Below are 72,089 nucleotides of genomic sequence, written 5' to 3'. Positions count from 1 at the left end.
ACTATGGAGAACTAGAAAAGATTTTAGAACAGAAACGTAATGGGGTCAGAACAGTGCTTGAGAAAGATGACTTAGAAGACAGGAGGATCGGGAAGTCGAGAGAGGCTGGGAGCAGATGTGTCCAGGTGGAGGCTGGTACAATCATCCAGGCCTCTGGGAAGGAGGTAGGAAGAGACTGGAGTGGAGATGGGGTATAATGAGTTTGAACCTGGGGCAAGATGAAGTTCATCTGCCTAAGAGGATGCAGCAGCCCATGCCCAGCAAGCTGGGGCACACAGCTCTGGAACTCACGGGGACAGGCTCTGCCAGTTCCACTGGAATCTCTTTGACTTCCATGCATCTCATTCAACAAATTTCGGTCCAGCATTGAACATGGGCCAAGAACTCTACTGCACACTGGGACTCCGAAATGAAGAATGAATGAATTCCCATGAAGCCAAATGGAAATCCAGAGAAAGTAAGAGGAAAAACAGGTTTTCTCTCTAGTGATTACAGAAAGACAATTAATCTTGAGATACCATTTCCTAACTATTACGGTAGCTTTACAGTTCCCAGAATGCCGTGGCCCGGATGCTGACTGGCCCACCCAGCCCATGTGCCCTTTCATCCCTGGCTGCTTCGTGCTAACGTAACGGCCGGGTTCCTGCCTGCCTGGGACTCTGGCTACATTCTTGCTGTGCCTGGGAAATTTTCAGTGCATGGGACCTGCTTCCCCAAGCAGGTACCAACTCTTCAGCTCCCAGGTGACTCCACCTCCACTGCAGGCAGTCAAGCCTGGTCCCGGCCTCCTTCAACCCCCAAAACCGAGCAACTGAGGCAAGATGCTCAGCACACACATGTTGCTGGTGAGTGGGTGGCAGCTATGCCAGGTCAAGTCCCCAGGCAAAGTGGTACTTCAGGAACAGCAGCGGGTGTAGTGACTGTGGTGCCCCATCAGGCCAGTTCCTGATGCCTGAGAAGCTGCAGGATCAGTGGGGTGTGGTTATCTCTCATTATGTCAAATAGATTAGACAAGCCAAGTGTTCAGTGTGGGGCAATGGCTCAGGAAATGATGGCCCATCAATATAATGAGATCTCATTCAGCTATTTAATTTTGAAAACCATGTAGAAGTGTGAAAAAGTTGCCTCAATGGTATGTCAAATATGTTAAATATATTAGAACAGCAGATATACTACCTTGTAACATGCAAAATGAGAGTGAAAGATTTTTCCAAACAAGAAAGTAGCTTTCTTGAGATGGAAGAGCTGTGGAGGCTGTATTTTTAATTAAAAACAAACAAACTTCTTTAAAGCCCACCCCATCTTTGGCCTCCATATCTGCATTGGCAGGGAGCTGCTGCCACAGCCCGCCAGCATGTCGGCCTGGCCACCACTATCTTACCACCCTGGAACCTTCAGGACCAGTCCCCCAGCAACCTTTTCGACCTGCTTACTCATTTGCCACAGGATCCCAGACTCCAAGGTATCCCCTCACCCCCAGAACCTCACCCTGGTGGTCTGGTACCTGCCCTGGCTGACATCATCTACCTCATGCCCACCCTTACTCCTCCCAACTGTGTGTTCTCCAGAACTCACAAGTCGGCCATCCTCAGCAGCACCCTTCTGCATCCTCAGCATCTCCCCAGACACCCTCCACGTTCTCATTCTGACTGGAGCCGGCTCACCTGAAGCACTGCTTTTTCTGCAGCCTCTCAGGGAGAGACTCCTTCCTCTTCCACAATTTCCAGGCCAGTGGTCGGTCCCCCGAATAGGTAGGCTGGCAGATTAGGTAGTGACTGCGAGGAAAATTATCTTCTGATTGTTTTTAATTTTTTCAGCAGGCGAAGGTGAAGAGAAAGGAGGATGTGTTGGAGGTTTGAGGAGAGGAGTATGTACTGAAAAGCGTGGATCTTCTCCCCAAATAAATGCTCGTTCTGACTCAGATGCCTGCCCAGGCACGTGCACACACATAATCGAGTTTTGCATAATTTCAGGAAACCCTTAGAAGCTCTGACATTCAGGGGTCTGAGAACTAAGATTAAGAATCCCTGACCTAGGGGAAAAAAGATCAGCTAAAGCAGAGTTCACATAGCAAAAGTCAGAGCAAAAAGAAACTTCACAGAAGAAAAAAACAACTGGATGATGTAGGTATCATATTTTGTAACTCAAATAGATAAAAGTGAACGTTTTTGACACCTTTATGACAGATAAAGAATCTGACTGAGTTAAAAAAATGAAATCCAACTCTCTCCTTTCTGACGCATAGACCATGATTTCTCCTCCCCGCTTTGTCCAAAACAAAACAGAAAACTACAGTGTGTTTAAAAATAAAAATAGTAGCAAAACTATAGCAAGCAAATATGAGATAAAATAATGCAAAGATAGAAATTTTAGTCCCAAAGTACAATTCAAACCAAAAAAAGAAAAGTTAAATGAGTCAAAAGAGGTCATTCTATGTTGGCAAAAGTCTCAATCCTTAATGTATCTTTTGAATTCTATTTTTTTCCTTCAGGTAAGCTTTCTTAATCGACACACAAGAAAAATGATTTTTAAAGCCTTCGTATTTTGTGAAATATCTTCAAGATATTTTTAAAGCTACAATACAGAATAAAGGTATAGCAGCTGTATGACTTTAAATGTTAAAAATTAAAATGTAGAGAAAATGTCTATTAAAAATATAGTGAAAATTGATAGACTAATTTTTGGATTGGGTGCTTTTAATATACTACTTTTGGTCCTTGTCTGATGAAGTCATTAAAAATCAATAGAGTATTTGAATAATAAACTAAAGTTGAATCTACAGCTATAAACTTAGTGCCTTAAACACAGAATTCAGTATAATAAAATTTAATTAAAATATATATTTTTATGCCTAGAAAAATTGCTGGGAAAATGTTAATATTTACCATCTCTGAGTAATGTGATTACTTGGAGAAGCATTTTCTTTTTATTATTTTTTGTATTTGTAAAGTCGTTTTACAACTTTTACAATCAGAAATAAAAACTAAATTAAAAAACAACATTATTGAGGACATTCTTTAATATCCCTCTTCTTAGTTCAAGAGCCCTCGGTATAAACATTTTTTCTTTCAACACCAGAAATCATGTGAAACTTGGATGGAAATTTTTGCCAACACACCTGCACTGGAAGGCTTAAGTTGTTTTCCAGTTTATTTTTCTCTTTGTGGCATGTCCAGTCGTATTTGGAAAATTCTTTACTTTCTTCTAATGCAGAAATTAGTAGAAGATGCCAATTTCATGAGACTGCTCTCTCCTTCTATCTCCCAGGAAGGATTTTTCAAAACTGTAAATAACTATACAAAAAAAGAACACTAGTTTTTGAACTCTCAGGTAGTACGCAGGTGGATGCTGAGTTCCAAGTCTAGGAAAAATTCTCGTGGGTGAAGGAGTTCTGCAGGATATCGTATGGCATAACCAACAGTGTAAGAACATTCCAGAGACTGAGGAAATGGTAAGTAGGAGAGAGAACTGAGAAGTCTCCTTCTCACACTTGGTTCCTTTGTGGCCAGTCTTTATCGGAAGAAAAGAACAGGTGCAGGGGGTGTGTCCCCTCGGAGTACACTGGTTGTGTTCACCATCTTTTCAACCAGTACCAATTAAAGGAATGGGATGCAGGGCGAATTCAAAAGCGGAAAGAAAATAACACGATAGACTATTTCTCAAAAGACTTAAGAACAAAGGTCCTCCCTTCTCTCTCCTCCCAAGGAGGAACGATAATTTACAAGTGAACATTCAGAAGGTAATAACTTCTTAATTCAAATTAATTTTTACCAAGTTGGCCACAAAGATTTAGATGTGTTAGTTATTTAACTACAACTGATTTCAGCCAAAAGTACAAAGAAATGTTACATATTTCTTTATAATAAAGAGTTATAGAGACTTTACTGCATTGCAGTTTCAAAGGCAAGTCTACACTCAGGTAAATCTGGGAAGTTTGGGAGAACTCGATGAATGAAACTATCACGTATAACTTCTATGATAGCAGCAGTAATAGATGGTATGCAGGTGGAGTGTATATCTCAATCAATATCTTCGATACTCATGAAACATTTGTCTCAGCATCGTAATACAACCTGAATTATGAAGGAAAGTATCTAAGAAAGTCATCTGGCTGACTTACTGCACTGAGACAGGTAAATAGTTAACTCAGTGGTACCAACCTTCTCAAACACAAGAAAACTTTTTTTTTAAACATCAAAAACCTTCTCCGATATAATATTAGTTCTAATTTTAATATATTTTTTTGAAAAGAAATACATCGAAAGTAAAAGCTACTATGAGTTTGATAATAACTTGAAATTCAACACAAACACATCCGTAGATACACATAAAATGGTATTTAGACAGTATATAGTAATTTTAGGTCAGTAGACAGTGTTTTGTAGCCTATGTTGACTCCTGAACTCCTGGCAGAATTGTCATAAGTCAGTGGCCTCCAGGAAGCTCTGGACTAAACCCTTGTGCTAGTTATTAGTGCTATTTCCCAAAAATATCTGATTTTCCTCCTCCTGGGTACAGGGTGGGATTGGACTTCCCTATCCCCTTATGTTATGTAGAGCCATATGACTTGCCTTAGCCAATCCAGTGGGAGTGGAAGTGACGTGTAATTTGCTGGCAGAAGCCTTTAAAAGCCAGTATATGGTTCCCTCCTCTTTTCATCTGACTTTTACTAGCAAAGGTCTGGGTGGTAGAGGTTTCAACAACTAGTTTCTGACTGAGAATGACATGGCAGAAAGCCCCCCAACCATTCTGGCCAAAGTATAAAACATTAGTGAGAGATAAACCTATGTTTTTAAAAGTCATTGAGATGGTAAAGCTGCTTGTTACTGGAGCATAACTTGGCTGATACTGACTTTTGCAGTCCTTCGGGATGGTTAGTTATTTGCTTTTAAGGAAAAGATCCTCTAACCCAGTGTTTTAACTACTTACCTACCTATTCCAAAGTAGTATGTATTACTTGGTTAGTCTAAGATCTTCCTTGTAACTTTTTATGGAATTATAAAAGAAGATTCTCCAATATATTTCCAACACAGACTACCATCTCCTTTGGTTCAGGAAATTTTTTCTCTTTAGAAAGCTTCTACCTTAGCCGGAAAGGTTTTCAACTAAGTAGGTTTTTCTAGTGAAGAGAAAAGGATGTGGGGAAGAAATAGTTAACAACAATACTAAAACATGCTGGACCAAATATGGAGGAAGAGAATACCCAAACAAACTCAAATGGGATTCAGGTAGGCTTGAGGAGCGTAGCTTGATCTGGAATGAAGATTTTATCAAGAAGGGTCTGAGCAACACCAGTCCTTCAAAATCAGTCAATAGCCCCTGGGCCTCTCATAGAAATTTCTCTAGGCTGCTGCCCTTCACTCTTTACTTCCATCTTCCATTTTGCTAAAATCTCCAGATCTATCCTGGCAGGTCTGGAATTCTTTCCTTACTCACTCAGATATGACATTAGCATTTCTAAAGCCTCCTTTTAGTTAAGACACTTCACCTGCAGAGAATAGATGTTAATACTATTCACAATAGACTGAGGAAGGTATTTTCTTCCCACCAAGCTGGTAGCTTTTATCCCAGCACTGCACAGTGGAATCTCCTGGGCGAGTTTGAAAAATTTCGATGCCCATATACTACCCAAAATCAATTGGTGGTAACCCTCTGAGGGTATGAGTTTGTGAAAAAAAATTAGTGAAATCAATGTTTTATTTAGTTATCTGTAGTCTTAAAAAATAACTGATAGTAATTCTGTTCCTATAAATTCATCATATTTATAGCTAAAGTTGAAGAAAAAATTCTGCCCCAGCTACTCTCTAACAAGTTATTCCAAATAATCACCAAAGTACTGAACCAAACCTCTCACCTTTATATTGTTTTGGTTGTCCTTTGTATTAGGTATCTATTCAAGCACAACAAATTATCACAAACTTAGTGGCTTCAAACAACATGCGTATGTTTAGTATCTCACAGTTTCACAGTCAGGCATCTGGGTCTTGTGCTCAGGATTCCAAGAGAATACAGTCAAAGGGTTGGCTGGGTTGTTTTCTTTTGTGGAGCTCAGAGTCTTCCTCTGAGCCCATGTGTCGATGGCAGAATTCAGTTCCTTGATACTATAGAACTGAGGTCCCCATTTCTTGCTAGCTCTCATCCAGGGGCTGCTCTCAGCTCCTAGAAACCACCACAGTACCTTTTAATACGGCTCCCTCCCAGACCCTCCCACAACATGGCAGCTGACTTCTTCAGGCCAAGAGGAGAATCTCTCTTTTAAAGCTTTCACCTGATAAAGTCAGGCCCACCCAGGATAGTCTTCCTTTTCATTAATTAAAAATCAACTGATTTGGAACTTTAATTACATCTGTTGATTCCCTTCACCTTTGCCGTATTCTGTGGACTAGAAGTAAATCATGGGTCCCAGCCATGCTCAGTAGGAAAGGAGTATAGGGGGGCCGGCTCGCTGGGGGTCATTTTAGTGTGTGTATGTCACATCATTTTTGGAAATCGCTGTACTGTTTGCATATTTTCTTAATATTGTGATGACTCAAAATAGATACTATCACCATCATCAACATCATCATCAGTATCATCATCTTCATCTTTATCCAAATCATCCTCTGAATGATGGAGAAAGTACTGTAAAGATAAATCAGCCTCTTCTCTATGGCCCTGCTTTAGTTCTGAGCCTCAGCCTATTGTACTGGGTTTTATGGTCAACAGCTGTAATTTTGGGCTCTTATTCAGCCTGTTCTCAATTATGATCGCCACCACCTCTCCGTCTTGCGAAGGTTAATATTTAAGAACCACGTGCAAGAACCAAAGATGTTTCCTCCAACTAAGAAAAACTCACTTGCCTGATGAGCCTCTAACAGACTCCTCATGCCATTGATGTTAGGAATCAATTGAAGTTAAATAACACAAATCCTAAAATGATCTTATCTCTTAAAATAGCAAAAGGAGATGACAACTACTGGGCGAAGAAGATCCTAGCAATTTGCTGTGAGAAGGCCATGGACGGAGATCAGGAAAGATCTCGGAGGACTGCCTTTGGACACTAAACAGTAAGAGGGATGTTTTCCCTGCTTTCTTTTCAGTCCGAGTTTTCCAAATGTTTCCCCGCAAAATACAAGCAAAGGGGGAGGGCATACGGGATACCGATTATTTATTTGACACGATAGTAGCAATGATAAAAAGGATTACAGCCATTTCTGCGTCTAGTAAATGAGCAAGAGGAGTGAAAATAAAGATAGAGGAGCATGATAGAGATATTAGACCGTTTGCTGAAAGAAATTAACACCCAGGGGAATTTTTTTTTACAAGTTATTCTCCTTTTCTGAGATTCAACATTGATATGTTTTTCTCATTTAGGTTCACTAAGTAATGTTTATTATGAATTCAAATTCTCAATATTGAAGGGGAGATATTTCCCATATGGTTGACATGCTGCTCTGTAGGTTCATAAATTTGGAGGAGTTTTGATTAACACTGACAGAAAACTCTTTGAAAACATATGGCTGTATATACATCATGTCATTTCTAATAAGATGACACATCCTTCTTTGCTTTTCCCTAATAAGATGAGTTCAGTCGTATTTAAGAAACACGATAATACTTTGTTGATTTTTCTTTATGGGAGAGAAAAATTGAGTAAAAATAAACTATTTTGTTGTTTCAGCAGACGCTGAAAGCTTAGCAGAGGGTTTGTGAGAATTAAAAAAAAAAGAGTGCCATCTCTAATTACTTTTTATAGACCCAATTAACATGTAAATGTGGAGTGTTTTTTGACACCCCACATTTCCTTCTTGGTGACTCTGGTCCTGCATTCCATCTAGCTGACTGGGGATCCATCTTTTTCTCACAAGGTTTTAGAACTTTCCTCTGCAGTCCTTGCTGATCACAGCTTTCATACCATTTTGACTTCAAAAACATTCTCATCCTTGGTAGCGTACATTTTCAGATGAACTGTTATCTTTGTTTCTTGGACTGATTTGTTTCCATTTCTTCTGAACCCCACTGCGATAAATTTATTTTGAGAATTCTGACATGAGCTATTTGAAGTATACTTTAAAATATAAAAAATATGGAAAGCAAATTGGCAACTTGTACCAAGAATCTTAAAAAAAAAAACCAATGCCTTTTGACCCAGAAATTCTCCTTTTAGAAATCCATCATAAGGAAGTAATTTAATATGTGAAAAAAATTTATTATCAGGGATGTTCATAGTAGTATTATTAAAAAAAAATAAAACAAGAAAAATTTAAATGGCCATAAAATAAAAAATGATTCAATACATGTTGAAGATCAATTACAAATCATTTTCAGGTTATAGAATAATAATAAAAAATTAACGCTGAAGTGCTAGAGCATATTCAATCCCTGTACCCAGTGAAATATATACAATTAGTTTTTATAAAAGGGTAACAATTCATCAGCAGCAATTAAACAAGGAAAGAGTATAAATTCATGTCATAAACTACTAAAGGCTAAAGAAGGAAACAAATAATTTTGCTGTGACCCTACTCAGCACTGAAGAGGGTGAGGCAGTGAACTGCTGAGATGTCTCATCTAAACCTCCCGATTTGGAGAGAAGACTTAGAGAGTGAGGAGGTGACCTGGAGAAGACTCTAGGAAAACTCATTTCAAACTGAATCCCATACATACCGCATGGATATCAGCAGAGGAGAGGAGGTCGAGGCCTACCATTCCCACTACGTCAACTGGGAAAACAAGCTAGTGTTTAGGATACTTAACAGGGCCCCAGAAAAAAGCAGATCTAGGTTCCCCCTAACAAGAGTTTCCTGTATCTTCTCATTTCACCCCACACTGAGAAAACAAAACCAACCAACCAAACAAACAAAACAAACAAACAGGAGTTCCATCAAACTCAGAGGAGAACACAAAGGGCCTCCAGAAAAGCTGGGAAGGTTATGAAGGAGAAATCACCCACACCATACGGTAGCAAAGCAAAGGTCTAGGTAACCATTAGAAAAAAATGGGTACAAATTTTCAGCTATAAGACGAATAGCTCTGAGAATCTGATGTAAAACATGGTGACGATGTTGATAACACTGTATTATAAAATTAAAATATGCCAAGAGAGTAGCACTGAAATGTTCTCGCCAAAAAAAAAAAAGAAAAAAAAAGATAACTATGTGAAGTGATGTGATGATGGATATGTTAATTAACCAGGTGGTAGGAATCCTTTTTGCAATGAATGAATGAATGAATGAATGAATGAGAAAAGAGAGCGAATGAAACAACAGAACATAGATGAGAAATTCAGTCTGGAAGAAAACAGTGTAACAGAAGAAAATCATTCCAGGTGATTGCTTCATGCTATAGAAGAACGCAATGAAAAGTCATTAAAATAATAAAATCACAGAATGAGAAGAAAGAAAAGATTGGAGCAATAATTAAAACACTGAGAACTAAAATGACATTACAATAAATTACAATCAGCAAGAAAAAGGATAGATGTAAATAAAAATTAAACTGCTGGAATGGAAAAAATCTTGAGATCATCATAGTGAATGCAGAAGAAAAAATAGAGTTAAGCAACCAGAAGGAAGACTTTAGTTTTTATAAATCTTATCCAACATAAGAATAATTGGTATCCCTGAAGTGATGCGCCGGAAGGACAGGGAAAGTTATTTTGAGACATAATAGCGAAACGCAAAAATCTTTGAAAGGAAGAACTAGATCTGCATATTGAAAAGGCCATAAAAATAAAAATTAAAAAAAAAAAAGCTGACAGATGAGTCCACATGGAGGCTTGTCTTGGTGAAAATAGCGAACTCAAGAATAAAGAATTCTTCAAGTTATCAGGATGTATAAGCCAGTTTTTGACAAAGGGAAACTATGAGGTCGGTCTCAGACATTTTATAAATTGTCAATGTTAGAAAATGGTGATTTCTTACACGATTCTAAGGAAAAGAAAATTATCTTCTAAAATGTTAAATCAAGGCGGTTTATTGTTTGCATAGAACAGTGACAAACAGATATTCTCCAATATGAAAAAAATATACCATCCATAACCAGTTTTTGAAAAGAACTTCCAATAGAGGGAAGCAGCCAACCAAGAGATGAATCAAATACAGAATTTAGGCATAGAGGGTTGTGGTTAAAAAGACTAGTGACAAACAGTGAATCCAACTAAATATAGCCTAAGCTTCAAAGTGAGAGTTTAATTGCAGAATAGAATGCACTCATTATTAACTGGTAAAAGACTACTAAGCAATATAACCAATGAAATCGGGAGGCCTGGGGGGAGTGTTAGGAAGAAATAAAACAGAACTGATCTTCTCTTCAGAGCAAATGAACACAATGTGTAATTAAAAAACTTGACTCCAACTTCATAATATTTTTCATATTTATTTAAAATTTAGAGTGATCACTTAGAAAACAATATCTCTTATGGTAGAGAAACATTAATCTGTGGTTTAGCATCACTTTGTGTTTATTTAACTCCTTTTTATTCTGTTAAAAATAAGCAAAATGTATCTATACCATGCTAACTCCAGTATGATATCTTGAATTGGATCACGGAACATAAAAAAAGAACAGTAGTGAGAAAACTAGTAGAACCCGAAGAAACGCTGGAGTTCAGTTAATAATAATGTACCAGTGTTGATTTCTTAAATGTGACAAATGCACCATAGTAACATAAAAATTAAAAAATAAATAAATAAACTAATGTTAAGTGAATATTAAGATGAGTGAATATTAAGTGAATATTATGATATAATATTTTATTCAAAATCCAAAGATGAATAAATACGGTAGTCATAATTTTATTTTTTAAAGTATATTTGTGAAAGCAATGACTGGAAGGAACAACGCAGTAAATTATTGCCAGTGTTGGGCTCTGGATTAGTAATTTTTATTTTCTTCTTTATACATTTTCAATTTTTACAATGGTTTAAACAATGAATATACATTTATAATAACTAAAAAATAACCATTACTGTTTTACCGTTATTCAATGAAGTTGAAACTGGCAGTTGGCGAGTCAACTGGAAAAGTTAATTAAAGCAGTGAATCATAAAATGTGATACATACATACCTTAAAGATTTAATTTTAACTTAAAACATATGGATGTTCATTCACTTGCCACTCTTTTGATGTTGAGCCAAGGCCCTTTCTTTGTATTGGGGTCTGCTGATCTAAGTTCCAAGCAGTCTTTCTTTCAAAACCACCCATAATGCATCATCCAGAAGCTCTAGTTTTGGTTTCTTTAAAGCAGAATGAGACCTTTAAGACACTTACAAAGCGATTTTTCTACATTTTAACTCTTCCCCAAGTCTTATGTATGTTTTACATATACCTTATTTGAAATTTGTCGTAGTAACTTGTCATTACCAAATCTTTCATCAGTTTACGTAACAGTTATGTAAGTAAAAAGCATATCATGTTTGCATAAACAGGTGCTAGCACAACTAGCATAAATGAGGTCACAGACGGCTAACTCTTGGTCATCACGACTGGCGGGAATAGAAGTTTGAGGGCTTAATAGAGAATAGCCTTAGCTTCAAGCAGTGTGATGTTGTGGGCATCTACTGGGAGGTTTCAGTGAGGAAACTGAGAGCTTTATCCCTTCCAACAAGGGGTAAACATTGAGGAAGGTTATGAGAGCTTCAAGAGATAAACATAAAAATGGCAGACTCTAATACAGGTGTCGCCACCTTAAGTGTAGCAGGGAAGAAGGAGGAGGCTAGCATCAGATTTCTTCTTGATTTGCTGTTCTCTCTACTCTTTATACTGGATAGCTATGACACTCGCTAATGGTTCCTTCGACGTTAAGGTACAGATAAGTGACAAATAGGTCATTTGCTCCTTTTCTAGTTGGCCCCAATCTGTAAGTTGGTGAAGATACTTCCATTATATAGATGAGGGAAGCGAGGCACTAAAAAGTGTCCAAGACTTTTGGCTACTAATTGACTGATCCGGGATTCACACCCAGATTTACGAGCTGACTCCAAGTGCACCGCTATAACACTCTATCACGAGGGCCTTCCTCAACGAATAATATGGGGTTCATGATTAAATAAGGTTGTGAAAGTGCACAGAGCAGACACTTAGAAAACTGTCATTGACACAGGTCAGTGTAGGAAAGCTTTGCTCCCATAATTTCTAACAACATCTTATTTTTTGTGAGTCAAATCATCAGCTATACAGAAATCGTGAGTGCTATGCCAAATACCTCTGTCCTAGGTATTTAGAATAATTTATTTCCATCTTCCTATTTGTGGCCTGCCCCACAGGAATCCTATTCTTTTTAGGACTATCCACAGCCCAGATGTCCTGAATTTCACAAGCCCTGTCTGTGTTCTAACTTATTTTAATTGCCTGAAGATGTGCGGTGGGATTCCCTGACCCTTTTGTTAAACGCTGTACCAGCCAACCAAGGTTTTTTTTCTAGATTTGCAGTTCTGATCTCTTTTGCATCACACGTTTCATCTCTTTACCTTCTTACCAGCTTTTAACGTTTTTCATAGATTTTTTTCCTCAATATTATTTCTTTATATTATTCCTGCTTTTTACAGCTAAGCTCAAGTAGTCGTCTAAATTTTATCTCCATTCCCGTACTTCATCTTCTTTCATTTCCAGCATTTAAGATCGACAGTGGTCATTATTTTTTCAAATTCAACACTTTTCTGTTCTCATCTTTCTTGACCTCTCAGGAGTAAGCAGTTGACACATTTGAGCCTTCCTTCTTGAAACGCTTCCTTCTCTAAAACTCCAAGGCATCATATCTTCCAGACTTTCCTTCCATGTCACTGAATCCCCTTTGTCTCCTCCCCCAGCTTCTCTTTCGCTCATCCTCTGGATGTTGAGGTACCCTAAGGTTCTGTTTCACGTCCTAAATTGACCTCACCCAGTCCACTGCTTTAAATACTATCTCTGTGCAGACGACTCCCACATTTATCTCTTCCACTCCTTTTCCCCCGAGCTTTAGGTGGATACATCCATCATCCTACATGATATCTCCACTTGAATGTGTAACAGACATCTTAAATGTAACATATACAAAGTGAACTCTTGATTTCTCTCAGTCAGAATCTACTCATCACCCCACATCTTGCCCAGTGGGTAAATGACATCACAATTCACAAGTTGCTCAAAGTAAAATATCTAGATGACATTCTTGTCTCTCTCTTTATCTCACCTCCAACCACATTAGTTCATCAATGAAATCTATCAGCTCCCCCTCTAAAATGTCAGGTGAATCCTCGCCTCTCCCCATAGCCAGCACTATCTCTTCAGAGATAGTCCAAGTTAACATCACTCTTTCCTGGCCTGGTGTGTTGTCAAGCCAAAAAGTAAGGCCCAATGTTTTGGGCTACCTTGACAACTGGTGAGACCGGAAGGACCTCAGATGGCCTCACAGCAAGTTTCCTTCCTAGCTCTGCTCCTGTGGTTAAGATCCGTCCAAACAACCCTTCTTAGGAAGGATCTCAGCAGTTCCTGCTTACCTCTGAGTAGCAGGGTTTCATTCCCTGCCAGCCCGAAGAATTACCCAAACAAGCCAGCATCCAACATCACATCCTCCTGCAGGAACCAGGGGTCACCCCACCGTCTTGATACTACGAAGTCTACTATAGCCCCTGGTTGTTCACTCTGTTCCCAAGTGCAAGTTCTGTGTGGTCCTGGATGGCATGTGGTGTCCTCTGCTTCTAGGCTCTGAGTAAGTGTGGCTAATAAATTCTCATCTGTCCAGTGTTCAGTGTCATGTGTCTGGCTATCTTCATTAACTCTAAGGTGGGAATCCCTCCCTAGCCAATAGTGTAAAAAGGAGGTGATTAAAACACCTGGCCAAAATTTCAGTTCAAATTTTTGCTTTGCCGGGAGGTCTGTCTTGACTACATTCTATCCCATTATTCTCTCTCATATTTTACGTGGCACTTGTCACTGTCTGAATTATTTTTTAATTAATTAATTAATTTGGCACATGTTTAGTCTCTGGCACATTTCACTAGAATGTAAGCTCCATATCCAACGTTAACAAATCCATCAGATCCACTTTTCAATGTATATTTTGGGCAGGTATGTCTTGCCACCAACCCAGTCTTTATCTGAGCCCAATACAGCACCTGCTCTGACCTGGACTATGGCATTCACATTGTCATTACTCCCTCTGCTTCCACTCTTGCCCGCTATTCTCCTCCTAGTATCCAGAGGGACCTTTTACAAGTGTGAGTTAGCTCATGTCATTTCTCTGCCCACCAGCTTCTCCTAGCGCCTCATGGCTCCCCGCCTCACTCAGCATCAACACCTGAATCCTTATAATCACTTAGGAGGTCGGCTCAGTCCCGTGCCCTCATGTCTCACCACCTCCCCTTTATCTCTGTGCTCCCAGCACCCTGGTCTACTTGCTGTTCAGAGCTTTGTACTTTGCTTGTCCTGTTCTCCCACCTAGAAAACTCTTCCCAGAGATACCCACATAGCAGACCCCCGATTTCCTTTCGCTTAAACGTTACCACATCAGAGAAGCCTATGATTCCTACACCCTTCGCTTCCATCGTCTATTTCTTCCGATTGTTTGTTCTCCGTCTACTCTGCTGGCTTGCAGCAGGGCCTAAGAGCTCTCTTTGGCCCCAAGAGTCTAGGACATGGTTCTCAGCTCTCAATATGTACTATTATTTAGTCCTCACGGCAACTCTACAGGACAGGTGCTGTTCTTATCCCGTTTTGCAGACTGGGAAAGCGAATCATAGAGAGGCTAAGTAACCTGCTCCAAGTTGGTAAGTGGAGCCATCAGGATTCAAAACAAGGTGGTCTAACCTCTGAGTGTGTGCTATTAACTGAAATAAATAAACGATTTACAAAATAGTTGTCAATAATCTTTCCTTTTGATATTATCCTCAGGCTCATCAGTGCATGAAGATAAGATACTGTTGCCTTTTCTAGTAACTCTATTTGCTAGCACAGTAGAAAAAAGCATTGACCAATATGATATTGTATAAAAAGTACTACCTAAAACATCAATAAATATCACACCAGGACTTGAGAAAAAAATCTTACATAAAGATTATATATTTTAGTTGCTTACTTAATCCTCAGAAGGGTTAAAAGCTACTGATTTTCAAAAAGGAAACTTCTATATCCTAATTTATGCATATCTATCTATCAACTGTCAGTAGGAATGCAAAAGGTCAACTCAGACTGCACCAATAGGTGTTTCATAAGCTAAATGGTGATAAAGAATTAGATCAGCCAAAAAGCCAACCTAGAAATGGAAATGAATATGCACTTTCAGCAAGCCATTCCTCACAGGATATAAATTATAACCACTTCAAGATATAGTAGGTGTTCACTCAAGTTTCTCTGTGGGTTTTCATAGCCCTTCGACTATTGTGTTTGAAGTAAAAGTTAATAAAAGTCCAGAAACAAATTTAAAAAGGTATTGGTACCAAGAGATTAATTCAAGAGTTTTTAGGGAAAATACCCTCCACCTTGAATGACTTTGGAATATAGAGGAGTGTCATTCCACATATGGTCTTCAGGAATGTTCTAATTCAGAGTCAGAGCCACAGCACGTTAGCCCTACCACCTTCTCCCACAGGAGAAAGAAAGCTGCACTCTGTTATTGGCTCCTAGCAGCAGGTAAAACACAGCTTAAGTGTCCCTTACACCACCGATGGGGCTCTGCGACCCGCAGGCCATCTGGAAAATCCATTGTTCAAACACAGTCAGGCCCACAAAGGTAAAAGGCAGAAAGCAACTATTTTGACCTTAAAGGCCTTGAGAACATCAGCAGACTTTGTCAACAGAGCCCAAATGCAGTGAGGAGTTGTGGCAATTGCCAAGATCATTCCAGACCAAAGCACAAGTGACATCATGCTCATTGATTGACTTCACCAGAAACTCCAGAGAAAAAAACGGCCTCAGGGGTTCCTGGTCTGGGGACCTCCAGGTAGGTCCATTGGAAGTGGCTGAGGCCCCCCAGAGACCTTCACCGCAAGTAAAGTTGACATTAAAATTGAACCAAGGTGGAAGAGTCACGTTGTACCTTGGAGCCAGGCAGGTAACCCCAACTAACAAATGCAGCTTCAATGAGAAGCAAGACCCAGGAGTTTTCACTTCATTCTTTTCCAATATATAACAAATGTTCCAACCTGACATGACATTTAAACCTTACAATACAATATAACAGGAACACAAATGCAGCACAGCAAGGATTTTTCAAAGGGGGCAACTAAGAGGTCGGCTTTGGAGTTTTAGAGTCAAGTTAGTTTATAATTATCTAGTTACAGAAAGAAAGCCTCACTGTTTCTTGAGCCCAAAATGTGGCTTGTTTCAAGTTTGGGGGAATTCGCCATTGGAGCTCTCAATGGGGATAGCGGACTATCAGTAAGGTCTATGGAATTTTGCCCACATGTAAGAATAGAGTAAAATAAATCCAGAAGTTGGTTTATGGGGTGACTCTAAATTTAAAATCTAGGTGATGTTCTAAAATTATTGCATAGAGCTCAGAATTAGATTCTACTCCAGGGAACTCTGTGAACACCAGCGAGAGGGGGATTGGCTGAGCTGGCCTTCCCACTGACCCTGACATGCCTGTCCCCTCCAGGAATGGTGTGACAGGAACTGCCGTACTGCCACATGGGCCCTAAGCCTGGAGCTAATAGCGAGGAAAGGCCAGCTCAGCAGACGTTCACAATGCATCATGCCACATCTCCTCAGCCCACCTGTTTTTAGTGCAACACCTGTAGTGGACACTCACATGCCTGTTGCAGTGTCCCAAGGGTGCCCTGGAAGACCACCCAGGCACAAGCAGGCATAATCCAGAAGTATGAGGAACGTATTATTGCCCGCTACCCCCGAGCAATCCTCAATCAATGGAAGATGAGGATTTGTGGATAAATATCTTAGCCTCCCCTGTCCTCCACTCTGGAAAATTCTGTAGAAATTCTGAATTCTACATGGTTTTTCTGAGGGACCCCAGCAGGATTGTGCCTCACTTGCCCACAGCGGTGTTCAGCTCACCCCATGTTGGCTTTTCTCCCTTCTCTATCTCATTCCCCTCTCCCTTACTTCTTCCCACTTTCTGGGGGTCCCTCGCAAGGAAACTGCTTGTACCTCAGTCTTTGTCTCAGGCTCTGTTCAAGGGAATCCAAATGGGATATCATCTAAAAGAAGGAAAGTGGGAAAACAGACACACACACACACACACACACACACACACACATGCCCCGACAAAGACCCAGCAGCATCTGTCTCTGAACGTTTCTGTCAACAAACCCCCTTACCTTTTCCCATTGTCCTTAAGGCAGTTAGCATTGGGTTTTCCATCACTTGCAGCTACGGGGGTCCCGAAAAAGACGAGCATTTGGACATCTTCAACGAATAGTGTTGATGACACTATTGCACTCGTTTCTTAATATCTTTGTGTGTCTAGCACTCAGCATGATGCCTGGCACACAGTAGGCTCAAATAACACCCATTAAGTAGACGAATCTCTATCGTGTGTTTTTACTTCCCTTTTGAGAAGAGGCAAGAGGAGGGCTTGCTACTTGTATACAGCTAATGGCGAGGGCTCACATGTAGCCAGTACACACTAGTATGGCCATGCTGTAAATAGCCCCCACATTGTCCTCAGCACCTCCAGCCAGCCCAGCATCCCCTAAAAATCCCTACACCACTCCACGATCCAGCAAGTAAGAGGTTAACCCCTGGCCCAGCAGGGCTCCATGTCATGACAGCATCTCTCCGGATTGGTCAGTCCTGGCCATGCCGATTGTGTAATATTGGGAATATTACCCTTGCATGAGGCCTAATATTTTCACTCCCTGTGCTCTTTTAAAATGAATCCTCATAAAGCTCTAAAGTCACGCGGCATCAACTCTTTAACACAAAAGAAATGGCTTCCCTTCAGACCTACCATACTGCGAAAAATTCGGGGGAAACAGCTTTCTAGATCGTCTCCGCATGAATATTAATACTAGTGCAATACGCCTGCAGATGCAGTCTTAGCTTTTCATCTGGCCACCTGATTCACTGAGAAGTCAACTGATCTGCAGAGCTCGTCCCTCCCTCCCTCCTTGATACAGCTCCTCCCGTGAACTGCAATGTGCAATGCTTTCAAATTTTTTTTACCCCACAGCTGGTGCTGTTCAATGGATTTTTTTTTTTTTTGGCACAAAAGGAACTCCCATCTGTGTCCCAAGTCCAAGATAATCAAGAAGTTTTAGAGTTTATTTTTCCTCATGCATTTTCCTTCCTTGGTCTTCTCTAATTTTCAGAGATGAGGTGGTTCTTTAATTTTAGAAACCAGTCTAATTATTGCCTCTTTGGAAGCAACGTAGTATATTTCTTCTGTACAGTATAGAGAAATGTCGTGTTTGGGTTCAAAGTCGAGACAAGATTCCAAGTGATCACGCGCAGCAACACTCCTGGTGGAATCCCACAACAGGTGTGCCCAGGGACGAGCACAGAGGACACGTTCCAAGTGTGCTGGCAGAAAGCCCCCGGAAAAAGAGAACTCTTGCGTCTAACCATCCATGGACAAGATGCCGTAAAATGCAAAATAAAGAATTCATTTTAGACTTTTCGGCTAAGGAAAGAACTGGGTCCAGCCATCAAGTGCAGGTGAATCTGCTGAGAAAAAATTCTGCAAGAGGTTTTGCAGAAAGCAGGGGAATGGGAGAGGAAGAAAACAAGAAGAGGGAGTGGTGTTGAAATGGGTTTCAGTTCGGTTTCAGATGAGATTACCCCACAAGCTCCCTGGCTTTGTTTCTTCCCTATCTACCATTAGCTTTCTCCTTGGAAAGAACCTTCCTTCCTAGGACCATCCATTAGTTTCCTGTAGCAGCTGGAGCAAACTACCACAAACTAGGTGGTTTAAAACAACAGAATTCTATTCTCTCCCGATTCTGGGGCTCAGAAGTCCAAAAGCAGTATCACTGGGCCAAAATCAAGGTGTCAAGAGGCCTTAAAGCAGATTCCATTCCTTGCCCCTTCTAGCTTCTGGTGGCTGCCGGCCTTCCTTACCTTGTGACCACATAAGTCCCAGCTCTGCCTCTGAGGTCACGCTGCCTTCTCCTCTTCTGCCTGGTATCCCTCTTATAAGGATGCTTCGAATTGCTTTTCGGTCTCACCTGAATAATCCAGGATATCCCCATTTAAAGAGTCTTAATTTAATCACATCTGTAGAGTTGTTGCCATATAGGGTAACATTCACGAATTCTAGAGATTATGGTAGAAGCCCTGGGTCCCCTCCTGTAACCTCAGCATTCACTCTTCTGGTACATGCCAATGACATTTGTCCGTAAGTGCTTAAGACTCTGCCTCTGAGTGATCTCTCTCAGCTGGCACTGGGGCCAGGATGGAAGAACCAGGGGTTTAATGCCTCGAAAAGTAATCATCGGGCAAATCCAGATGGGGTTTGGAGGATAAATACCCCAACTTCCTCCCTCCTCAGGTGAGTCAACTCAGAAATACTCTCAACTCTGATGGTTCTTCGTGAGACTGGATGCTAACGTCCCCCCGGGGGTCACCTGCTTGGGAATACACCCTGCACAGGGCTTCCTCCCTCCCCTGGCCAGGCTTCCTAGGATGGCCTCCCATGTAAACTGCTGGCAGTCAAATCAGGGTCCGCTTCTGGAGGAAACTCACTGAAGACAGAGCTCATGTCCTTCCCTAGTGATTCACCACCAGTTCCAGGCTCTGGGAAGGTGAAGAAGAGGGAAAACCGTCTCATGAATCATAATCCTGAGAACTATTTGGTCTAGGGTCCCAGAGTCACGTGGCCAGCCTAGAAGGCAGTGGTTTAGGGAGTCGGGGGAGAGGGGAGCGTGGTGATCAAACTTTTTTTGCCAGCAATATCCTAAAAGAAAAATTGTTCTATTAAAAATTCAGGGGGCTCTCCCCCGATTCCTTTCTTGTTGCAGGATTTCGCTGTTCCGAATGCAGACCATGATAGTGTTAATCTCATCTAAATAGAAAACAGCCCCAAAATGTATAATAATTACATACGCCACTCCTTTTGTCAACTTTTTGATTTAATGCAACTTGCCGCAGAGCCGGGTTTTATTGTATTATGATACGACAGTAATCTTTTCCGAGGCTTTCACTTTATTTTGTTACATTTATCTAGCATGCCAGATTCACACTCCCACAGTAACCATATGGGGAAAAGCCACAAAAGCTGTTAAGTATATTTAATTACTGTTTTGATGAGCTCATATTTTAATTATGTTTATTGATTCTGTGTATATTGAAAGAGTTTTAGCATTTCCAGAAAAGGAAAAAAAAATGGAATCAATATGCAGCAATTACTGAGCATTTCATGATTGTGTGTGTAATTAAAACTTTCATAAACTATTTTTGAAGAACATTTTCCCCCCTAATCCTATAGCGGTGATAAACTAGGTTTCTTACTGTGCTTAGGTAAGCTGTGATTTTTCTTCTATGTAAGAGGAAAATAGCGTTTAGTGCAAAATATGTTTACAGTCAAATATTTCTGACTTAAAATGTCTCCCTTCCAAAACAGCAGAATGCGCATATTGTACCTTACACGATTTGCTAAAACACCGCTAACAATGATAAAACACAAATTTAAACTTCCTAACAATTCCATGTTGCCAACTCAAAGATTACTCCAACTGTCAGCCATACATATGTTGTTGCTAAGTGACAGATTTAAAAAAAAAAAAAAAAGGAAAAAACAACCCTGCAGTGTCTGCCTTCATCCTATTCTCGTGTCATTCGACATTTTTACAGTTCTTGGGGGAAATTTTACTTGAAAAAATAAAGCGGCAGAAGCCCCACATTTGTTCAGAGAATGAAATTAGTACCGTTTTCATTTTATACATTTTTATTACTCTCAGTCTGTCTATGGGAAAAGGAAGCAAAAGATAGAGAGTTGTCTCTTTGAAAGCAATGCCAGCTCCTCAGTCTAGGAACAAATATTTCCAGCTAAAACAATTCACCTGGGTCCAAAGCATCAGGCGCCCTGCCTACTTGTCCCCTGGAGCCTTTGAGAAGTCCCCAGATTTGGGGGCCCCTCCCCAAGCCTCTGAATCTGTCTCTAGAGAGAGGCGCAGGAATCTGAATTTTAAACCCCATTTCCAAGTTCCTCTCGTGCACACTCACATTTATGAATCAATGACCTAAGAGGCTTCTCTCATCTTAATTTTCTCATTTTAAAGTGGATCCTTTAAGAGTCTGCTCCAAGAACAATCCTGGCATTGAACTACCTGCAGACAGATCGCCCACCAAGATAGTCAGGTAGGGCACCTTCATTCCCTCGCCGGGCTCGGCGTCTGTCTTCCAGAAACTCACCTCAGAGAATTGTTCGTGGTCCAGCCTTACCGAAATCCTGACCGAGGCAAGCCTAGTCATTCCCTACGGCTGCTCTAACAAATTACACAAACCATGTGGCTTAAAACAACAGACATGTCTTCTCTCACAGTGCTGGAGGTTTGAAGTCCAAAATCGAGGTATCGGCAAGGTTGATTTCTCTAGAACTTCTGTGAGAGAGTCTGTTTCATGCCTCTCTCCCAGCTGCTGGTGGCTGTTGGCAGTCCTTGGCTTGTAGACACATCACTCCAATCTCTGTCTCTGTCATCATACACATTCTCCCTGTGTGCGTATCTCTGTGTCCGAATTTCCCTCTTCTTATAAGGACGCCAGTGACTGGTCGGGGCACACCCTAATTCAGTACAGCAGGTCCTTGATTAATGTCATTTAATTCAATGTAGTTTTGTTATAATGTTTATGAGACGCTGTAGGAACTTAACTCTTGTTTATATCAATTACCCTATGGTAAAATTGGTCTCATTATAGGTCTTTTCCATTAGAGCTGTAAAGCCCATCAAGTAGGTTAAGTGAAGACTTACTATATAACCTCATCCTAACTTGATTGCATCTGCAAGGACCTTATTTCCGAATAACATCACATTCACAGGCACCAGGGTTAGAATTTGAGCTTATCTTTTTATTGGGGAGGCGGGCACCATTCATCTCACAAAAACGAGTGATGCTTTCAGCGGGTCGTTTGATGAGTGTGCCTTCTATCCCTTCTTCTTCACTCTCTCATATTCCACGTTTTGTCTTTAGACCCAGCCAGCCCATCAAAAACCACCTGCCCAGATCCCATTGCTTTGGGCCCACACAAACATGCTTTCCCCAGATGCGTTTTGCTCAGTTCCTACTGGTCCTTGCTGCGGGGTGCTGGAGGAGAGGAGGGCGACTGCGGGTGTGGTCCGTAGATGGGTGCCAGTCCTCTCATGGTGTCCACACTGGTCCCCAAAGATGGGGGCAGAGTCTGGTCCCTCCCCTCTACTGCTTTATCGGACTCTGTCTGCCTTGCTCTGGTTCCCCCGTGGGGCTCCTTAGAAGGCATTTCTTTTCATGTTAAGTGCCAGTCAAGTTCTTCCCAGGTGTGAAAATGGTAGGTTGATTCCTCTTCAACCACGGCCATGCCTCCCTTTTCTACCTAACTCTAGGAATCTTTGTTAGTGCAATAAGGTAAACTGGGCAAGTAATCAGATGAAGAGAGGCTGAGTCTGTGGTAATGGGGACAAAGGGTAGGGAGGGCGGGGCCTGGAGACTGTGTCAAACTAGAAAGCGCATAACCCATGCCAAGACAGTCATAGTCTAAATTTAAAAAAAAAAAAATTACGGAAATTTTTGAACATATACAGAAAAGAGAAGTATGATGATTTCTCATACACTCATCATTCAGATTTTAAAATTATCATCATTTTGCGAATCTTATTTACCTGTCTCACTTTGTTTTTTATTTTTGCTTGTGTATTTTAAAGTAAATCTCGAACAGTTTGTGGTTTTACTGGTATGTATACCACTGTTATACCTAAAAAATTAATAATAATTCCTCGATAGTCTCTAATACTTAATCTTATTCAAAATTTCCAAATCCCAAACCAAAGCTGGTGTTACCATTGGGCTAAACAAAGTCTACACATCATGTTTAGTAGTTACAGCTCTTAAACCCCTTTTTCTCTCTTCCCACTGATTTGCAAAACAGACTAAAACAAATTCCTTTAAACACTATGTGAACCAAACAAAATGTAGCTTTGGTTGGGTTTGTTCTAAAGGCTGCCATTTTACAATCTCTGACACAGTCTCTTGGGACCCAAATGTTTGCATTTAATTTTTCTCCCAGATTTGACTTCCTATTTTAATTTCTACTTTCCCTTGTTCCATTTTTAAATTCGACTTTTAGGTTACCAGTTCATTATATGTGTTTTTTGCCGTCAGCCCTCAAATCCGTGATAGGTTGATTTGGGATATAAATACATTAAGTTACGTTAATAAATAATATAAACATGACATTTTCTTCTTAAGTGTGTTTCGGATAACAAAATTCCCAGTTAGTTGAATCTCAGTTTTTAAAATTTAGAGATAGTAAGTAGAATTTAGCACTTACACACAAATTCAGCACTGCGTTTGGTATAAAATTTTACTGAAAGCAACTGAGTTGGAGTAAGGAGACAAGATATCACTGGATTTTTATGGCCTTTACTGAAGATCTTCATATAGTATGAAACAGAAAAAATAAAACAATGAAATAAAAACAAACATAAATGCAAAACAAGACTTTTCAGCAAAGCTTCTCTTTCGTTTCTTATTCTGAGGACTGAAAATTTCCAAGCCGACTTAGAACATATTTGCCAAAAGGTTAACCACTGTGGGTTATTTATAAAAAGATTTATCACCTTCCTTCTCTCAGGATTCATATGTAGTATGTATATGTATGACAACACCTATGATCTGCTTATAAGGGAAGAAAACTAACACATGCATTACTTTAATAACAAGTTTCGCTGGGCTCTTGCTGTGTCCTTAGTTTTGTGGGGGATTTGAAAAGTATGAGGCAATTTCTGCGGTCAAAAAATGGACAGTCCAGGTGAGGGGTGGAAAGCAGCATGCGGAGAGGGGGGACTGGCTGCTAGGTGAGTGGTTAGATAACAAGTAGCACCTACAAAATGTCGGGAACAAGATCCCTCCTCTCCTCACGAGGCTTCAGGACTTTCTCCTACACAGGCATCTCTTTCAGAATGAAATTCAAACTCTTCCACTTGACATTAAAAGTCTTCCTCAGTTTCGTCCTTACTTATCTTTCCCGCTTCATCTCCAATTTCCTCTTTTCTGTGTCTGAAACACATTGGTGCTTGTGTGCACACACACAGGCACATGTAGAGGCGTGTGTGTACGCACGCGCACACACACACATACACACACCTTATATTTCCTGAAATTCCTCCTCCACAAATGCTCATGCTTTCCCCTTGCTTAATGGGGGACGAGTGTAGTATAAGAAACAAAACAAGCTTTTGACTAGAAAGTCCTGAGTTTGAATGTCCACCATTTATGGGCTGTGTGACTCTGGTAATTCATTTAGATTCTCTCAGCCTCAGCTTATTTATGTATAAAATGAGGATAAAAATAATCACCACTCTCAGAGTTGATGATACAGGACATCTGTAATATGCCTACTGTGTGGCCCACTTGTGGCCTTCGACTCAATAACCAATTTGATACTTGTAGACTAAATTTCTTGACCCCGCCCACCTCTCTGGGTGAAAATTCAGGAGATAGCTTGAAAAAGAATGAGGGGGAGTCCCAGTCCTAAGAGGAGAAAGCAAATGACCAAGTCAGGGATCTGGGAACAAGGTGGAAGCCAAGACATCAGACTGGGCACCGAGTCGGAACCAGGATATTAAGACTGGTGACATAGCGTCCCAGCCCAGGTGCTGGTTTCTCACTTTCCTGGCCTCCTGGCTCTTTCCTCTCCCTCATCCATCTCCCTCAATCCCAGATGGGGCCACTTACAACTCCCCAGAGCAAACTCTGCCAGTCAACCAAGCTCACTTGGGTCTCGACTTAGGCTGTTGACAGCCACTGACTTTGCCACTTGACTCCAGCTCTTTAAAAGTCCAGTTTCATAATAGAGTGTTGTGATCCCAGTGGCATCTGTGAGGCACAGCTGCCTGTGTGTAATCAGGCACAGAGCAGTTCAATGTGCACCTCAGGGATTCTGTTCCAAATTTTATGGAAGTTTCCTGAATGCCATCAGTCTGAAGAGTAAAAGGAAACAACACTGAAAGCCTTGAGGCTCGAGACAGAGATGGGAGATGACAGGGAACTCCACCAAGAAATTGAATACGTGCTGAAGAACCATTCTGTGCTCAGAGGTTACTACCCCACCCCCCACATATACCTTTGGTTCCTGTGTATCACTGTGTATCCTACACACCGCAAACACAGTATAGACAGCTAACCGTGCCAGGTAACTCTCCTTCTGTGACCTGGCTCCAAGAATCCTCTCTCTGGTAATGGCTAACATGCTCATGCTCGGACACATAGGGTCTCCTTCAGAAATGACGGAAGCCATGTGAAACAGAACTTGGGGAGCGATGGCACGTGACTCTGGCAGAATGATGGTGCCCGAATTTGCTCGTGTACCAGAATTAGTATTTGAGAAAGAAAAGAGCCATGGGTCTCTGTGTAGCTCGGCCCTTCTTGCTCCCTTTCTAAAGTCGTTTTCATCTTCCAGGGGGGCCAGGGCCAAATTTGGTCAAAGAGCCTGCCAAATTTCCCCCCGACACACAAATGGCCACCATTCTTCGTATAAATCTATTCTGCTCATCATAAGGGACCCAGGGATCAAGGACTGTGTTCCTCACATTAGTGAGTGTTTTTTTCTATAATAAATGCAGCAGTTGCCATTTATTGAGCACATAATATACACCAAGCTCAGTACTAAGAGCCTTACATCATTGTATTTAAGTTTAATGACAGGATTATATTATATTATATTATATATTATATTATATTATATTATATTATATTATATTATATTATATTATATTATATTATATTTTATATATTATATTATATTATTACATTACATTACATTATATTATATCATATCACATCATATTATATTCAAGCAAGAACTGTTGTTATTAACATATTACAGATGAGAAAGCCAAGTTCATTGAGGTTAAGTAAATGATACACAGTTAGGAAAGGGAGAGATGAGGATTCAAACACCATTAGGTCTCTTGAAGGAGTTGGCCCAAGGACATTCTTTCTCTTGCATCTTACGAGAAGCTTGGCTTCACCGGCTTAGAACTTCCGAAAGTGAGCATATGTATGTCCACTAAAATGACATATTATGAAGACGTCAAAATCCCTAGGCCATGGAAGAACTCAGTCCCCGAGTAAGTTCCACCAGCTCTATGTTTTTTCCAAAGCAGCTTCCTTAAGTTCACCTGCTTGGGCCTCCTGGCCCAGCACCTTTCCACTCCTTCTGCTACTCATGACATCGTCACCACTCACTGGGCATTCCTTGCTTCTGCCGGTGACCACCCTGAACACAAGCACCGTGATTCTGGGGAAGATGTCCTACCTTCCCCTTCACTGTTCTGCCTCAAGTGTGAACCAGGCTGTACTAATTTCTGAGAGCTTCTGAAACAAAGTACCAAAGTCTGGGTGGGAGACTTAAATAACAGAAATTCACCCTCTCACAGTTCCGGAGGCTGGAAGTCTGAGATCGAGGTGTCGGCTGGGCTGGTTTCTTCCGAGGCCTCTCTCGTTGGCTTGGGGATGCCTTGTCTTCTCCCTGTATCATCACGTGTTCTTTTTTCTGCTCATGTCTGTCCTAATCTCCTCTTCTTGTAATGACATCAGTCCTAGTTGATTAGGGATCACCCCAATAACCTCGTTTCAATTTAATTACCTCTTTAAAGACTCTATTTCCAAATAAGGTCACATTCTGAGAAACTGGGGGTTAGGACTCCAATGTAAATTTTTGGAGGAGCACAATTTAACCCAAACACAGGCCCTTTGTTTAATACACACAACAGAGCTGCTACCATGTTACAACATTTAATATGACTTTACTAACAGGAGAAAATGGGAGGGAAAAAAAACAAAAAACACACTCCTATAACCACTCCTGAATAGGGGTACTCTCAAAACACAAGTAGAGACCAAATCCCCTGGCCACTAAAAGACATTAGCTTGCTTAACCCCCAACCTGTCTACATTTGGCAGCAGCCTCTCTCTTCTACCATTGAAATCATAATCACATGTGTACCTCAGCTCAGATCCAACTAAGAAAGCCCAGAGGGAGAAAGACATTGCCCTGTCTCTTGGGTCTGAGGCCATTTCTCCAATCCTTCCTCCTTCTCCCAGGAGCAGCCTCTTCCAGGGTATCCAAGAATGTGGATATTCATTACCTGATGGAAAAAAACACATTCCACCCAGAAGAGAGCGAACTTTTCCTGCATCTCCTAGCTGGGAAGTTTAATTAGAAGGTACTAGTCCAACATCAGTACATTTCCTAGAGTCTAGACTATCAACTCTTAAAAATGCATAGTGTGCTGAACACTGTGGCAGAGACTATGGCTGCCCCCCTAAAGACTTCTATTCCCCCTTCCTTAGTGCAGAGACATGTCCCAATCTCCTTTGTACCTAGGTAAGACAACTTGACTGTCACCAGTGGAATGTGAGTGAAGGTAGCATATCTCTCAGGGGCCATGATGGTTCAGGTTAAGGAGCATGTGTGCCTTCTGCACCATCTTTCCCCATTGACTGGTCAGACCTGGAGGACTCCAAGGCCCTGTGGAAGGGGAGAGTCACAAGATGGAAGGAGTCTGGGTTCCTGAATCATCATGTAGAATGTCAACTACAAAACTGACAGTTGTTCAACTGACAAGATTTTACATAAGAAATCAACTTGGGTTGAGTTAAGCTGCTCAATTACACTAGTTATTGTCTGCTTTAATAAACATAACCATTAGGTCAGACTCAGTTTCTTTTCTTGATCTTCCCCTCACTGTGATGACACCCTTCGTGTAGTCTTGCACGTCTTCAGCGATGATAGCCTGTGCGCATCCCAGAATACACAAATCTCCCTAAGAACAAGCAGTAAGTTAAAGCTATGAAAAGAAACATATTCTACAAAAAGAAACATATCTCAGAGGGATTTGACTAGACCAGTGTAGTCAACATTTAATTCTACCTATGAGGAAAATTAACTCGCCGATAGAATTAAATAATTGTTCTGTTTCCCTTTTGATTTTTGCCCATCAATATCTCAAAAATATTGCTGTAGACTGAATGTTTGTGTTCTCTCCCAAATCCATATGTTGAAGCCCTAATACCCAATGTGATGATATTTGGAGGTGGAACCTTTGGGAGGTTAACATGGTTTAGATAATGTCATGAGGGTGGGGCCCTATCATAGAATTAGTATCTTTATATGAGGAGGAAGAGACCAGAACTCTCTCTCCACCATGTGAAGACACAGAGAGAAAGTGGCCATCTGCAAGCTAGAAAGAGGATTCTTACCAGGAACCGAACTGTCAGCACTGTGACCTTGGAATTCCCGGCCTCCAGCCAGTCTGGACTATAAGAAATAAATGTCTGTTATGGCTGTGAGAAATAAATATATGTTGTTTAATCCCACAGTCTATGGTATTTTGTTATAGCAACCTGAACTAAGACAAATCTTAAGACGAAATCTCAGTAGACCTCTGATTCATGCTATTCTCAGCGATGTTCTCATGTTGGTGGCCTTCTCTGTCCACCAGGAGGCGAGTATATTACTTTTCTATGGCTGCTTTAAGCAATTATCACAAACTTGGTGGCTTAAACAACATGAATTTATCATCTTATAGTTGTAGATGTCAGAGTCCCACAAGGATCTGCCTGGGATAAAAACCAAGGCGTTGGCAGGGCTGGTTCCTTCTGGAGGCTTGGAGAGAACCTGTTCCCTCCTCTCCTCCACCTGCTAGAGGCCGCCTGCATTCCTTTGCTTGTGGTCCTTCTTCCATCCTCAAAGCCAGCAATATTGGGCTAGGTCCTGGGGTGTGTCTCTCTGGTCCTCTGCAGCCAGGAAGGGTTCTCTGCTTTAAGAGCTCATGGAGTTAGGTTGGGCCCAACTGAATAATCCACCATAATCTCCTCATCTCATGGTCCTTAGCTTTAATGATATCTGCAAAGTCCCTTTTGCCCTGTGAGGTAACATATTGTGAACATTCCCAGGGAGTAGAACATGGATGTCTCTGAGATATAGCTATTATTTTGCCTAATACCATGAAATTCTACACCTTCACACACCTTCCTAAGCCAGTTTGTAAAACAAAACAAAAATCTCTTGCATCTGTCTCAATATGTATCTCCTTCCTTTGAATCATCGCCTGTGCCTCAGTGTTACACAGAACCTTTAGTGACAGGAGGTATGGCCTGGTGACAGGAAAGCAGATCCTAGGAAGTGAGCTTTGGGCTGAATTTCAGAAACAATAGTTGGGTGTCCTCATTTGTAAGACTAGTAGGCAGGCAAGGGGCACCCCCTCCCTCCATGGCTTCCTCCAGGGTTTGTGATGTGCTCATTTCTGCTCTGTTCTCCCTACTTCCTCCCCTCCTTGTTGGCAGCTGCCATGAAAACACCTCCTCAGGGTCTTGCTTCTATCATTCTCCTCTCATCTTTCATTTCTCAATTCTTTCTTAAACTCACCTCCTGCCATAGATTTCAATATAGTCCTCTGAAGTCATTCCTTGCATTCTTGTTTTCAGAATCACCCCTGGGATTCAGATATTTGCTCATTTCAGGTGCCTGGCTCATTTGAGACGTGATCCTTCTATAATTGTAATATGCCTGGGCTTGTGCTTTCTGTATGATTAATCAAGTTATGACCTCGGCAATGCAGGCCTGTTCCAAACTTTTATAAGATGCCTGGGAGTTCCAAAGCTATTTGGGGGAAGATATAAATAGGAATTGTTCATTTAAAAGTCCTCCCAGGTGTTGAAAAGCAATCACCCGGTAACACCAAGGTACAGAATTAATATTTTTTCCAGAAAGACTCTATTTCCACTTGCAGATTTGCAGATTTAGTACTGTGCAAAGCTGGATGGAAGTCTTCATAGGCACATCCATCAACACTTATCTTTCAAACAGCCTTCTGGACCTGGGTCAGTGGAAAATTAATTTCATAATGGAAACACAGCTTTCTTCTTGGGAATTTGAGATGTTTGTTCATTGCCAAGAGCACAGGGCTATAAAAGATAGACCCTCATGTAACAGATCCTACTTTGTAAATGTGAGATCGGGGTAATCCTTGAGAGTTTTGGGAGACATTTCCAAAGCAGTGGGGCTAAAGGCCACCATGGTATCTACTTCTTTGGGTGATTGCCCCCAGGCAATGGCATAGCAACTTGGCAATGACTCTGCTTCAATATCCATACTTAACTCCTCCCCATCCATCATGAATTTCCCAATATTTATTAAAAGCCTACCATGTGTTCAATATGGTCAATGTCTTGAGCATCTGAAAACAAATCCAGTGGCTTTCATCCTGGAACATCCCCATTTCTCCACCTCTAGCATCTTATCTGGTCTCCTTGACTAGCAGCTTCATTTGTCCCAGCAAATTAAACCAACTAGCTGCCATCTGCCACCAGAGTGACCTCTCCCAAACACTCATGGGATAAAATCTGCTTGAAATCTGATATTTCCCTATAGGCTGCCTGACAATATTAAAGCTCCCGAACATGGGCCCTCCCCACCCCCACCTATCTGGTCTCACCTGCTCGCAACACCCATCTGAAGCTCCCTGCTAGAACTTTAGGCTTAAGCAGTAAGGAAAACTTGCTGTTCCTTCATGTGCCATGCACTTTAACACCTACCTAGCTTATGTCCATGCTATTTACCCTACCCGAGATGCTTTGCTTTTTGCCTACCTTCTATATTCTGACCATCCTTCAAGACTAAGTTCAAATATCGCTTCCTCTGCCCACATGGAAGAGGAGAAAGAGCGGTGGACCAGAAGCCAGAAGCCCTAGCTTCAAGGCCAGCTCTGCCAGTTACTGGATGTATCTGGGCCTATTTCAATATTTGTCTGTTTGGAAAGCTGGGTGGGGTGATTTGGCTCCTTTGCAGGTGAGCATCTTTATCTTTGACTATTTTCCAAGGCCCCTCAATCCACCTTCCTAAACCCTCTACAACCCAATTCCTGGGAATCTATCCTTAGAAATAAAAGCTTCAATATTCTTTCATGAGAGTCTTTGTACACACCCATGCACACACGCACGCACACAGAAACAAAGTGAGTGCTGATCAAAGGCAGAAGGGTAGAATGAATAGAATCATGGGATATTATACAATCATGAAAAAGAGTGAGTTAGCTCTATTACAAGTTGATTTACAAGACTTTCTGGTTTATATTGTTAAGGGGAAATAAAATCTGCACATTCACAGAAAAATGTAAAAAAATATGACTCAGTTTAGGAAAGAAACGAGCTCCAGAGATTTGCGTTGATTACAGGGACATTGAGAAAGATGTAGAAGGCTGCACATCAGTGTTCACTCAACGATGCAGGGGCGGGCTGGCTAGGAGACTGGGAAGAGAGAGAAGTACGCCAAATATAAAGGTTGAAAGAAAGGTTACTATTTTTTTAAAACATATAATATCAATTTACATAAAATTATATTTCTGAGCATGTTTCTCTTCAATAAGAGATGAGTGGAAGTATGGCCACCAAAATAGGAATGGTGGTTACCTCAGGGTGGCGGAAGTGCAGGAAATCTCTGCATTTTACCCTCGTCCTTTTCTGAACTGTCCCCTTTGATTTCAATGAGTGCGCATTGGTTATGATGAGAGTAGCCATGGTAACCAAAGCATAAGGAGCAGTTCCTCTGTGTTCTAGGCGCTTTATATCGAATAACATGTTTGAGCCTCACAACTGACACAGTACGAATGACATCAGTAGATTATTGCCCCTAGTATTAAAATGAGGGACAGAGGCATCAAAAATTACCATTAACTTGCCCAAGTCACAGCGTGTACATGGCAATGCCAGTCTGGATCTAGACTCAATCACTAGGCTAAACCGCCTTGCTAATTAGAAAAAGACGTTAATGTCACCTCACGCTGAGAAAACGAAGCCTCCCCCCCCCCGACTTTTCGATGCTTCCCCTGGCTCGTGCCTTTCGTGACCTGCCACCCCTGGGTAGTTTCGCTGGCTTCTTCATCCCCCGATCCTGGCCCTGGGCACCGAGCCGGCTCTCAGAGAAAGTTTATTTAAGTAGGATTGCTAATCCTCACTCTCTCTTTCCAACAGTATGATGAAGCTGGGGCAAGAGTTTGAAACCAAATATCGTTTGGTTTATGAGAGTTCGTGTGCATAGAGAGTAAAAAAAATAAAGCTGATTTCTAATATGTAACTTATTAAAGTTATTACTGGGTTTTAAATTGCATTGTGAAGACTGAGTCCAAGGACTAGAAAAATCTATTAAGCTCTTACAGAGAGAGAGAGTGGAAGTTGCTATTTTTTAAATTCATCTTTTGTATAATATCCACTCTAAATTAGACCTGACAGAGAAATGGACTATTTTATACTTATCATTCATGCCGATTTCAAGGGCAAGCTGACTTCCTGCAGTTCCTGCTTGCTCAGAGGCCGTGTTTCACACCGCAAACTTTTAGCCATGTCTTTAAAGTCATAATTAACATTAAAACGAGCCTAAAATTATCACAATTTATATGGTGGTGAATTAGCAGGGAAATCTTAAGTAGCTTCACCACAAATATTAGGTGGAACCATATTCTGTATTAGTCACTGAATAATGTGCCCATTAGAAAGACGCTTAGGATAAATTGAAATTTATTGTATCCTCATCATTTCATGAGTTGCAGGAAACCAAAACAGTCATATCAGCTTGCAGATCAAGCCGTTTGGGAAGTTCTTTTAACACCTTCCACAATGGGTTCTCCTGACTGCTCATTTTGAATTGAAGGTGTTCGTGAAAGCTTTCTTGATCAGCAATGATTGAGAAACTGCAATGGTGGTTTCTGGTTCACTTTTGGTCAACTTTGTGTGTTTTCTTCTCATTCTTGAGCCAAAATATGAAAATAGGGGAAATGCAAGGACTTCTTAGGAAAAGTGAGAAAAATACACAAAATTGACCAAAAGAAGTGTGAGAGAATAAATTTCTGTTGTTGAAAGCCACCGAGTTTGAGGTGATTAGTTAGAGTAGCCACATAAAACTAACAGCGTATAGGGACCTTGAGACATTTCCTAGAATATCACGTAGTCCTCAAAAATATTCCACATGACTTCATAACCACATGGAAAAATGTTCATGCTACAATGTCTTCTAAAAAGTGGGGTTAAAAATAAAAGTCATTGGTAGCGTGAGAGCAGCTGTATAGAGATACCTAGAAAAGAGACGAGAATCAAGGACGTACTAGAGCTGATAGTGTTTCTCCTGTCTACATTTGCGTGTTCAAAAATCTAGTGAAAAGTATTACTTTTTAAATTTTTTAATGTCTTTTTCCAGTTTTATTAAGATAGAAAAAAGTACCATGTTACATATTTGAACATTGCTAAGAGAGTAGATCTTAAAAGTTCTTATCACAAGGGAAAAAAAATGTAACTATGAGTGTGAGGTGATGGAAGTTAATTAACTAAGCTTATTGTGGTAATCATTTTACAAGATAGACAAAAACCAAATCATTATGTTGTACGTCTTGAACAGTACTACTTTTGTACAGGGAAACTTTTACATTTTTTAAGAAAAGCTGCTTCTGGCAGATTTTGAAGTGCCGCCTGCTTCTTGGTTATTGTACTGGGCAATATCAAAGATGTTGAGGACTTGGACTTTTAACTGCGAGTTAGACTGTGATGGGGACTGTGTTATCTTGTTCATTGCCCTATACTCTGTGCCTGAGACAGCGCCCACACATCTTAGGTGCTCGGTCAGTGCATGTTTGTTGACTGACAATGAGCAGTTGGACAAGAGTTCAGGCCTGAGCATAGCGCTCACTCCCTCTGAACACCAGAGCTGAGCAGAAGAAAGCCGTGAACAGAGCTTGCACACAGAAGGCACTTGACGTTGGCTAAATTAAACTAAATGGCAGGAATTTATCCTGGTCAGAAAGTGAGTGTATGTGCAAACCTGCAATGACAAATAACTGGGATCCTGGCCATGCCCTCCCAGATTAGAGAATTCAGTGTGTCAGTCCATTTGGGCTGTTGTAGGAGAATGCCACAGACTGGGTGGTTTACAAACAACAGAAATTTGTTCCTCACGGTTCCGGAGGCTGGAAGTCCAAAATCAAGGCGTGAGCGGATGTGTCTGGTTCATAGAGGGTCTTCTCCCTGTGTCCTCACGTGGCAGAAGGGGTGCGGGACCTTTTAGGAATCCTTTTCATAAGGGCACTAATCCCATTCATAAGGCTCCACTCTCATGACCTGATCAGCCCCCAAAGGCACTGCCTCCTAATGCCATCATCACAAAGGGGCTTAGAGTTCAACATGCAAATTTGGGGGAAACATAAACATTTAGTCCATAACAGCCAGGGAAAATGATTTTGGTGGAAGGCAGAGGAGATTTTTCTCTGACATTAAAAATGTATCCCAGCACTAGCGGGACTATGTGTGTGAAAACATAAACATCCAGCCTTCTTTGAAAATGAAAGATTTGGTGCTCACAGAGTGATTGGGGCTTAAACTAAAGGGCTGGAATTAATGAAAGAATAAATGGCCAAAATTCTGCGAGGAGTTTTATAGAACACCCAAGGATAATGAACATGTCTGTCTGTTCTCCTGAAAATATTTATTAAATGGATGGATGAACCAAAGCCCAGAACGTCTTTCGAGCAGGGATGGGAAAGAGTATACTCTTTCGGCCACTTCCTACCTGCCAGGGGACAGCAGCACCACACCTCGGGGCACCCAGAAGTACAAGAAGAGGGAGGGCAGGGGAGATCAGAACACAGCAGTAGAGGGCTAAGCCTTCGCCTCCCCCCACCTCCCCTCCTCCCAGGGGAGGAAAGTGCTGTCTTGAGAGCTCCCGAGCCCAGGGACCCGGCCCCAGTGATCCCAGGAAACCATTGAAACTTTTTGCTTCTTGGTTTCCTTGTTCAAGGAGTCAAATGGGAAAATTCATTGTGACCTCCATTCCCGGAGATTATGGGAATTAACTAAACAAGACTTGCAAAGTGCTTTTAAAATGTAATTTTCAGGAAAGAAGGCAGGCTGCTGCAGTAAGGGAACAGCCTAACTGCTGGTGGGCAGCGAGGTCACACCAGTGAGGAAAGTCCTTTAATTTCTTTTTTTAAATGTTTATTTATATTTATTTATTTTTATTTATTTATTTATTTATTTATATTTTTTAGGCAAGGCAACCCTTGGTTGACCTCACAGATTGCAAGGACCTTGTCAGCTTACAATCTCTTATTTTTTTTTATTTTTTATGCCTGCAGCACCTGGTCTTCCTAGGTGGTCTCCCATCCAAGTACTAACCAAGCCCGACCCTGCTCAGCTTCTGAGATCAGACAGGAATCAGGGTAGCATGGCCATAGACGAAAGTCCTTCAATTTCAAGATAGATACCAGGAAAGGTCAGATCAAAGACATCGGACATCAAGGCAAAGGAAGGAAGCAGGAGGTCAAGGATGGCTAGAGGATGGCAAGCACCTTGTTTCGGATGGTCCCCCAATAATGGTGAGAGGGAGACAAGATGCCCACATCTTAGACCAGTCAGTGGCCTCGAACCTCAGCTTCACATCTCTGGGAAAAGTGGTGGCTAAATTAGGTATGGATAAAGGCCCTTTCAGATTTTTCAATTTATGGCATTTCCAGCTTCTGGAGTTCATCCTTGGGTAGTGCCATGCAGTGGGAAGGACATGGCTTTGGAGCTGCATGCATGGCCGTCAATAAGCTGTGTCACCCGAGCAGGTCACCAAACTTTTCTGACTCACTCCCTTCACCTCTGACATATTAAACAATCACATGGATTAGGGTTAACTTAGGTAAAGTGCCTAGCTCTGTATTGGCTCAGAGAAGTATGCGGTCAATTAATATTATTATTTTGGTATTATAATTAACAATTAAACATTCGAAGCATGTGATTCTCAAAGTATTACGAATGTAAAAGATAGAAATTCTATTGTGGATACTTCCAAATCCTAACTCCTTTAACTATTCAGAAGACAAAGGCATTAATACAAAACAAAACAAAAACCCTGGATGTCCATACAGGGTTCTGAGCACCTAAAGAATACCCACTGCAAAAAAAAAAATCATTTTTTCCCCAACTGTAGTAGAATTTAGCTCAAAGCATGGTAGCATCTTCAGAAAACTCACAGCAGAGTACAAAAGGGCTAAGAGGCAGCAAATGCCTAGATGTCCCCCCCCACCCCCAACCCAGAGTGCCAAAATCTGTGATACCACACCATGATGTGTTGCACAAAAGGGCTAAATGCCGTGGTTGTTACTGGGATGTGTCGTGTGCGTGTGTTCCTTTTGCCACCAGTAAACATGTTATCAACAGCGCTGAATAACTATTCGTATCACCTAGAAGTCATTTCTCCTCCCAAGAAACTTGGAGCAAGTCGCTGAAGGAAAAGAGAAATCAGAGTGTTCGGGATGATGGAGAGAAATCAGAGAGGATGCAGGGTTTCCCTCCGCCTGGCCCGCGGAGGGGTCTCAGCGGGGAGGGCAACCTGAGAGTGAAGCTAGAATCTCCGTCTGTCGATGTACTAAATTGATGGCAATGAAAAGAATCCTCCCCAGACACAAAAGTACACTTGTTTTCAGATTAATGTATCCTGAATGTAAGCTTTTCAGCCCCTTCTCCGAAGGAGTTAACGCGTGCTTGCTTCAGGCACAGGCAGAGCCTGGCTGGGATTATTTTTTAAAGTATTTGCTTGCAGAGGTGACCTGACCACTTGCTCATTAATACACTGAAGGACTGTTCTTTCCTAACATCTCATGATACAAATTCAAAAGGACACTAAAGAGTTTGTTTAAATTGATGGCGACAGAGAGGCAAGCCAGAATGCACGCTGGATGGACATGTCATGTTTCCCCCAGCAAAGTCCGAAGTCATATTTACAGGGCCCTCATTTCTTCTTCCTGCCTGCTACAGAGCATCTCAGTTACCTGCTGTTAAGCATCTTAGCCTTATCTTTGTGTAACCAATGCTCGTTTCTCTTTTCAAAAATGACTAACAGGAATTCAGGGTATTGTATTGAATTTTAATGGGTTATTTTGTTTCTCATGTGTTGGTTTCTGAAAAGTCTCATAGTGGTTTTCTCTGTCCTGCTCCTTTAAAAATAAGATGCGAATTCTGATCTCTGATGACGTTAAGAGTCGGCATCTTTCTAACAGCTAGGGAGGCTCAGTGGGATAAGATTTTGAGGGGGAAATCATAGGAACCAATACATTAGGCTCTTCGAAATTAAAATATGGAATTTGCTTAAAGTCATAAAGTGAGCAAGACAGGAAATGGTGAGCAGTGCTAGATGGACTTCCTACAAGTAATAAGATGAATAATTACATACTTTTTGGTTTTTCTTTTCCTTCCTTTTTTCCTTCCTTCCTTTCTTCCTTCTTTCTTATCTCCCTCTTTCACTCCCTCCCTCCTCCTCTTCTTCCTTCTTCCTCTCCTTTCTCTTCTCCTTCTTCTTCATCTTCTTCCCCTTCCTCTTTCCTTCCTTCTTCCTTTCCCTCCTCCTCCTCTCCTCCCCCTTGTCCCTCTCCTCTCTTTTTTTCTTCCTCCTTTCTTTTCCTTTTTTTTTTTTTGAGAAGCTATATTCAGAATTTTGTCTTTAGATTTCAATAGTTTCCTAGATTTCATGTCACGGAAAAGATTCTGTAGCCAATGACCTTAGCTGAACTCGGTGTGAGTCATGCTGAAGTTCCCATGGACAGCTATCACCTTTGCCAAGATCCCCAGGAGAGACTGGGCTCTTTACAGCATATGCGCAGCATACCTTTCGCATAAACAGAATTTGGTCCTATTCCGGGTATAAACTCCTTCCATTTTTAGAGAAGCCATCTTGTCCTGATTTTTAAAGTGGGAAGTGGGAGGCAGCAGAATTAGCTTTTCCACATGCACAGCTGGGATACACTATACAATCATGGTCCTAAATGGTAAGCCAACCTCTTTTTGCATTTATTGCATGTTATTTGTTTTGTTGTTGTTGTTGCGGGTTCTTTTGCTAAGTAAGCTCTAACATCATTTTAACACAGCCATAATTTTTCAAGTTGCTCAAAATCTCGTTTCAATAACTGATATTTTGGACAAAGTCAATGTCGTCTTTGCAGCCCAAAAAAACTTAGCATTAAGCACTCTCTGTTACAATGAACTAAAAGACTATTAGTGTCACCTTAGAACTTAAATGCTAGATTCTTAGATATTAGCATATGAAAAGACCATAAGCTAGTACAATGCTTGATGCTCAAACTGTATCAGAATCATTTGGGGACTTTGTGATATGGGATTGAATAAAGTTCGCTTAGACATGATTTCTTAGATATGATATCAAAAATGATTCATAAAAGAAAAAATAGATAAATGGACTTAACCAATATTAAGAACTTTTCTTCTTCAAAATATCCTCTTGAGAAGATAAAATGATAAGCCTCAGATAGGAATAAAATATTTGTGCATCACATATCTGACAAAGGACTTGTATCCCCAATATATAAAGAGCACTCTAAATTCAATGGTAAGAAAACAAACAACCCGATTAAAAAATAGGCAAGACTTGAAGAGACATTTCACCAAAGAGGGTATGTAGATGGCAAATGAATACACAAAAAGATGTCCAACATCATTAGCCATTAAGGTCATGCAAATTAAAGGTACACGGAGGTACCACGATGCACCTATCAGAATTGCTAAAATAAAAAATACCAACAACACTAAGTCCTGATGAAGATGTGGAGAACTAGATCTCTCGTACATCGTCAGTGGGACTGTAACACAGTACAGCCACACTAGAAACCAGTTTGGCATTTTCTCATAGACATACACTTACTTTACAACCTTTTCATCTCACTTCCGAGTATTTATTCAAGAGAAATGAAACTGTATAATTCACATAAAAACCTGTGCACGAATGTTGATAGAAGTTTTATTTGTGATAACCCCAAACTGGAAACAACCTAAATGTTCTTGAACAGGTAAATGAATAAGCAAATTACAGACCATCCATACCAAGGAATACTGCTAGGTAATAAGAGAGATCAAATTATTGAAAACACACAACTTGGATGGATTATTCTATTGTCAGAGTTCCATGCTCTATGATTCCACTTATATAACATTCCTAATGTAAACTGTAGTGATGGACAGCAGGTCAGTGATTGCAAGAGGTCAGAGCAGGGGAAAGGGATCAGCTATTAAGGGGTAACACAAGGAGTTTCTTCGTGGTGAAGGAACAGCTCTGTAATCTGATTGTGGCAGATTTAGATACCAGTGTATCTAAAATTTCATGAAACCACACACACACACACACACACACACACACACACACACACACACACACAGAGTTCATGTAAAGGCTGTTGACACCCAAGTAAATTTTTTACCCAAATTAATAGTATTGTACCAATATCATTGCCTGGTTTTGACAGTGTATTATGTCCAATGCTGTCATGGATGTTGTCGTCCGAGAAGCTGGGTAAAGGGTATGCAAGAATTCTCAGTAGTAACTTTCCAAATTCTTGAGAGTCTCAACTATTTCAAAATAAAAACTTATAATAGAAATAGCACACCGATACATTTAAAACGACAATTATGCTAAGTGCAACAAGGGCGAGATACATGATGTTACAAAAGCCTGCGACAGAGGGATTGACCTGGTTGTGAAGGTTAAGAAAGGCTTGAAAATGAGCCTCGATTTACAGGAAGGGTGGAGGTTAATGAGGTGAAAAGGGCTGGGAGGTTGAATCCAACTCCCTTGATTTAGGAAAAGTTCAATAAGGTAGAAAAATAGTTCTTTCCATGAACCTCCAAAGCTGAAACACATGAAAATGCAGAAAAGCAGTGATTGCCTTATCTAAGGTGGGTTGGGAAAGAAATGAAGGGAAGAGAAGAGAGACAGCTAAGAGAGGGGGTGGCAGTGTGTCCCAACAGCTTGAGTTCAGGACTCCCTGGAGCCTGAGTCCCAGAATTCTGGAACCCAGAATCACTACAGGGCTGCTGGGGTCTGTGCTAACCTCTAGGTCCCCAACCATTGCTGGTGACAAGATTTCCCACTGATAGGTGTCTGTGGCAGGTAGAGGAGAAGTGAGCAAGCAGTGCGTGACTGTGAGCTTCTTCGGACTTTGTAGAGTGTTTGGGAAGCAAGAGAGTAAAAGTCAGATTCCTTCCCTTTTTCATGCACCCGCCTTTCTCACTCAACCCAGGGAGCTGAACGAGACCAGACCGAATGAATCGAATGAGACCCAGGCTCCAGCTGTCCCATCCAGCTTGTCACTTTACCTTTCTGGACTACAGCTTTCTGCTCCAGAAAGTGAACTTCAACCAAACGACCTCTTAGCAGACTCAGCCCTTGCATGTGGTGACCCTGGTCTCTGAGGTTTTAACACCTGTATCCAAATTATACTTTCGTTTTTGCTGAACAGCTCACCTTTATGAGAACCTAGTTCAAAGCTGAGGGAAACCGTCGTGTGTATATGAAGGAAAGATGCTTTATTTTAAAGTGATACTTGTGCTTCAGAGGGTTCAGTGTGATGTGGATACAAGGCACAGACTGTGTCTGTCGATTCCTGAAAATGATCACTATCACGTTCGGTCGAATACACAGAACCATTTCACTCACTAAGTTCCAATGAAAACTGGATGTGCTATTTATATAGCCTTCCAACTAAGGGAGAATTTAAATTTTTTCTTGGTAGTTATTTGACTGAGCTAATATTTATACATTTAATAAAAGTTTCAACATTTTAGTTAAGATGCTATTTTTACAGTAGTCCCCTGATCAGGAAGATTTAAATTATATTCATTAGTGATGTCATGTTCAGTGTCTGAAGCTATAACATTAAGGTGAACCCAACTGAAGGGTAGAAATATATTTGCTTAACAAAACAGAGAGAGAGAAAGAGACAAAAGCAAGCAGGGAAGGGATTTTTTTTTTTTTTGGAAGGCTGACATTTTTCGACTGTCTTCCTTCAAAGCAAATTATGACTTGTTCCACCCAATTTGATAAAATAATCACAAATATTTTGAATGACTGCATTGAAAGGTGGATTTAAAACATTCTGTGCTTACAATGGTCAGGTCTAGAGATGCCGAGTGGTTATGTATGGTTTCATTTTAACTCTCAACCAACCAAAACATAGGTGTTTATCTTTAAGCCTGTGGAGCAGAAGCATCTAATTGATCCCACTTGGGAGACAGACGGTGAATAATGGGCCATTATATTTTGACGAGACACACAATTGCCTTGAACTTGTCAGGAGTTCAGGTGTGGGGATCCAGCTACTTGGGGCCGTGGCTGGAATGTGATGGTTTGCAAGCTCCTGCTCACGCATCTGCCCGCTGCAGCCCTTGTAGGTCCCGGCTCCATTTCAGGGGAATAACTCACCTATTCATGAACAATGGGGTTCAAATTGTACTTTTCTTTAACACAACATTAACTCTCAAAGAGCTGGAAATTCAGTCCTCGGTTCCGTGAGCTTAGATTGCAAATCAGTCACTGAGAACATTATATGAGCAGTAATCCCATTAAATATATCATCTTGCAAATATCTAAATCCAGTTAATTAACTTGTATTGCAAAAGAGCTCGGAGATATAGTTTTCAGAGAGCAACCATACATTTTACAGCCCTAATTATGCTTAAAGCAAATTCCAGGCTCTACTTTTTATACAAAATAGGTGAAAACCTGCCTTCTAAGGAAAAAATGGATTGATGGAGGGCTACGTTTATAAGATTTGAACAGAAAAGATATTCAAACATCTCAAAAATTAACTGCTTTCTTACATAAACTTTTTACTTGCATTGTAGGGAGCTTTTTTTAATAAAAGGATTAAACAAAGTCTGCCATTTTAATTAAAATTCATAGCAATACAATGTCATCTTTACAATGATAGTAGAAATTAACTAGCTCATGGATTTAGCTATCCTTCAGAGTTCATAATAATTTGACGTTATCATACCAGAACCCACAAGATGTATAAGTTTTAAAATAATTACAGAAAGGATTTGAAAATAAATAATAATAATAATTTCACCTAATGAAATTCCATTACTGAGTTAGAAATATGAAATAATTGCTAAATATTTTTCCAGTGGTTATAATTACCTGAGATGTGTATGTAGTTATAACATGTTTGAGATATATAGATAGATAGATAATTTGCACATGTGTGTTCTGCATAAAATTTGCATAGCGTGTGTGTGTGTGTGTGTGTGTGTGTGTGTGTCTTCACAGCGGATCTTCAATGGTATTTGTCAGTAAAATAAATCCTTCCAATATATGCTTTTCATTACACTTCATGAAAAATCCAAACCATCTAAGTGTGAAATTCAACACTGATTTATTTTGAAATAGTTTAAATTGTGGTTTCTCTAGACTATTGTTCAATGCAGATGTATATATGTTGGCTATTCTAAAAATAATAGCAATAAAGTATAAGAATACGTTCAATATGAATAGTGCTTTCCCCCCAAATAGTTCTAATTCTCATCCTATGTGTAAATCCATTTATGTGTATGAAATAAATTTTTTTTTTAAATCTCAATGCCAATTGAAGGCTGAGGGCAGACATGGTTTTTAAAAGATGTCAACAGGATTGAATTTACTCGTGCTACAATCCATGACCCCATTTGGGTCATTGTGGTTTATTATTCTGCAGAGTAAAGTCTTGAAAATATTCAAGGATTCTTCCTAACAATATCATTTTCCCTATCCAAATGTCACCAACATAAAACACACTATTTTATCGTGTTTTATTGGGCACTCATTCCAAAACAGTTTTGAGGAGCTTGTTGTATTCAAAGCAGACTTAGAAAATAAAGAATTTAGTTCACCAACAAGCCTTCTTTAAGGTATTTTGCAACTGGAAGCTACAGAAAGTGACTTATATCTAACTTCATAAATAGGGACCCAATCGGTGAGTTTCTTCATTATAAGATAGGCACTTCCAATAGACTGGTCATTTCAGGAAAACATAGACTCACTTTAAGAAAACTTTTAGAAACCGCCACTTCACAAAACCATCTTCTCAGTGTTTGCTACATGTTTTCACGGTACTGCTTAGCGATGGATGCGAATTGTCATATATTCCTTCTCACAGCTCTGTGAGGCAGGCACTGCTACTTATCCCCATTTTACAGATGAGGAAATTTGGGTTTAGAAACTGTTAATCTCCTCAGGGCCAAAAACCTAGCAAGATATGAGGCTGAGATTCAAATTCAAGCCCATTAAACATCAAAGTCCATTTTTTCTCTAAGCTACACAGGCAGACATATTGCCCTATACCCTTAATTCTGTACTACCCAATTTTGCTTTTGTAAACGCACGCTGCAATTAAGAATTCGTTTGGTCATTTGTTATTCAGTGGTGTGGATGGAGGTAGTTAGACTGATACATTCCACAGTAAACCACGTGGCTGAACCTAAGTGGAACTTTGAGCATGAAATCATGGAAATACCAAGTATGACCAAGAACCCCTCACTGATACATTCTTCCGTGGCAACATATGTGTTGCTTGTTTTGACGCCTTTTACCTGCAACGTGGGAAGAATGGTGCAAGGCGAGTCAAAAACTCTTGAGTTTGACGTTGAGGACTTGTGTTGCATCTAGAGAAAGGGTTAAATGCCTCCGGGGCCCCCCGGCTTTCACTGTCTCCTGGATCACGTTGTCTAAAGGCAAGGCTTCCTGCACCACTGCAAACCGAAGACGTATCCTAATGACAGTATAATTAGAAGTATCATTGTGGTAATGATTCTTTTCATCTGGAGCACGGGCTGCACAGAAAAGGCCTCTCATTCAGCTCCTTCCACCTGCCTATCCTTTCGCTTCTCCCTAGGTCAGTAGCACAGGGTTAATACCAGGTGTTTGACAAGTCCTCATACTTGGGGGCTCATCAAACTAATGAAAGAGAAACACATCCAAATTCTAGTGAATTATTTTACTTTAAAAAATGCCTCCCATTCATCTGGCTTGGTGAGTTTGATTAATGAAGACGACAAAGACGCTCTTGTTCCTGCAACCCACAACCACTTGGTTCGGGTTCAGTGGGCCCAGGGAGAGGCATCCAGGCCTAAATCTGGTCTTTCTTTCCTACTTAAAAATCCAAAGGGTTGAGAAGTTTCTGATTTTATCAGACCCGCCAAGGCAGGAAAGGAAAGACAAAAACATCTTGATCCACTAACTTGACGTGGCCAGAATTTATTTGTTTAACTTAAATACCCCTTAGAAAACTTTTTCATTGTTTATCTGTCACACATTGAATAATCCAAGACATTAGGAAAGCATTAGATTAATCAGTCCATTTTAATATCCCTAAAACTAATAAACCCTAGAAGGATGCCCTTCGGAGAAACCTTTGTGATCTCCATTCCCCAACCCCCCACTCCAGGACTCTCTGTGGTGTCCCCAGCCCCCTGAGCAAAGCCCCACTGGTGGTATATATGATGAACGAGGACCTATTAGGGTCTGAATTTGAAAGAGAAAAACAGAATTTTTGATTCTTAATGGGAGCGATTTGTTTTAATCAAAGGATTTTTAATTTTCGTGGATAATTAAGTGTCCAAAGTACTCCTTGGATAGAGTTGTTTGCTGCATTAGCAAGATATGTCTGCGTAATTAACTAAGTAAAGCATTTGAAGATAAATTTGAGCATTTAGATTAAATTTAGATTAAAATGCACATGCTCCTGCCAGGTTAGAAATAAAATCCAACAGACAACTCTACTAATAAATTTAACATATTAAACAAAGCATAGATATTTAAGATGTAGCTTTTAATAACGTTAACCAAATTCATCATGAGATGGCTTTAAAACCCATAAGCCATAAATACCCTCTGCAAGTCTCCGAACCCTAAAATGCCAAGTTATCCAAATCGATATCTACCCACTTGGTATTGAGACATTAAATGACATTTTAAGATTATCTTTAAAATAATTATTTAGGCATTTGAACATTTTTAATTCCATCATTTATTTGAACCTGAAATATAAAAGACATTTCCTTTCGTCGAATTTCTCTTAAAATTTTGAATTTATTTTTTTGGGAACTTAAATGTACTGCTGATTAAAACTATTTAATGAAAAACATCTTTTCCCTTCTACTTTAAGGCTGAATGCAAATCTAGTCTTTTCAATGTCATCTTTGATTAACAATGAAAATTATTTTGTGCCGGAGAAATGAATTCACAGCTGCGATGTTCAATCGTTTTTAACGTAAAGCTTTTATATTTGACCAGTAGATCCGTATTCAGGTGATTCTCTTATTTATTTGAAAAGCAGTGAAGCTCAACAAATAGGTTGAATGGAGCTACTTAGGACAGTATGTTTTATGGGGTTTTAAGAAATGCTAACTGCAAGATGTTAACAGGTATTATGCAAATAAAGTAAAATTGTTTTTGCTTTATTTCACTGTTACAAACATTTAAAAATATACAGACAAATTAAAAGACTAAAAAGCTTTTTAAAAAATCCTTTGAGTAAACAAAATTAAGCAGCTTCCTTCACTACAGGACTTCTCAGAGCCTTTAATATTCCAATATGCACAAGAGGGCAACAGAAAACACATCACATTCCAAATTTATTTGCAGCATTTTGCACATTTGGTATCCCCTCTAAAATACTTGAGAAATGTTGGTTTATGGCAAGTTTAGAGGTTCTATGGTTTCCATATAGGACTCTTCTCCAAAAACATGAAACCTGGTGCCAAACAAGTTAATAATAATAATAAAAAAAAGACGCTTTGGGAAATCATGGTTTTAAAAAAGTCAACATGGGAAAGATTCATAGTGTGAAGTTTACAAAAGAGTTTGGAAGCAGATTATCTTGCAGTTGATTCAAATAAACTACCTCGTTCTAATTTGCTAAAATCTCCTTTTTTTAAATGAACTCAGGTTGTTCTAAAAACCAGGCAAGGATTGGAAACTGGCAGGAAAATAATCCAAATGAATAAAGGTCTTGTTTCTCTTTTATCCTACCATTACCTTATAAAGTCTCTAAAAAAAGAAAAAGAAAAGAAAAGAAAAAGAAATGTGACAAGTTAGATTTTTTTTAATTTAATGTGAACGCTGAAAGTAGGACTGTTGATGGTAAGTCAGCTAGAGGCTTTGGCAAAAATTATTCTGAAATTCCCCTTTGCTTCTCGCTCCACAGTATAGAATCCAATCAGTGCAAAACGTCAAGTCCTGTCGCATTTCCCTGCTTCCTTTTAATGTGAAGAATTGGATTTTGAAACTCATGGTTTTTCACATGTTAATGTTGAAATCGAATTCATTTGCGAGCATGTTGTAAGACATAATAAGAAAACAATTATCTAAAGGCTGTTGTAAAAGTTTAAAAAAATTTTTTTTCATTCTTACTTTGTTTCACTTCTTGCTATAATTCTAACAAGCTCAAACTCAATCCCCCTAACCAGCCTCATAAAGAAATTACTAATACCTAAAAAAAAAAAAAAAAAAATCTTATCTTTCACTCTTATTTCCATACCAAAATAGTTTTTTTTGTTGTTGTTTTTTTTTGTTTTGTTTTGTTTTCTAGAGTCCTCTTTTACCACCTAGGGAACAAAATCCTAACTATGGATTCAAAATGACAGATTTTGTGGGTTTTACTTTTCAGAGATGATGTCATTTGTGGGGAATTGTTGGGTAAACCATACACTCTTTTCAGAAACCTGCAATTACCTCTCTGAATAAAGAGATCAATGTCATGTTTCTAGAAATAATGGCTAATGATATGTCTCCCGAAAGGAAGTGGCGTTATTAATTACCTCACTGTGAACACACAGTTTATAGACAGCTCTGAGGGCCACTCGCCCAATTAAGAATAATGACTAAAGCTTCAGTTAGTCCATCTGTACAGCCTTCTAAATTAACAAGCCTGCAGCTCTGCAAGACTTGTAAGGCTGATGTGCAGTGAGTGAGGGGAGAGCAGAGGCTACACCTGGGCTGCCTGGGCGAGCTGGTATTATTGCACAGCAGGACGGGAAAACCCCCAACCCTTAGTTTTTAATCGCCCTGCTTTGTTTCCATGTGAGCCGTGTTGATATTGATCACCCCTCCCTCCAAGTTTCCATGCCAAGGTGCCTTCATTCATATTATGCACTAAATATATATTTAAATCTGAATAAATATATTTAAAATTGTAATGGTATATTTATATACTTATATATAAATTACGTAAGGATAAATATATAAAATTTTAAATGTTATATTTATATACTTATATGTAGCTATTAAAGTACATATAATATATGGCAATTTATATATAATTATATCATAAATTTATATATAAATTATAAAGGTAATTACACAGCTATAGATTTATATTCTTAGATTAAAATATAGTACATAAAAATATATTAATACCCATTCACATATAAAGTGACAAGAACGACACTTTATAACCCAAGGCAGCTAAAGTTAGAAGCTGAAATTTACTTCAGGTGAGAATAAAGGCCTGAAAAACTTTAAATAACATACTACAAATATATATACACATATATTTTTATTATTAAATGCTCTTATTCTTTCAAGCAGTAATGCAGGCTGATTACCGAGCCCTTGCCATAAATCTGTTTTAAAATTAGTTTAACTCTTTTAAAGGACATACTCTCTCTTTCCATGACAGCATCAATATAGTTTGTTACAACAGTCCTAGTTTGTTTGTTTCTTTGTTTTTTCCCAATTGGCTGTGTGTTGAGCTCTGAAGAATGACATGCAGCCCTGAGGGATCGGTTTTCAGGTACCAAAAGAGTGCGGAGGACACCTGGGCCCGGAACCTGGGCCTCATTCCCAGGTTCCAATGACCTTAGGTCCCAGAATCATGCTCTGACAAAGGCTGCAGCTGGACCAACTGGCATTTTAACTCTCAAGTACTGAGGATGTCTCAGCTGCCTTGGGCTACCCAGTGCCCTGATTTATGACTTCCACAGTGAATCAGCCCCTCCCCACCCCAACCTGGGGGTAATGCCACCTCCTCCCCAGGGCTTGGGTGGATTAGGGATTCTTCTTTACAAGTCTCTTTGAAATCCTGCAGCAGAAAACAGGGGGCTGGCCTAACATCTGGGGGCTTCCTGAGCAAGCACAGAATGGCCAGTCCCGTGTCCTTACCGATAGAGGAAGACATCTGCCCTGCCAGCTGTTGCTTCACTTCAGGTCATTCCGAAAGTCAGAAAACATGATGATTCACCCAAGACAGGTGGCCATGCAGAGTCCTGGCGTTCCCTGCAGCAAAGGCACCTTGGCGGTTTCCAACCTGCTCTTTAGCTCTGCTGCAAAGACAGGTCCAGAGAGCTATCGGCTAATGAAAACTAGACACTTGAACCTGCCAGAGCTTTTGTTTTGTTTTTAAGCAGTCACCTGTTCCATGTCTTTCTTCCTCCATTCACATGCTCACAAATATTTGCAGAGTGCCAACCATGCCAGGTATTACCTATGAGAAAAAATGATGAGACTAGATTGGGATCCCATCTTCACCATTATCGATGACGATCTTGAACAAATTTCTCAATCTTTCTGAGCTTTAATTGCTCAGCTGCAAAATGGGAACAATACTCCATGTCAAAGGGTAGCCGTAGAGATTAAATGATCCCTACAAAACACTACATGTAAAATGCCTAGCAAACGGTTTCATATGGTTGAGGTGCTCAGTAAATGTGTTACCTTAGTCCCGCTCCCAAAGACTGGTCGAAGCATTGTGCCTGTTTGTCACTACGTAAGATGATGTCATGCTCCACAACTCAGAAAATGCTGGACCCTCCATGGTTCTTGTCTGGGCCAAAAGTGACTATTGAGGGAGAGTTGGCTGCTGGTGTTGTAGAGGAGGAATGAGAGAGATTGTATGTCTGTGTGTCAAAGGTTGTTCACCCCAACTTGGATGTCAGAGAGCCCCTGAAACTTCTCTTTGGCTGTTTTAATTCATTTAATTTAATTAATTTAATCCCTATGTTTTCATTATAAAACACATGGATTTAAATTATTATATTTGAACATGTATAGAATGAACATGACCCCAAAAAACATGACACTTACAAAGAACTCATACAACTCAATAACAACAAAAATATAAACGATTCAATCAAAGAATGGGCAGAGGACTTGAACAAACACTTCTCCCTAGAGGACATACAAATGGCCAACAAACATATGAAAAGATGCTCATCATCACTAGCTATTAGGGAAACGCAAATCAAAACCACAATGAGATTTCATATCACATCTGTTAAAATAGCTGTTATCAACAGGACAAATAACAACAAATGTTGGAGAAGAATCAGAGAAAAAAGAACCCTCATACACTGCTGGTAGGAGTGCAAATTGGTAAAGCCACTATGGACAACAGTATGAAGCTTCCTCCTAAAAACTAAGAATTGATCTACTATATGATCCAGCAATCCCTCTGCTGGGTATCTACCCCAAAGACTTGAAAACTCATATCCAAAAACATATTTTCACACTGATGTTCATAGCAGCATTATTCATGGTGGCCAGGACATAGAAGCAACTAAAGTGTCTTATGATAGATGACTGGATAAAGAAGCAGTGGTACATACATACAATGGAATATTACTCAGCCATAAGAAGAGATGAAATACTGACATTTATAACAACGTGGATAGATCTCGAGATAATCATGCTAAGCGAAATAAGCCAGACAGAAAAAGTTGGAAACCACATAATATCACTTATATGTGGGATATAAACCTAAAAGCAACGAACAGGACAAACAAACAGAGACTCATGGACATGGACAATAGACTAGTGGTTACCAGAGGGTAGGTAGATGGGGTAAAAGAGGTCAAATATGTGGTGACATTAAAGAATTAAAAAATAATAATGAAATAATAAAAGAAGAACATGACACTTGCATGTGTGCACCAGGAGACATGATAAAATGTCCATGACAGCGTTGTTTGTGGAGCAAAAGTTAGAAATAATTGAAATCTCAAGAACAGCAAAATTGATAAATAGCGAGATAATTCTTCAAAGGAATACTATGTGACAATAATAATGCCATGTGTCCAGAAGTCCTAGAAACTTAACATTGAGTGAATAAAAAAAGCATGCCACAGAAGAATATGTAGGATATGAGATCATTTATATACAGGTCAAAACACGCAAAATAGGCATTTACATATATTTTGGCGAATGCATACATGAGTGGTTAAATTATAAGCAAATGGATGCCAACAACAAAATTCAGGAGAGCGACTATCTCTGAAGGTAGAGACCAGAACAAGATCAGTAGTCAGGGAGGGGACATAGTCGGTGGGGGAAGGGAGAGCTTCATGTGTGTTTGTAACATCCCAGTTCCCAAGTTGGGTGATGGATTTACAGGTGTTGATTTCATAATTGTTCTTTAATCCATAAATATGTATTATATATACTCATGTATGTGCTTTATTTCATAAATAAATATTTAAATTACGTTTGTTTCTTGGGAACCAAGAATTTCCTAGGAGTACAACTATGTATACAAAGACACACATACAAGGATGTTTGTTGTAGTATAATTTATAGGAGTAAAAGTGGCAGCAACTAGAACAGTTCAACATGGAAATTAAATAAATTGTAACATGATCTTTTTTTTTAAGAGTCCTTGGCTATTGGTTTATGAAAATGAATAGACAGAAAACTAATAAAGCTACCACATTCCAAAATACTACTCAGAAGACAGACTGGACTAGAAATTAGGAGGTGAGATTCCTTTTGCTGTTTGGGTTATTTATTGACCAGAAATGTTCATTAAATGTTATGTCTGCCTTGATCTCCAGCCACAAGAGCACAACAGCAAGTAACACTAAGCTCACATTTTCTAAAAATATGAGTAATTGCTGGCAGAGATTTTTTAAAGGTTTTCTTGAAAAATTTAAATAAGCAAGAGAACTAGACTTTGAATCGAGTCTTAAGAAATATGATGGCTGCTCCTCTTACCAGGATGAAGGTCGCTGGGGGTATAGGAAGCCCTAAGCCAGAGAGCAAATCGGTAAAGGGCATTGTGCTAGAATTTTCCTTCCTTTTCTTCCACTTACAGTATCCTAAGAAGTAGAGGGGAAGTGACAGAGTGACATGAAGGTGCTTGAACCAATGGTGCCCTGCCCCTCCACAGCCCTGGGTTTCCTCGCAGCTACCCTGCCTTTCAAGTTTTCATTGAGGCTAAGATGGGAACCAGGCTGTGCAGACATTATCCATTTTGAAACCATTGGTTCAAGCACCTTCATGTCATTCAGCGATGATCACCAAGTCTTTCTTCCAACAGCCAAGTTCACCCTTGCAGTCCCCCATCTCTTCCCCCAGATTGGCAGGGCACCTTCAGATAACTTGGTCCAACCACCAACTGCTGGGCAGCAGATCTGAGATGAACAGTCCTCAGTCTCTGTCACTTCCCTTCTGAGGTCTCAGGATAGGAGCAGCCTCTCCCAGGTGGTTTGATCTGTCTCAGACCCTGAGAACATCAAGTTCAGCCTTGCACCATAGAGGCAGCCAGCTCTGTGTCAAAGTGTGGTAAGGCCTGCCCTTCGAGATGGGCTCTGACTTAGGAAATGCTACAGTGGTTCACCTCACATCCAGGCACTCACTCATTCACCCAGCAAGTATTTATTAAGCTCATGCTATGTGCCAAGTGCTGCCCTGGTCGCTGGTAAATAAGGTCAACACATTCCCTTACCTTGGCAAGAATACAACTAGCAGAGAAGACAGAGAAAAACAGATAAGCAAGCCAGTAAACAAAAAATTATACTTTCTATGGCCAAAAACGTGGAAAGAAACATAACAGAAGTTGAAAGAGAGAATAATTACATTGGGGCACTACACACTTTAAGTAAGGGGATGGAGAAAATGCCTAGGATGGCTCTTTAAGTTAAAAAGGATGAAAAGAAGTAGGCCCCGGAGAAAATAAGGGGAAAGATTCTTCCCAGAATTAGAACGGGAAGACCCAAACGCCATGAGATGGACACATATCTGGCATGTTGGATACACTGAGTGAAGCCCAGTGGGGCGGAAGGGAGTGAGTGAGGATCAGAGTGGGCAGGTGCACAGGACCATATCGCGCAGTCCTCTTTCCATGCTGAGCAAGACCCGCTCGCCCAGCATGTGGGCCTAAGGACCACTTCAGCCTCCTCCTCCTGTTCTTGCCAAGTGACGTGGGCCAACATTAGAGGACCGGTTACCTGCTCAGTCTCAGAGGGGGCTCACTGGCCTGTCCTTTCCAGGCTCTGCTGCAGAAGACACATGCTCAGGGGACTTGCTGACTTCCAACCTGATGGAGACAGCCTCCCGAGGGGCCCTGTCAGAACACTCCGCGGCCGAGGGCACACGTGTCATTCCAGAATGTTATTTGGGGAGCTGGTGTTCAGGGAAGGTGGGTAGATGGCTAATCCCCATGGTCAGCAGTCCCCCAAGCTCCTAATTGCTCACCATAAAGTCCCCTTTATGGGAAGTGAGTCATCAGAAAGCATTAAATAATCTCAGGCCACTCGAACAGCCTGGCTCTTCATAAAACCCGAAGGGGGCCCAGTTCCACTGTTGATCCATCTGGCCAAGCTGAGGATTAGATAATTCTGAGAATGCAGAGCTGTGAACAGAGGGAAATGAAGGGTCTGTCTGGCTTACTGGGCAGATGGAGAAAGCCATGCTTTTCCAATAATACCCAGACCCTCCTGCTCTCCAGGCCTGTGGCTAAAATCCAATAGTCGACTGCAGATGAAGAGAACCTAAAGCTGAAAGTTCTTGATGAGAAGCTAATAAATGCTTAATGGCAGCTTTGACTTTTCTACTATGTTTTTTCATTATATATATTAAAAAAAATCATGCCATGAAGTAAAATGTAGGAGTTTTTAAACTATAATTTCGCTACCCCAACATTAATATTTTCTTCTTTATATGTAGTTACTTCTAGTCTTTGCTCTTAAATGTTTTTACATAGTTACAGTCATATATGCACATACTTGTGCTTTTAAATTTTATATATAATAAACACTTTTCCATATTCCTTCCACCTTTATAGCTAACAAAATAATAACTGCATTATTATATTACCAAATAAATGTCCTGTAATTTACCTAAGTAATACCTTTCTTTTGGACATTGGAATGATTTTTACCATTGAGGATAACCCTGCAATTGATATTTTCATGCATATAACTTTTTTCTCACAAATTTTGTTGGAAATTTGCTATTACTAAAATTCTTAGTACATTCATGACCATCTCTCCTTTTCAACTGTCCGTTATTCTTCCTCGAGATACTTCTAAATGCAAGCAGTTTAGTGTGAACTTGCCTTCTGATGAAAAATTGTCTTTCGTGATGACTTGTGTTGTTGTGGCACACTCAGACTCATCTGGGATGTCCTGTGCTTTTTTTTTTTTTTCGCATGGAAGAGAAGCTGGGGCAGAAGGTCCTTTCTAGTCTCATTTCTCACAACAACTTTCCCCTCTTAGATCCACCTTCTCTCCTTATGCAACTTCACAGAATGAAGAAAGTAACTAACCCTGAGAAGGTGGAGAGAATAGAAAGGGGCCTGTCCTTAAATAACAATGGTCTGCCACCAGGAAAGGAGCTCTGACCCAGAAAAGGGTGACACGTCACGCAAGTCGAAGTCCCTCCAGCCAGCGTGGTGCAGCTGTGGTCCTGCCTTCCTTGGGAACACCCTACACTCACACTTTTTTAACGCACTGAGTTAGAGACATTCACCCCTTAGTCGGTTTCAGACAAGGGTGAGCACATTTCCTTACTTCTAAGTCTGTGTTTAACTAATACTCAGCACTTGCAAACAAGGGCACCAAAACCAGACATATTCTCTTAATAGGGTTGCTCAGAGAAGAATTTTCCCTGAAGATTTTTTTTTTTTCCTTTTAAAGGCAAGTTTTAAAAAGGATGTGGGGAGGAGGTTAAGGGGCAGAAAGTTGTTCCTTCGACAATTCTATTAGGATTACCTAATCCTGTGGCTAGCTCTCCTGCACAGATGGGGCAAAAAAGTTATAGATGTGGCGACTCTGATAAATCTAAAGAATGACATTTCTGAGAATGAGTTTTATCAATCTATCCATAACTCTCAATGGTGAATTCATGTTACTATACAATAAAAAGTGCCCAAGAATTCACTTCTTTACTGTCAGATTGAAATTTGATGGGAGAAACAGCCAGGCAATTAATTATATTTAGGAATCACGCATCTTGGCTTTGAAGTTAAATGTATTTCCCTGTGGCTTTATATTGAGAACAGCTTTTATTAAATTCAATTACTTTCCCCTCTGGTCTGCTCCATAAAGGTGCACTCAGAGAGAAGGATGGCTCTTAACAGAATTATTTCCACTGGAAAAGATGAGGATCGAGTGGGTTTGGCCACTAAAGAGGGTTGGGTCCTTTATAAGCAGAATAACAGATGATAGGGTGTGTTTCTGGTGGTCTTCAAGTTTCACCACTTTCTCATCAGCTAGCAAAACAAATAAAGAAGAGGGAAAAAAATGGAAAGGTCCCCTTGCCTATATCACCGCCAAACGTTTTACCCTTCCCCAGAAGGGACCAACTCAATGCATCTTGGACCGAAAGACTCTTCTCAAGACGCTCCCAGAGTTGCCACTATAAACAACAAAGAACAAAATAGTTGGAAAAGATCATTGGAATGAAAGTCGCCAATTCTAGACCTCTGACTCTAGCCATAGGAGACTTGGTCATTTCTGTCCCATGAACCTTATTGCTTCAGCTGACCAGCAGGCACAATGATTCTTGCCCTCTCCATCCCATATGGCTGTTATGAGGATCAAACGAGATGGTGCGATAATAAACAAGTGATAATTGCAGAGCATTGGCAGAATTGTTCATAATAATTTACGAACTAGCAAATTTCTGTTTCGATGTCATTTAAAATAAACTGTGGCTTTGCTGAATAACTTTCTTTCTCCAAGGGCGCTCAGTTGCATGTCAGTATTCATAAAGAATGGTTTTCTTTCCCTAAGCCGCATAAGCAAAAACGTTTTTAAAACCTAATATGTTATTTGGTTAGAAAATGACTGCAAAAGTTGACTGCGCCATTGGCCGATCAGGTGGCAGCTCCCAATGGAGCATTTTGTAACCAAAAGTATAATGTATTTCTGTAATAAAACGACCGATTTTACAAGTCCCGGGCGTTGCTTAAAAAATGGTTGTATTAGGATCAAAAGCTTCAGTGCCACCTGGGACCAATAAGTGGTCTGTTTCCTTCAGAAACATCACCTACTTTAGCCCCAATCCTACAGTTCTGGCTTAAGAAATTAAGAAGCATGACAAACACAAGGCAAGTCCAAAGGGCTTGTAGAAGAATTATGTAGGTAAAATTCAATATTATGGGTAGGTAATTTTCCTCCCAGTTTGCCACAGCGAGGGGTCAAGGTTACAGCTACAATTAGCAGGCCTTCTACCAGCAACGCACTTTCAAAAGCTCAGCAGCAAAATCTACAAGAAGTGGCCTGCCTCTGTGGCCTGGCTTAATGCCACTGAGTTTGGATGTTCAGAGTAATGGTGTCCTGCCTCATTTTTTTCCTTGTTGATACTGTTGGAGACGTGAGACCCAGCAATGTCAGTTTCATCAGACATGTCACTACCACTGCTTAGGGAAAACCTCCTTAATGACAAAAGATCATTAAACTGCCACCTCAGGACTTTGACTGGATGGAACATATCTTCTGGCACTTTCTTTGGGAACACTGGACTCGGCTATTCAGTTGGCCTTAAAAGAAATGAAAAATATAGACATCCAGATGTGTTGACATCATGGCACAGCAATGAAATCCCTGAAAAGTTCTATGTGTGGTTTAGACAATGGGCTCAAGATGGGGCGCAGGAGATGGCTCTGAGCTTAATGAAATGTAGCATGACCAACACCGAAGGAAAAGCAGCCATACAGGTGGAGTATCATCATTCCCAAACGATTATGTTGATTATCTACCACATACAATGAGTATCTCTGGGAGGCTGGGGAGAGACATAGAAATCTGCTGGCTGTGAGCTGCATTAGGCAAAGACCATATCTGTCCTGTTAACTTATTTATCTATAGGCCCAGTACATACTAATTATTCAATAAAAGCTTTATAATAAAAGAATGAACAAACTACTGATGTTAAGATGTTTGGGGTAGGTCTCCACTCGGATGATGGAATAGGTACAGGTGTCCAACCACTCCCTCCCAACTCCAATCGTCAAACGAAAGACAAACTTGCTCCTGGAAACTATGAAGTGTGCCGTTCCTCTACCACTCATTTCAAGGTCTCTTTTGCATGGAGACTCCTAATAAGACCAAAGTGAAGGAGAAAGAAAAGCCTAAACTCCAGCTCCACTTACTGTGAGGAAATAGTTGAACAAGGAAGGAATTTGATGAGCCTTAATATGTTCCCATTGATATTCCTCAGTTTGAAGGTCAAGGGCTCATCTTCGGATCAAAATCAGGAGCGACTGGCCCAGCAGGGTTCCTTCAAGGGTAGCGGCCCCAACAGGAAGGCTGAAGACTGAGGTCACTCCTTGAAGGCCACAGAGTTGGAGGACATCAACCCCAGCAGAATCTGAGGAAATCCCTCTCTCTAATTAGGATTCACTGCAAGGAAACTTAAAACTTTTTTGTATTAATAAAGATTCAAGAGGACACCGAATCTATAAAACTAAAACACCAATCGTTAGTAACGAGCCAAGATCAAGAAAGAGTATAGAAACGTTTAAAACATTATTGCTACGTGACAAAACTTTGATAGAATCATTAACAGTAAACTCGGTAATTTCAGAATTCAAATTAGCAACATAGAATAAAAACTTGAAAAGTTCTACCAGAAGCCAGAGGAAAATCCTAAGCTAGCTGGATTTAGTTTCTGCTATTTCAAACAAGGGATTCATAGCAAAGTCACCTATAAAAGAGAAAAACTGTATAAACTTTATTCTTTCTCACTCTGCATGACTACATATTCCATCCTCTGGAGGTCAGATTATCCCAGAGAGCTGACAGCCTTTTCCTTTTGGATCTCAAGGTAAATTTCACATTTCGTAATTTTAGAATTTTAGAGAAAGAAAAGAATGAGGAAAACCAGACCACCACCATTCGAAACTACTGAGTGCCTCGGCCTTGGGGAACAGGCCCAGTTGTGTTGCGGGCACCGGCCCAACCTCACCTTACTCCAACTTAGTCTCCATTCCTCCTGCCTCCCGGCGACTGAGTCCCTTCCACGCCAGCAGCTAACATGTACAAAGGCTTACTGCATGTCCTGCACTCTTCTAGGCGTTTCACATATGTTAACTCGTTTAATTCTTACAGCCAATAACTTCATTTTAAAGATGAGAAAACTGAGGCTCTGAGACACTCAGTGACCGCCCTGCGCGATCTGGCCTCTGCCCTTATCCGCAACCCAACCGGGGATGATCCCGTCCCCAGTCCATTCCTCAAATGTGCCCAACTCTCATTCTTGTGGTCTTCAACTCAGTTCTCTCTTCTTGGCTCTCTCTTCATCCTTCAGTGCTCGGCTCAGATGTCACCTCTTCAGAGAAGCCTTCTCTGACTACTTGGGCTGCCAGATAAAATACAGGACATCTAGTTAAAGTTGAATTTCAGGTAAATGACAAGTACCTTTAGTATAAGTCAGTCCCAAATATTGCATGGGACATACTTATGCCAAAAATGTATTTATTGTTTATCTGAAATTTAAATTTAACTGAGCATCCTGTATTTTTATTTGCTAAATCTGACAACTCTATCAACCACCCTAGTAGTTCCCTGAGTTATTCTGAGCCATAGCACCTTGTTTTTCCCTCCATTCACTCACCACAATTTAAAAATATATATTGGTATGCCAGCCTGTTAATGTCGGTGTTTCTACCTAGACTCTAAGTTCCTTAACAGCAGAGCCTACGTTTATTTTATTCATCAGTTCATACTCAACAATTAACACAGTGCCTAGCATATAACAGAAGCCCAACAAATATTCAACAAATGAATAAACGCGTATTATTTTTTGGCGCTAGAAGCTTTTTTTTTTTTTTACCTTCTTTCCAGGTAATGTGGCAAGTTTTCACCTTACTGAAAATACACTTCACAGACCAAAGCAGCAGAGTATGTAATCGTAATCCATTTAGCTCAGTCATTAGACCTTAATGTGACTAAATTCAGCTGACAGTGCCCTGAAGAGATGAGTGTTGAGTCATGCTCACTACTTTGACACTTTTCCAAATGATGAAACCACTGGGAAAAATAAAATAGGAGGAAAGCGAGGATAAAGAGAGGTAGAAAGAAGAACCCAGAAGATTAGAAATTTCAAGTCAGGAGTTCAGGAGGAAAAAAAAGACTGATGCCAGTCAAACAGAAAACACAGAGGAGTCCCTGGGAAGGCAGTATCAGGAAGAAACCTAAAACGCTGGGGCCAAAGCAAAAATGACAGAGAAACTTTTGAAAAGAAGCAGAAGTCAAATAAATAATAAAACCTGCACAGATAAATGTAACTTGTCACATCCAAAGAAAGGAAAGGTCGGCAAATGAGGATGCTGAGAAATAGGATAATCTAGGCAAAGAGTTTTTTCAGAATTTGATTTGCTTATTTTTAAAAGGAAGGTGAGCACAGACGTTCAATGACATCAATTTCCCAGCAGTGCCTGCTGCTTATTTGCATACCCTCAAATAAAAATAAAGAAAACTTGCTAAATTTCTGGCCTATTTAACTATGGCTTTTAAGAGAGGGCAAAAGACATGCCCTCACTGAGTGGTGATGGCATAGAATTTACACATCAAATACTTTGAGTTCATTTTTGACATGTTCTTATCATTCCCTGATGGACATGGGGTTGTTGCGTTGTTTCTGTGGTCTAGAGGTTATTCCTGGAAACTCACCGGAGGTCTAGTTGATGTGTGTTACAACAACTTAGCTCTAGAAAGGAATTTGCCCCAAGTCACCTGGAAGGAAGGGTTCATTGTAAATGTGCTGCAGAGAAAAGATCCGGCAAACTATTCTAGCCTGGAGCTTTTGTACAAGCTGTTCTACCTGCTTTTCCCCCATCACTGGGCTGAGCCTCAGGACACCACACGGAGGTCACCACGTCAGTGAGGCCCTTCCTGACTCGGTCTCAAGTAGATTCCCTAACTTTATGACTCACAGAAGCCCATCCTTTTTCTGCTCAAACTGGTAATCACATACCACGTTGTCTGATTGTGTGTTCAGGGTCAGCTCCCGCATCCCCTGGACCGGAAGCCCCGTGAGAACATGGGCTGCCCTCATCTTCTCCACTGCATCCTCAGAGTCCAGCAGGATGCCTGGGACACACAGTGGGCCTGGAGACATCTGCTTCACAAATAACTGCAAAATCCTAGAAATGTCTTTACTCTCGGATGTGTGGGTGACTCCATGAGGCATGAATAAGGCCAACAAAGCAGTAGCTTTCGATGAAGAAAATCTTAGGGTTAAAAACCTGACAAATTTAATTATGAGTTCACTCTAAAGAACCAATTCATCAAGGACTTACTGTCAGGGATCCATGATGGCGACATCTTGGGCAATCATTTTGAAATTATTTGTGATATACTTGTAGTCGTGCTACAGGATGTTCTTCAAGTGAAATATGTGCACTGTGTGGGCCAAACAAAATATAACATTTAATGTACTGATTTGGCCCATATGTCACCACATCGCAATCTCGTGTGTGTGTGTGTGTGTGTGTGTTTATATATTTGGGGGAAGGATGGTACTTGAAATGCAGAGATTTGAGTTCCTCATATTCAGTTCATAATGCACTGTTACTCCACATACTATCGTTCCATGTATGGCCCTCATTTTGTATTTTTTAATTACATTGTTTATTCCTCATTCTCTATTCCTACCACCCACCCCAACCATATGCAACCACTCCAGCTGACTGACATCTTTTGTTTGTATGTATTCTTGTAAAATGCATACTGCTGTATTGCATTCAAGTATTGATTATTTACACTAATTGTGCTGTCATATAGATCTTTTTCTGTTTCTTTTTTCTTTTTTTTTTTTTCTTTGGTCAGGACTATGTTTTTTCAAGTAAATCCATCTTGCTGTGTAGAGATCTATTCTGTTACTTCCAGCTGGTGCATAGCATCTATGGTATGTCCTCACCATGTTTTACCTGCTAACGCTTCCCAGTTGCTTCCAGAACCAACTATGAAAAATGATACCGCAGTGAATGTCCTTTGGGGGCCTGTAAGAGCATCTACTTGGGATACACTTTGAAAGGCAGAATTTTGAATCATAAGGAACACATGCTTGTGTGTATAGATAGCACTGCCTTTCAGCCTCGCTGGCAGTGTAGGAAGAGACCTATAACCCCACCAACACTCGGCATCGTCCAACTTTCTTCCTCCCAGTCTAATAGAAAGTGATACTCCAGTGCTCTACAATATCCAATAAGTATGTCCAGAATTTACACAATCATTTTTCTTGGAAACTTCAAAAAATTTTAAAAACTCTGCATTCATCCTCGGACCAAGAAGGTAGATGAGTCTCCCCATTCTATAGTTGACTCATTACACACCAGAAGACAAGACCAAAATCTTTGAGACTTCTACCTCCTAAATTCTGACTCCCACCTATCGGCAAGGAGGGATGAGGATTGCTTTTCTTGCCATTGTATTCCTCCATTTATTCAGTCCAATAATCTAATTGCTAGAATATACTTCTTAGATGGGAATTAGACATAACTTCTACTGTGAGATTTGTCAATTCCAAAAAAAATGTTACATAGATATCAAAAGTATAGTTTTCGAAGTAAACCTTTTTGAATGACTTTTTTTTAAAAAAAAGAAAAAGTCACAGTCCCAATTTGAGATGAAATATATTCTGGACACAGAGAAGTTACTCTGCTTTAGTAAGAGAATAATATGATTACCTGGTCTAGTCTCAACTGATGTTGGCTTGTCATCATAGATGCTATTTTCTTCCTTTTTAGTGTGTCATAATATAATCCCCCAATACTTAGGTCTTTAATTTTTTTTTTCCCCCTAAAGAAGCAGGAGTGATTAGCATGAATGATAAGCAAATTTGTCAGCATTAGTGCACCAAAGTCACTTCCATCAATCTACAGGGAGACTTGTCTGCAGGCTGGAAAGGCACAGCTGACACCGAGGCCACCATCCCTGGAGAGGAGCTGTTGGGTGTGTGGGGTGTTTTGTTTTCCATTCTGACATCACAAGATTATTACGGGTAATTTAATATTTGCTAAAATATCGAAAATCCCTTTAATTGAATAAATTTACGGAAAAGCTTCATAGATTTAAATGGTTTTACGAGTCATTTACTAGAAAAGATTGATTTCTTTAAGAGGATCCAGCTGTAACTTGCCTTGAGCATTGTACAAATTCTTTAGGGGAAGCGATGACTTTTTTTCTTGTCAGTCTAGTTGAAAATGATACTCAGTAGTTCTATTTATCAGTGGAGAAAACTTGTTTAAACACATTCAGAATGCTGCTCTTGTTTTTATTGAATCTAATCCTTCTGTTTCCCTTGTTGAGAAGGTTTTAATATAAACACAACCAAATTTGTTCTATGTGAGCTGTTAAAACCCGACAGTAATACAAAGAGGACCAAAATAGCTTTGCCATCATTCATATTAGAAACGCAATGCTATTTGTTTATAGGACAGAATGATAAAACCTAAAGAGAGCAAAAGAAGAGTGAGGGAGAATTTGGTTCACAATTAAAACTAATAAAATTGAATTTCATAAGCCTAGACTGGAGGCAGTTCAGGACAGGGCCAAACTTAACCTTCTGTGTCAACCTGGTTCCTGAGAATGAGCCTGGCTCCCCACAGGTAAGCGCCGATTGACTTATTGGAATTGCAGTGGCCGTGGTAAATTAGACCCTTTTCTTCACAATCTGAGACACACAGAGGAGTCAGACAACTGGAGACAAAAATATCAGCTTTATTAAAGATAAAATTAGAGGGCATGGCTGCATCGTGCATCTAGAGTGACTTCTCCCTCCTTCATTCTGAATTAGATGGAGTTGGTCCCTCAGTCAGGGGCAGCTCTGGCCAACTAGAGGACCCCCCCGCCCCCCGCCGCCCGTGGGCTCACTGCATGACTGAGGGTCATGGTCACGGTGGGAATCGGTACCTCTCTATGGAAACCTACAGCCCTAGAAGTGGATGTTTAGTAAAATGGGAGGAAACGTGGTTTTAAAATGGCACGTGTTATTATTTACATGGCTTCACTAGGGCTAGAATTCTCAGCTCTATTCTTTCGGTGGTAACCAGAGTATAATTGCTGGTAAATACTCTTCCAACTAACTTTAAAACTCATGTCATTGCTTAGATCCAGGTTTTCAATCTGCCTTCTATTTAGATTAAGTTATGTTATTGTCAAAGGAATTACTTGATCGTATTTTTATTTATACGTTTGCATTTTTCTTCTGTTCACGGACATAATTTGGTGTACTCTTTTTGTAACCTGTTACTGGGGCAACTCAGTAATTCTAAGCTTAGGCAACTCTGAATTGGGACACTGTTCTTTTTAACGACCTTAATTGGCCAGAAAGAGAAGTCCTTATTATAGTGCTTTCTATTCTGTTTTGGGTTTCAGAATTTCCGGATGTGTGACAAATATTCAACAAACGATCACTTTGATTTGAGATTTCGGGCTCAGATCAAAGTCACCATCATCAAACACAGAGAGAGAGGTGATGAAACCAGGCATGGCTCTGGGGTAGGGAACACAAACACGCAGGCATGAGCGTCCAAGGGTGTTTGCAGAGTGGCCCCTCTGAGAATCGGATCCATGAAGAGGACACTGTGGCGTTGATGCTCTGCAGGTGTCTTCCCCCACGCCCTGGTCTTTGATTTCATACAATTTGATTTACATGACCTGAGCCCTGCTCCAAACTGAGCTACTAAAATTATGAAAGACACCAAGACCTCTTTTCAAGGTTTAAAAGGTATTTTCTTAAAAATATAGAGGGAGAAGGTAAAACCCGAGACCACTGTATTTTATAGTCATGGAGTTTTAGGGCTACGGGAGACTTTGGAAATCATCAAATCTACCAGCCCCCTAAACCACTTCCCCATTTTAAAAAATAGGGAAACAAAGGCAAACAAGCTCAGGTACTTGAACAAAATTACAAAGCTCATCATCAATAACTAGGTCAGGCCTAGAACTCAAAATTTTTCAGATTCTCCATTTATCTTTATTCATCTCTGCTTCTCAAATCCTGGAAACACTGAGAATACCCAAGAGTCAGGAGGAGAAGGTAGTGTGAATGCTACTTCGTTACCTACATTCTGTGTACACTGGAGCATTTAACTAAGATGAGCAATACGTGGCAAATAACATGTTCTAATCCAAAGCATGACTGTCTCTTGGGTCTTGCAATTTTCTAGCTTTCATTTCTTGTCTCATTACATTTCATACTATTGTGACTGTACAAATAGTCCAACCTCACTGGACAGATCAAGGCTCAAATCTGGTAAATCCAGGTAAGAACCGATCTATGACTTTGCTTCCTTGCTTGCGCAGACACAGAACGTAAATCATTAAAGTGGCCTCCACTGTTCAAGATTTATTTGTTGTAGGTGTTGTTTTGGAGGTCCTGGGGGTTCCGGGAGAATGATAGGAAAGGTTTGGGCATTAAATTTCAAAGTGTGAAAGTGAAAAGGTCAAAACAAGTGTGAGAAGGGGCGGGAGGGCCCCCAGGAAGGAAGAGACAAGGCACACTTCTTGCTTCTTGCTATACGGACTACTGAGAATTGGCAACAGGACCTCTGCCGTGCCCTAGCTAGAGCAAAAAGATGCGGGTGACTGAAAACACACTTACGGGCACCCAGAAAGGCACAGGGCAGTCTCAGCTGAGCCTTCCTAGCTTCCCAAAAGGCCATCCGCAAAGCATTTACATCACAACCAAGAACTGGACACCTGGGGAGGCCACCGACCCAGCTCAGGGGAAAGGAGGGCAAGAAAGGCCAAAGATGCCGACAAGAAATGCATGACAGCCCCAGAGAGCTCCACCAGAGGCCAGAAGAGACTGCCTTGGGTAACTCCCACTTCCAGTTCGTGAACAAAGGCAGGGGTGGGGGTGGGAATGCACAGTCTGAAAAGCAGACACCTGGGGAGCAAGGCTAGGGGAGTAGGGGAGACAAGGTTGAAACAAGCCACCTGGGACTCTGATTGAAACACTGGCGGCCAGAACAAGGTGTAAAGAAGGCGGGTCAAGGAGGCTGGCAGAAACCAGAGTGCAGGAATGGAGGCCATGGAGGGGGCGAACGCAGGGGGGCAGGGCTGCCCATCCTTCTACCTGCGGTAGTCAAAGGAGGTCAGCTGAACTGGGGAATGACAGGGACATTACAAAGAGTGTCCGGAATAATAGGGAAAAATGTTCAATCAGGGAGAGATGGCAGAAAGTAAAGGAGAATACCTTAAATAGTCTGTTTTCTTCATACAAATTTTATTTGCTATGTTTGCAAACAGTACGATTTTATGAGAGTCAAATTGGATTTTTTTCCTCTTCATTTTTGCTTTTGAAAATTCAAACTTATAGAAGAGTTGAAAGAACAATACACTCCATACCCACGGACCCTTCACTTAACTTTACACATGAACGTTTCACTACATCTGCTTTATCGTTCTAGCTATGTACTTTTCCTGAGCCATTTTAAAATAAGTCGCAAACGCCAAAATGCTTCGTTATTAAATACTTCGACATGCACTTCCTAATAATGTGGCCAGTCTATGACGTACCCAGAAAAACTAACATTAATTTTATTTAATATATGGTTCGTATTCGATGTTCTCAACTTTTCCCAAGTATCTTTTTTTGGCCTTTTTTTTTTTTTTTTACAAATCCAGAATCCAAAATTTGTGCAATACATCTGTTATGTCTCATTAGACTATTTTAATTTGGAGCAAATGGTTTTTTTGTTTATTTTTTTCATGACAGTGAAGTTTTTTAAAGATAACTGAGTAGAACACTCTACACTCTGGATTTGTCTGACTGTTTTCTCATGATTAGATTCAAATTAAACATCTCTGGCAAGAATATTACATAAGAGATATTGTCTTTCCTAGGACAGCATACCTTAAAGGTCTCCATCTTACTTACGTGACAGAAAAGTCCTCATCAGCATGGCACCAAACTGGTTCATTTCTTAACAATTTATGTGGATGTCATGGTTTCTACCAAAAAGAAAAAAAAAAAAACCTTTCAATAAATATTTTGGTCACACAACCAGATCAATAACATAGTTATTAAATGCTCGGTTAAGAACTGAACATTCTATGCTAAGATCCCAGGCAAACAAAGCAATCTGGTAAAGAAACAATTCTAGAGCTTGAACTGTCCAACTCACACAGCAAATTAAAATGGCGACTCCTGAACTGAATTCTGTAGGAAATTTATCACGAGGAACATGATGGGCAGCACCCTCCACTGAGGTTCTCCACCAGACGCAGCATCAATCTTTGCAGAGAGCCTGGGTCACAAGGATTCTGTGCGCAAACGGGAAGGACCCCGCGCGTTCGGGACGCCAGATGTGTGAGTGGGAAAAATGAGTTTTGAAAACGGAGGAGCCTGACTCCTATTCTTAGCCAGACGGTGAACCCCTCACCATCTCGGTGGGGCAGCGGTTTACTTGAGGCTCTCTACATATGATTTTCCAAATGTAGACCCCCAAATTACATAAAGGGTGGCTAGTTGAACACCAGATAATAGCCAAATATTCCCGAAACTGGTCAAAAGGTGTATCTTATTTAATTCTGAAAATGGCTCGTGCATATGATGAAAAATTGAGAGACCACAAGGAGTTTATGAAAAGTTAATCTGTCTCCTAAGCAAATATTGACTCCTTCAGAAATAACCACCCTCTCCTATATTCTTCCAGGAATGTTCCTGCAAATACACACACACCTTTCTGTTGCCTTTTCCTTCTCCATTCACAATGTCTCTTGGATATTTTGGCCTATCGGCTTAGATACAGATCTCATGCTTTTTATGTGCTGCATAGTATTCCATTCAGATACCAAGAATTGTTTGACTAGTCATCGATTTCCGGTTTTCTGTTATTATCAACAGTGCTGCAGTCATTGTCCTGGCAAGTGCATGTTTGTATATGTTCCAAAATATTTGTAAGATAAATTCCTAGAGTAAAATTGCTGGATCAGAACGGGCACACATTTAAGATATTAACAGATATTATGCAACTGTCCTCCAAAGAGTCTGTCTCAAGTTACACCCCAAATGACCTATGAGAGTGCCCTTGTCCCATTATCCCGGAAAGCCTGTGCCTTAACACCACCGAGCATTCCGATAGGTAAAACGTGGGATAGTCTTCTTCTAATTTGCATAAATTTAAAAGGCTTTTTGGATTCCTTCTTCTGCCTATTAGCCTTCTGATATTTTCCTGATGGCTCATCTCTTTCTAATGGGCATACGAAGTCTCTTTATATAATAGAAATATAATAGAAAAATTAGGCCTGGTCTGTCATACGTGTTGTAATCTTTTCCCTATTTAGTTTGCTTTTTGACTGTTGATAGTATTTTATTGTTGTTCTAATGTTTTAAAAGTTTTATGTAGTTAAATATGTCTTTTCCTTTTAGCATTTAGGTTTTGTGGCTTGAGAGGACTTCTCTGCTCTGAGATAATTATTAAGAAAAATAAAATAAAACAAAAAATCCCCACATTTTTTGGTACTTCTCACATTTTATGTTAAAATTTTTAATCCTTATAGAATTTGTTTTGGTATAAAGAGTGAAGTGTGGTTTGGAATTTGTATTTTTTCCAGATGGCATCCAGTTGCCTTAAGTCCATTTATTGATTTGACCCATCTTTTTCCTATTGCTTTGATGTTTGTTTTTCATCTTGAGAAGGTAATTATTCTCAATAAAAAGGCTAAATCAGACATCATTAGATCCTGGGTATGAAAATTTTTCAGTTAGTTTATTCAACTTAGAAGCTACTAAAAAAAAAAAAAAATCCTCTTATATACAACTCTTCAGAGCTTTGGTACTTTTTTCTTCCAAACCAAAGAACTCATGCATCATTACTGTTGATGAAAGTATATCTTAAATAAAGTTACTTTCATTTCTAAATGCTATAGTTGCAATTCCAACTGGAAAATGACAATGAGTTCTCTGCAAGGCAGAAAAAGATAACATTAGTCCATTGGTATAGCTACCTTTAATTATTCAAAAATTATTTCTATACTAGAGAGATAACCTTTTTTCCCCAATCTTGCTTGGGAACATCTCCCTGGTTTCAACCACATTTTTTCAAAATTAAATTCATGTGTTTGCTAAGAGAATCATGGAAAAATTGCAATGTGAACATATCAATAATTCTTTATGTTACCCCAATATATCCATCGTTAACTCATTGTCTAGGATCGATATTTATCAGATGACTCAAGTTCTACCCTCACAAGAAGATAATACTTAAGTGTCATCAGTTTGTGCTGCTCTGATTAACTCAAGAGTACTTAACCGCTTAAACTTCAGTAGGCTTCATAAGAGTTAAAAAATGGGGCAGGGGGCACGTCATGGACTTCATGAGCCCTTGGTTGACATCATTCATTGATCACGGCACTATTTCCATTGGTCCATTTTGTTCAACTCTGTATCACTAGTATTTAGAACAGTGCTTTGCACATAGTAGGTGTTCAGTTTGTTGAGTGGAAGGAAGGATGATAGATGTTGGATTGGATCAATGGATAGATGGGAGATCTCAAAGGAGTCTTCACCAACTTCTACGACACAGCACGGCAACTGTTAATTGATCAATTAATACTCAAGAAGAAATCTGTTGACCATGCTGCACTGAGATTTTATCTGGACTCATTTTTCCTGATTTTGCAATGAAAGACATATATATTAAATAAAACACTTTTGTCAGGAAAGCCTATCTTGCTTAGTGTTCTCATCAAAATGATTCATTTATTTTTATATCATGATTTAATAAGAAAACTGTTTTTATATCTAGACTTTCCATAAGACTCCTAAACAGAAGAGGATTGATGTACTCCCTGTTTCACTTAGGGACCACTCAAAGTTTCTTTCTTTCTCATTAATTACAAATATAAGTCAAATTAGAATGAGAGCTCCTCCCTTCATTGAGGACAATGGAAAAAAGTGTTTTTATAATAACCATGGTTGCAATAGTTTAAAGTGCAGATAATTAAAATCTCAGCATGCTGCCATCCAAATCACATACAACAAAAAAGTCAAACCTTCTAGCACAGTATTTCAAAGAACCAGCCACTGTATCCTCCCTCCCTGTCTTTCTCTAACGTGCATTTACTGAGGACCTGGAATGTGACATGTGACCTGTAAGTAGCTGGGAAGCAAAGGTGAGCAGCTGTTTTATTCTGTTCAGTCTGCATACAAATGAGCAGGGCATGTAGACAAGTAAACGAGTAGGGTTTCACAAGTCCTCACTGAACTAAAGGCATGCATGGGGAAGTTGCTTAAACATGCTCATCAAATTTTGATAGACTATCATTTGAGGTGAAGGCTTATTTCTGCCTGTTCCCAGTTTACCCTGGCAATATTTTTGTGGCAGTCATTGCTCCTCTAGGTGCAACTCCCACTGCCTGTTAAAAACTCTTATTTCATTCATTTTAAAGGCGGCTCCCTTATAAGATAACATCATTATTCATAATAGATATTAGTAACAACCATATGCATCTTAATAAAAATAATTTGATCATTGATTCAACATTTACGGAGTACCAACTACATGCCAGGCACATTGTGCTGGTGTCAACGTCAGGGCTACAATGACAAGAGGCTCAAACTCTTTGCCAGGAACTCATTGTATATTTTTATAAAATAAATATTAGGCCCCCAAAACAAGGACAAATCAATGTACAAGATGGACATCTGCTGGAGGTCAGCGAAGATCACAGGGGGTCTCTTCATGGAATGGAATGAGCAGGATTGGAAGAAATGCCAGAGAAAAAAATGTATTCCTACGATGCCTCAGCCCACAAAAGATGGGAGGTATTTACAAAAATACACATAATTCAAAATGATTAACTAAATGAGTCAAGACAAGAAGTATGGACATAAAAATAATAACGGTAAATTTACCATTTAGAAATGTATACTGAAGTTAATTTAATTACTAGATGCCAAATGCTAGAGGTTGTCAAACTAAAGAGTAACTTAGGTGAAAGCTGTTAAACACATCAGTTCACTCCACAAACAGGAAGAACTTAGTGCAAAGACAACCGAAAGGCCTTTATAAAACTACTGGCAGTCTGAGGGAGTCAACAGGAGAGTCCCAAATTATTTTAGGTGAACAATAATAACTACTTAGAGAATCTGTAATAACGTTGAAAGGTAAGGCTCATACAAAAGGTGGAAATAATACACTGATATCCTAAAATATTGATATGTATGCAGTGCCAATCGGAAATAAGATGTGGTAACAGTGCTGTGGTCTTGTTATGACTTTTTACAGGAGACGTGCTTTGCATGTGTGAGGGACACCCACAAGTGGGGTCACTTCTGCTATTGTGAGACCAATAAATAACAAGCACTGAAAAAGGAGGAGGCTTAATTCCAAGGAAGTCTGGTTTAGGCATCAAAACACGAGAGGTGAAAGCAGTTAGAGAAGGCACCGCTGAAGAGTGAGTGCCAGGATTAAGACTTAACAATCCGCCAGACATCCCCTTGGTCCGGTGGAAACTAAATTTTGTTCCATGTATATACCATTCTGGGACATTCTTAGAGGAGGCACCATGATAGGTGCCTAGGCTACAGCTTATCCAGTGACCCCCAAGTCACAACAAACCTCCGTGGAAGTGAGCGAGGCTCCTTAGAATCACTCCAGGCCCGAAGGTGGGTGGTCTAAGCATCCAGGTGTCTACATGCAGCTGAGTGTCTTCGTTTTCAATCCTTCACAACAAGGTCCTTGCTCTAGGGGACTCACTCACACATGATGCCAGCCTCCCCTCATCCTCCACCAATTCCAAAGGAAAAAAAAATAAACAAACAGCCTCAAGCTCCAACAGGATTAAAGAATCTTTCAAAGCCAAGGATTCTGCAGAGTTACTGCATCCAGCTTAGTGTTTTCTCAAGACTCCCAAATTAAACCTGAAGCTCTCCCCAAACCCTTCCTCCAAGGGTGACCCCAAGGCACCCGAGTTGTCCTAGTCACAGCCTTCTCTGGCCTGCTTTACAAAACACTACGCTTTCCACTGCTGCAGTAACTTCTCACTTACTGAAGGGCTCTTTATAAGCATAGTTTGAATTAGTATTAATTCCAAGATTTTTATTTAAAAGCTATTCACTTAAAGTCAAAATGACATCTTAATGCCATTTCGGCACAGCAATTTGCCCAGAATAAGAAGAGAACTTCATTTTTGGAAAGACTTACTGCTAGATTTCAGACTTTTTTTTTTTTAATTAAAATACATGGATTGTCTTCACAAACTCTTCCTGAATATTTCATGTGTTTTGTGCTTTATTTGCTGTACATATCTTCACAGTGTGCATATTATTCAAATATTCCTAACAGATGGTCTCAAGTGCTACATATTATATAGCATTAAGTGAATAGCTCGGTAAACAAATGAGTCAAGGATTAAAATATTTTACAGCTTATAAATCATGAAAGATGTTCAATAACAGCACATTAATAAAAAAAAAAACCCTTTAAACGTAAACATAAAAACATTAAATGCCGCTATTGCATCAGTCAACGGCTTGTAACAAATGAATTCTTTCTTAAACGAAGTGCTCATCCCATACGGTCTCAGAGATTGTGACCTAAATTAATTTGAGGTTGACAACTAGTCTACCAGGAAGCCTGCCCTACTGTAGTCTTTTCCATCCAACTCCAGGGGCTTTCTCTGCCATTTTCATCTTCATTAATGCTCCTTTGTAAATAGAAAAGAAAAGGAAATTCGTAAGCCAAATTCGTTACTCTTTCGATTACCTTTAGCAAAATTTTGCTGAAAGAGGTTGAAACTACAGATGCAAATTGAGGATTCTAAATCAGCTGTGATTTTAATGATCTGTTCTCTTTCCATGACCAGCTAACGTTGGATGTAGATGTTTCTATTGGGAGTTTGCATGATGATTAAAACCAACAAAAATTAAAAGAACCCAAAACCCAACAACTTTGGGTGGTGTTCAGATGGCTTCGAATCCATTTTATATTGTCCATATTCCAGCCATGACTCCACTGAGGAATAAAAACCAACAAAATGCTCTCCTGTGGGATGTTCTCTCTCATGCCACCCTTATTTGGAATTACATTATTTAACTGGACGTGTAATGGCCTTTTCCTAATCGTTTGGTGTTTCTAATATTTGATGTCATCTAACAAGATTTTTAAATTTCACTTTAGAACTCGACCCAGTTTTGATTGTGAGAAGAATGTAAGTTTTTTAATGAACTATTTGACAAAATGATTCTAACTAGCAAAGTTACAAAGCGCCTGTTAAGTAAAACCTCTCACCTAAAGTCACAAGTTGGCTTCATTTGTTATATTAAGGTTCATTACCCAATTTCACACATACATTCAAAACTTTATTCTCCCACGTTCCATATGTGGCTACACTCTCTATTTCCTCTTCTACAGCAATATCTGTTACCTTGGGTACAGGCCTCTGTGAGGCTGAGAAAGATGCCCTCCTTAACCAAACGTGGCACGGTCAAGTCAGGACAAAATGAAGACATTCTGGAAGTTTTACATTAAGGCCCCTGCTCGTTTTCGACTTCTCAATCAAGTACCAGATCTTACCGCACAAGCAAAGTATACCATATCAATGAATCAACAGTTACTTATTTATCTGCTCTGCATAATGTACTGTGCATGTCTTATGAACAAACATTCTACCTATGTGAAATTTCATCATGGAGATTAAGTTTCTCTAAAACACAAATATTCATCGAAACAACTATAAAACAAAACAGGTTCATAAATAAATTCAAGACTGGTAAGGAATGTTACGTGAAGTCAAAAAAGGATTCTCTAAACTACATTAAGCTAAGACAAAAAAGGTGGGGGGGGGTCTCTATTTCAATGATTCTCCAATTTATATATGCATTTAAAACACCTAGAGGGCTGGTTAAACAGGCTCTCTGGGGCCCACCTTGAGTTTCTGATTCACTAGGTCTGGACTAAGGCCTGAGCATCTGCATTCTAACAAGTTCCCAGCAATGCTGACGCTGCTGCTCTGT

The 72,089-nt window shown here is 40.2% G+C and overlaps 1 long non-coding RNA gene across 1 annotated transcript; it reads right to left on the bottom strand.

The window, feature by feature from the left end:
• Positions 1-47,404: 47,404 nt before the first annotated feature.
• Positions 47,405-65,313, bottom strand: LOC120609040 (uncharacterized). Its single transcript, XR_005654631.1, has 3 exons — positions 65,007-65,313; positions 48,615-48,759; positions 47,405-48,384 (listed from the first exon to the last, which is right to left on the bottom strand). It is a non-coding gene; the product is annotated as an uncharacterized LOC120609040 (long non-coding RNA).
• Between the last annotated feature and the right edge of the window lie 6,776 nt (positions 65,314-72,089).

This window comes from Pteropus medius, unplaced genomic scaffold (genome assembly GCF_902729225.1).
Source record: "Pteropus medius unplaced genomic scaffold, Ma_sr-lr_union100, whole genome shotgun sequence".
NCBI lineage: Eukaryota > Metazoa > Chordata > Mammalia > Chiroptera > Pteropodidae > Pteropus > Pteropus medius.
Note: the sequence above shows the minus strand (reverse complement) of the source record. Positions and strands in the feature narration are given on the sequence as shown.